Here is a 63,819-nt window from a genome sequence, read left to right on the forward strand (position 1 = left end):
ATTGGCAGTAAGAATTGAAATACATTACCTAAAAGACAAAAAAACTAAGCATTATAGTTCATTTCTAAGGAAATATGGGTTTATTTGTGCTAAGTACGAGTGTTAATCCTGTTTGATTTTTTGACAGATACATCTAGCTTTCCAGAGAGCAATGCTTCCTCATATGAGAGCTTGAAGAAAAAAGCGACTGTGCTGCTGGCCCACAGTGTGATGAATCAAAGAAAATGGTCCAATTGAATTGAAGCATTGACTCGCTTATAATGTCTCTGGACTCTGGCCTTGATGCCCTTGAATTCTAAATGAGCTTCAGAGCCTCCTGTATGACTTTTAGTTCAGGTGGACCAGCCTACTAAAGACAAGCCGATGGATGTAACAATTTGCAAAGATATTCCACCACAGAACCCTGCCAAGATTCTGTCTGGCACTTGTCCACAGCTTCATCATATGTTAAAAAAAAAAAAAATAGAAAATGCTGTAAGCTGTCCTGTATAAGCTCCACATGATCTACAAGGCTAATTCTATCACATTAATAGCTGTGGCTCACCTGTAGCCCTAGCTACCTGGGAGCTGATTTCCCAGCAGAAACTTTGTAGGCCAGATGAAGAGTTCCTATCTTTAATGCACTTCAACAAATTTCTGACAATGTAGCATTCTTTAACCTGCAAACTACAGTTCGTATTTGATGGAGGAATCAAATCTTCTCCTGATATGCAAACAAAAAGTGAAGCTGAATAGCTCCTATCTTGAGAAAATACATCTAATTTCCATGAAGAAATCAAGACAGAGGATAAAAAGTTGGAAAAGGTTGAAACTAAGCATGAAAGTGCACAATCAAAGTCTGGCCATTCAACACAATGAGGAGGAGGAAGAGGAGGAGGAGGACGAGGAGGACGAGGAAGAGGAGGGAGAAGAGAAGGAGGAGTCCAAACCAAGAGTGAAAATGATATTGCTAATGTTTTTAATCTCAGATTGATTATTCAGTATGAATTACTAAAAAATTAATAAATTGTTCACCAAGTTGGTTATTGGGGAGGATTAAAAAGTTTAGATAAAAGAATACAATGAAAAAGGTCTGAATTTTTAGCCAAAAAGTCATGGCTCTTCCATCATGAAAAAGCACCAGTTCACACAGCACTGTCTGTGAGGGAATTAAGAGCAAGCAACATCATTTTCACTCTTGGTTTGGACTCCTCCTTCTCCTTCTCCTCTTCCTCCTCCTCTTCCTCCTCCCCCTCTTCACCCTCCTCTTCCTTCTTCTCCTCCACCTCTTCCTCCCCCTCATCTTTTTCTTCCTCCTCCTCTTCCTCCTTCTCCTCCTCTTCCTCTTCCTCCTTCTCCTCCTCCTCTTCCTTTTCCTCTTCCTCTGCCTCTTGCTCTTCCTCATATTCCTCCTCTTTCTCTTCTTCCTCCACTTCCTGCTCCTTCACTGGGTAAAAGTTTGGACAACAATATTATTTTATAATATTGAAAGTCCTATGAACCTGGAAGTTGTAGTTCTCATTGCAGATACCAGTGACTTTAAAGCAGCAAAAATAAAATTAGATAAAAATACATATTATAATTGTTCTGAAAACCATGTTTGCAAACAATCCAGGTTTGGGGTTGTGTTATCACTGCTTAAAAAAAAAAAATGAAATACCAATACAAGCCTGAAACTAAGCATCAAAGTGCACAACGGAAGTCAGGCAATTCTCCACAAGAAGAGGAGGATGCAAAGGAGAAAAAGGAGGATGACCATAAGGAGGAGGAGGAGCTGAAATGAGCAGGAAAGAGTGGAAGAAAGAAGAGCAGGAGTGGAATTGGAGGAGGTAGATTAGGAGGAGAAAAAAAGAATGAAGAGAAGGAAGAAGAGAAGGAAGAGGAGGAGAAGGAGGAGAAAGAGGAGGAGGAGGAAAAGGAGGAGAAGGAGGAGGAGAAAGATAAGGAGGAGGAAGAAGAGGAGGAGAAGAAGGAAGAGGAAGATGTAGAGAAGGAGGAGGAGGAAGTGGAAGAGGAGGAAAAGGAATAGGAGGAAGAAGAGGAGGAGGAGGAAGAGGAGGAGGAGCAAGAAGAAGAGGAGGGGGAAGAGGAGGAGGAGGAAGAAAAAGAGGAAGAGGAGGAAGAGGAGGAGGAAGAGGAAAAGGAGAAGGAGGAGTCCAAACCAAGAGTGAAAATGATGTTGCTTGCTCTTAACTCCCTCACAGACAGTGCTGTGTGAACTGGTGCTTTTTCATGATGGAAGAGCCATGACTTTTTGGCTAAAAATTCAGACCTTTTTCATTGCATTCTTTTATCTAAACTTTTTAATTCTCTCCAATAATAAACTTGCTGAACGATTTATTAATTTTTTAGTAATTCATACTGAATAATCAATCTGAGATTAAAAACATTAGCAATATCATTTTCACTCTTGGTTTGGACTCCTCCTTCTCCTCCTCTTCTCCCTCCTCTTCCTTGTCCTCCTCTTCCTCCTCGTGTTCCTCCTCTTCCTCCTCCTCTCCCTCTTCCTATTCCTCCTCTTCCTTTTTCTCTTCCTCTGCCTCTTGCTCTTCCTCATCTTCCTCCTCTTTCCCTTCTTCCTCCACTTCCTGCTCATTCACTGGGTAAAAGTTTGGAAAACAATATTATTTTATACTATTGAAAATCCTAAGAACCTGGAAGTTGTAGTTCTCATTGCAGATACCAGTGACTTTAAAGCAGCAAAAGAAAAATTAGACAAAAATACATATTATAATTGTTCCGAAAACCATGTTTGCAAACAATCCAGGATTGGGGTTGTTTTATCACTGCTGAAAAATAAAATGAAATACCAATACAAGCCTGAAAATAAGCATCAAAGTGCACAACAGAAGTCAGGCAATTCTCCACAAGAAGAGGAGGATGCAGAGGAGAAGGAGGATGACCACAAGGAGGAGGAGGAGCTGAAATGAGCAGAAAAGAGTGGAAGAAAGAAGAGCAGGAGTGGAATTGGAGGAGGTAGATTAGGAGGAGGAAGAAGAGAAAGAAGAGAAGGAAGAAGAGGAGGAAGAAGAGGAGGAAGAAGAGGAGGAAAAGGAAAGGAGGAGGAGAAAGAGGAGAGGAGGAAGAGGAGGTAGAGGAAAAAGATGAGGAGGAGGAGGAGGAGGAGGAGGAAGAGTCCGATGAAGAGGAAGAGGAGGAGGAAGAGGAGAAAGAGAAGGAGGAGTCCAAACCAAGAGTGAAAATGATGTTGCTAAAGTTTTTGATCTCAGAGTAATTATTCAGTATGAATTTGTTAAAAAAATAAACAAATGGTTTACCAAGTTGAGTTTGGGAAGTATTAAAAAGGCTAGATAAAAAAATTCAACAGAAAAGGTCTGAATTTGTAGCCAAAAAGTCGTAGCTCTTCCATGACGACAAGGCACCAGATCACATAGCACTGTCTGTGAGGGAGTTAATAGTGAGCAACATCATTTTCACTCTTGGTTTGGCCTCCACCTCCTCCTCCTCCTACTCCTACTCCTCTTCCTCTTCTTCATCTTCCTCCTCCTCTTCTTCCTCCCCCTCTTCCTCCTGATCTCATCATCCTCCCTACTTGTCTCATCTGTCCATTATGACTTATTCCTTTCTGTGAAGGTAATGAAAACATTGAAAGGAAAACATTTTGATGATATTCAGGACATCAATAGTAATATGAGATTAACTCTAATGGCCATTCCAGAAAAAGATACTAGACATCACCAAAGGACTAATAACCAGAATATATAGGCAAGTCAAGAAAATCAATAAGATCAAAGAAAATGAATAAGATCAAAGATCAATAACTGAGCAAGAGAGAAGAATAGAAAATTGTCTCACTAAAACAGATTAATGGAAAAACTAATTGTGAATACATGCTCTTTGTCATTAATTATCAGAGAAATAGAAATCCAAACCATTAAGATTTCAGATTGCACCTGTCCCCAGTGAGAATACCCCAATCATAAGGTCTCAAAGCAGCAGATGCTGGCATGGGTGCAGAAAGCAAGCAATACTCATGCACTCGAGATGGAACTGCAACTACTATGGACCCCTGTTTGAAGGACACATTTTTAACTCAGACTTTAACCTTACTTATGCGAACCATGTAACTTAACTGTGCTCCCATATTAATCTGAACTTAAAAAAACATAGTTAATCAAAAAATTAAGAGTACGACTATGTCTGTTGATGAATAAAACAATGTGAAATATTCAGTGTGAGTGGCCATCTCTACACCATTTCTCAATCACAAGCCTTCCCAACTTCATTCTAGGAAGCAGTCCATTCATGCAGCCACAGGACAGAAAATCCTGATTCAAGAACTTTGGGTAACTTCAAAGATGTCACGAATAAAAGATGTGATGGAAAAGGAAATGGTCGCTCTTGATATCCTACTTCTCAGGATTAGTAGCATCTGTCTTGCCTACTTATTAAATGTGTTAGTTTGTGTTTAAAACACAAATATGCTCAAAGAGAATATATCCAAAATAAAAGTGGTCTAACTTCAGAAGACTTTGAATGTCTTTAAACATTGATCTTTCTACAGAAGACTTTAGAAAACATTTCTTTCTTCAGTTTAGTAATTGGTAGATTCTGAAATAGAAACTTTTTACTACTAGTGTTTTGATGAAGATCTGACTTTTGCTCTTGAAAAAGTAGGTTATCACTTTTTAAAACACCTCTTTGAAGTTTAGTAGATTTCTGGTGTGAAGCCATCTGGTTCAAAACTTTGTTGTTTTTGTTGTTGCCACCTTTCTTTATTTTTGTTTCCATTTCAGTGCTTGATCCATTGGTCTATTTAGATCTATTTCTTCCTGATTGGGTCTAGAGAAGTCCTGTCCTTCCAGAAATTTGTCCATTTCCTTCAGAATTCTCACATTTCTGGGCATAGAGATTTTTGTAGGATTTAGTCAACAAGTGTTGCATATCCATGATATCTGTTATTTCTCCTTTTTAATTTCTGGTTGACATTATTAGACATCTTACTTCTTTATTTAAGATTAATCAGGGACGAGGGTAACCAATTTTGTTTCTTCCCAGAGTAACATCTTTTAGCTTTGTTAATTTCTGAAATTCTTTTGCCTTGATTTCATTTAGTTCTATGATCTCCTTTTGGTGCCTTCTTCTGCTGTTTTGTAATAGAATGCTCTTCCTTTCGCATTTCCTTGGGATAGATGCCATTGTGTTGTTGATTTGTCTTCTTTCTGATTTTTGGATGTAGCTGTTTATGGCAGTGAATTTCCCTTTCCTGACTGCTTTTGCCATATCTGAAATGTTATGTGGCTTGTGGCCTCATTATCACTGTTTTTGTGGAATACATGTGTTTTTACCTTTATCTTTTTCTTGGCTCAGCTATTGGTTAGTGTTCATGACTGTGTGAGGAAATGAATGTTTTTGTTCCACCTCCATTCTTCTTTAATTTCACTAAGGTCTGTAAGTTCCACTTTATCATTTGTGTAATTCAATGAGGCCAGTTTATAACCTAAGATATGATCAATCTTGGAGAATCATGCATGAGTTGCTAAGGATGTGACTTCAGTGGTAGTCAGGTGAAGTGTTTTGTAATTGTCTATTAAACCCATTTGTTCTAGGGACAGGTTTCAGTTCAATGTTTCTCTGTTTAATTTCTGCTTGGAGGAACTCTCCTGTCTTGTCAGTGGAGTTTGAAATCTCGAGCAATTGTGGTCTTGCTATTTGTCATTTTCTTTAGATCCAACAGATTTGACCTTTTTTGTGTGTGTGTGTGTGTTTTTTTTTTTTTTTTTTGGCCAGGGGTGGGTTTGAACCCGCCACCTCCGGCATATGGGACCGGCGCCCTACTCCTTGAGCCACAGGTGCCGCCCCAGATTTGGCCTTTTAAATCAGGCAGCGCCTCAGGAGGGTACATAATTATTTAGCACTGACATGCCTTCTTGATAAATTGTTCCATTGCTCAGTATGTGATGACCCTCCTTTTATTCACATTTGTTACTTCACGTCAATGGTATCTGTGATGAGAAGTGGTATTCTCACATTCTTTTATTTTCCATGTTGAGAAAAGTTTGTTTTTCAATCCTGACGCTGCATCCTGTTGTGTCCTTGAGGTTAGTCCAGTTTCTTGAAGAGTGCATATTCATGGTTTCATTTTCTTTTCTTTTTCTTTCTTTCTTTTTTTTTTTTTTTTGTTAATCCAGTCATCCAGCCTGTGTTTCTTTGGTGGGGAGTGCAAGCCATTCAGACTTAATTAGAGAATAGATAAGTAGGGTGCATTTCTGTTTGTCATAATGTATGAGACTCTGAAATGTCACTCGGGGAATTGTAGTTGCTAGGGTTTCTAGGGAGTTTGACATTGTTGTGAATTTCTTGTATTTTCCTTACTTAAGACAGGACTTAGTCTTTTCTGCAGGCAGGCAGGAGCAACATGTCCGCAAGGGTAGCATAGCAGAAATAGATTTGATTTCTCCACTGAACATGAAACTTAGTCTTGTAGGATGGAAAGTCTTAGTCTGGTGGTTGTGGTGTTTGAGCAGATTCAAGAGAGGTGCCTGGTCTTTTCTGCCTTGAAGTTTTCCACTAAAAATTTAGCTGTTAATCTGATAATTTACCCTTGTAGGTAAGATGATGCTTATGTCTGTCATCTTTTTTTTGTTTGTTTTTTTGTAGAGACAGAGTCTCACTGTACTGCCCTCGGTAGAGTGCCGTGGCGTCACACGGCTCACAGCAACCTCTAACTCTTGGGCTTACGTGATTCTCTTGCCTCAGCCTCCCAAGCAGCTAGGACTACAGGCGCCTGCCACATCGCCCGGCTATTTTTTTTGTTGCAGTTTGGCCAGGGCTGGGTTTGAACCTGCCACCCTCGGCATATGGGGCCAGCACCCTACTCACTGAGCCACAGGCACTGCCCATGTCTGTTATCTTTTGAAACTTTTTATTTCATGGTGACTTTTGCCAGATTAACTTCAGTTAGTCTAGGAGATGTCCTATTTGAATTATTCATACTGGAGTTCAATAGTCATCTACTAAGTGTATGGCTAGTTCTGTGGCAATGGTTTGGTAATTTCCAGCTGTAATATCTTCATATAGACCTCTCATGCTCTTAGGACTCTCTTCTTTACCTTCAGGGACACCTAATAGTCATATGTCTGTATGCTTTGCATAGTTATATCTCTCTAAGAGATTGCTTGCATTTTTTTTTTCTTTAGAGCTTTGTTAAATAACTGTGTTAGCTAAAGAGCCTTATCTTTAAGCTCTAAGGTCCATTCTTCTCCACTGTTTGTTCTATTTTTGAAAATGCTCCCCACTGTGTTTTCCATATTCCTTAATGTCTCTTCCTGTACTTCCCGTTCTGTCATAACCTTCCTAATTTTGTCTGGATCCTCTGTGACATGTCTTCAATTTTGCTAATTTTTTCCAGTTTTCTTTTTTGTTTTTCTTTATTTTCCTATTATTTTTGTTCTTTTTAAAGCATGTTTTCAATTTTCTCTTCAATTCAATTTATTTCCCATCCATTTTCTGAACTCCATTTGTGTAACTTCAACTATTTATTTATAGTTGCTCTCTTTTGTACTAGCTTCATTGTGAGCTGTTGATTTTTCATCCCTCTTTTTTTCTTTAGGTGTTTTCTCATGTTTCTCTCTCTCTCTCTCTCTCTCTCATATCTCTTTTTACACTGTGGTAGAATGCTAAGTTGTCTTTTCTTTATAATGTACCTGTCAGTGTGGCTGTCTGATCTCAAATCTTGAGGTTCTTTTGGCTAAAGAATGACCAGAAATAGCAAAGTGCCAGTTCCAGCCTATGGCACACTATTATCCTAGATCTTAGGTAGTTCATTAAAAACAAACAAACAAACAAAAAAAAAACCGAAAGAAAGAAAAAAGGCAGCCCCTGTGTCTCAAAGGAGTAGGGTGCTGCCTCATTTACCAGAGATGGTAGGTTCCAACCCAACCTCTACCAAAAATTTCAAAAAAACCCAGAAAATCACAAGTAGGGCTTGTATGATGCAGTAACCACAGAGAGGAAGCAAATACACAGGAAAAAGTTTTTACTGTATAATGAATTGTGTTTGACTCTGCCAGTAGAGAGAGACTGATTCTTTCTTTCTGAAGATGCTGTTTCTTTAAGGACTTCCCTGTCCACTACCATAGTTTCTGCAAAGTATGCCTGTATTTTTCACTTTTTCTTTCTTTTTTTTGTGACAGAGTGTGTTATCAAACCAATACCTATTATGAATTTTACAGATAAGTTTTGTTGTCATTCCAACACCTCCAGAAAACAAAGCCATGATGCAGTCATCAAAAGTGGAGACTTATGATATGGATACTAAAAGTGAATCTAAGAAGATAGCCCATGACATCAGATGAGGAGAATTATGAGAACATGTGTTCAAAGGCATGATCACAGGGGTTGAGACATGTTCTATACATTTTTTGCTCTCTTTGGAGCCATGCTTTTTTCCTTAAAATAAATGGATTGAAATGAATAAACAGACAGTGAGAAACACAATTTGTAATTATTCATCTTCCCTCTTCACCTCTAGTGGCTGGCAGCAGCCCTTCTCCTGCCCCACTTTGGCTGCCTCCTGGAACCCTCTTTCTCCTGGGCTGTGGACCTGCTGCATGCTTCTCTCCTTTCTGCCATGGGAATGTTTCCATCAGCTTTCCCCAAGACCCACCTCATACTGCCTCCCCAGCCCTTCTCCAGCCCAGCCTCTGGCCCCTCTCCTGCAGGCATCTTCCTAGCCTGTACTGGCTGCCTCCTATAGACTTCCTTCCATCTCACCTTGGGCCGATTCATGCAGTTCTCATCTTACCCCTGGGCGACCCACTGAAGCCCCTCTTCAACCCATCACAAGAGCTCAAACCTTGCAGCTTTCCTCTGCCCCACAAAGGTCTCTTCCCATGCCTCCTTAAGGTTCCTCCTGCAGATGTACTCAAGTCTGTCCTCTGGCAGCCACCTTCAGCCCTCCCTCCATCCTTCCTGCCACTATTAGCCTTTTAAACCTTTCTCTACTCTGGTCTCAGAACACACAGTGCCTCCCTACTCCCTTTTCAGGCTAGCCCATCCCCTAGAGCCCTCCTTCTTCACTGCCACCGAGAACCCACTGAAGTCCTTCTGCAACCCTACCCTGCATCACCACTTGCAGCAGTTCCCATTTTCCACCCTAGGCTGTCTCCTGAAGAATTCCTCCCTCTACCCCACTGGCTGCGTCTTGCAACAATCCTCCCTCCCTGCCTGCGTCCTCTCCTTACAGCCTCCACTTGGCTCCTGTTAATCAACCCCTGCAGTGTTCTTCTTGCTTTCCCCATGCTTCTCCCATGCAGTTCCTCCTTCTCTCTGCCAGCCCTGAATTTCCCCTTACAGCCCTTCTCTCACCGTGTCAGTGTCAGGTCCCCTGAAACTCTCTTACCACTTTCCCACTTTCCACCCACTGCAGTTCTCTTCCCATGCCATCCAGGGCTTCCTCCCACCTGCTGACTACCTCCCTACCCGACTTAGCCATTCCCCTACAGGCCTTACTGCACTTACTGTGGGCCTGCCCCCCTGATGCTCTCCTTCTGCCCCCCGCTGCCATGTTCCTCCAGGCCTTGGGCTCACTCTCTTAGCTCTTCTCCCACCCAACTCCAAGCCATCCACTGCTGCTCTCATCCAGCTTCCTAAAGGCTGCCCCCTGCTGTCTGCCTTCAGGGCAGCCCCAGGCCCTTTGTAGCACTCCTTTCTCCCCGCTGGGTACTACTCCCTGCAGCTCTCTCCACTCCCCTCAGACCCACACCCTGCAGCTGTCCTCCAGCTCCCTGCCGCCCTTCTTCCTTCCTGACACTGTCCCTCCTCTTTCAGCCCTCCTCCAGCCCTCACAAGGGATTGCCTGCTGTAGCCCTCCTTTCTCCCCTAGGCAGACAAGACCAGAAAAACTTTTTTTCCTACTGTGGGGCCATCGCCGGCATCTCTCCACAGAATAGCTCTGTGTAGTCCCCTGAATCCCTCCTGAGTCTTCAGCATGGACCCACTCCCTGATGCTCTCCTCTCTCCCAGCTCAGGGCAACCCCGGCAACCCTACTCCTGCCTGGCTTTAGGCTGCTCCCTACATTCCTCTATCTGCCCCCACATCAGATTGCTATCTGTAGCCCTTCAGTGTCTCACTCTGCGTTTCCCCCTGTATCCCTCCTCACTCCCCAGCATGGATGACTACCTGCATCTCTTTTTCTTCCCCCTGCAGCCATCCGTCTGCCCCACCAAATCCATGAAGCTATCCTCCAGCCATCTGCTGCCAAACTCCCTCCCCACCATGGATCCTGACCTCAGAGGCTTTCTTCCTTTCCTGTTGCTGTCTTCAGGCTCCAATTTGGGACACCTCCTGCAGCCCTCCTCTGCCTCCCCCAGGCTTCCCACTGAAGCCCTCCACCTGTCCCACCATCAGATGCCCCCTGCTGTCCTCCTTCCACCTGCACACAGACCTTCACTTTTTCTGCTCTGGGGCACACCCTGAAGCACTCACTCTTCCTCACTGCTATGCAGAGGTCCTTGAATTCATCATCCCTCCCTGTCACTGATGGCTTCTGGCACGCCCCCTCCTGTACCACCCAGGGCAGTCTTCTTATAGTTGTTCACTCTTTCTTCAGCAGACATCCCTCTGGCAGTATTCTTTGCACACTGCTGCAGATTGTCCTCAGTTCTACTCTCATCCTTCCTCAAGGTCCTCTCTGCAGCTTTCAACCTGTGGGTGGCTCCCTGAAGCTCTCCTGCCCCATGTAGCCCTACTAGTTTTTCCCTTATGCTGCCCCATGCATTTATTCTCCTACTCTGAAATGCCCCCCTGTAGTCAAACTCCCTTTTACTTCCTGGCCCAACAATCACCTACTGCCTCATCATCCTCCACTCTCCTAACCTCCTTCAGGAGCCCCCCTAACTCCCCACCTCAGGAGGCCTTCTGCAGCTCTCCCAGTCACTGGAAGGCCTTTGTGGCACTCCTGCCTTGCCCCAGGCCACCGCCGTCATCAGCTCCCTTTCTGACTTCTGTTGCCCTTCTTCCTCCCCTGGCTGGGGACTGCTACCTGAACCCCTCTTAATGCTTAGGTCCAGTCTCTAGCTGTAGCTCTCCACCAGCCCCAGCAAGGGCTTGTCCCCAAAGTGCTCTTCCTGCTCTCTGCTGCCCTAATTCGTCCCCATTTCAGGCCCTCCACCTACTCCTTTCTCCAGTAGGCAGGTTTGAGGAGGACCACCTCCTTCCTTCCTTCTGTTGGCCCATTCACTATAGCACTCTTCTTATTCTGCTGAGGATCTGCCACCTGCAGCCCAGCTTGTTCCCCTCTCATGCCACTTTGCATGACCGCCCCCTGCAGGCCTGCTCCCTTCCTGCCATTGGCCTGCCACCTGCAACCCTACAAGCCTGGCCTCTTGCTGCCCTAATTCCTTCCCAATTCAGGCTCTTTCCTTCCTACTTGGGCATGGAGCCTACCGTTCTCTTGACTGTCTAATCAAGGGATGTGATAAAGAGTAATAGGTTTTAAATGTGAAAATCTTCAAAATGGTGTAAAAATGTATAATACACAAGTAGTGGTAGTAATGAAATGAAAAGAGTCAAGCATGTTATTTGGGAATAAATTCAAACTTTAATACTTCTGCTAAGTTAAATTAAATTACATTGAGCCTAAACCTGGTTCCATAATTTAAAGCCTCACATAGTGAACTGCAACGTATCATATCAAGTAAAGCACCTGCACTCTAACTTAAGAACAGAGTCTTGGCCAGTCTCAGGCTGCAATTGATCTTGCCATGTCCTGATGTGTGTACTTGGCCATGTGTGTGTAAAAGGCTGTGCCAGGACTTATGGATCAACTATATGTCCAAGGCTCTGTCAGCCTGAGTTGGCCATGTGCATGGATATAGCTATGCCCACCCATATGGGCCAGGTGCATATACCTGACTCTGTAGGTCTTATGGACCCTAAAGACATACATAGCTGTACCAGGCCTTGCTGGCCATGCACTTGTACATGAAGGAGCCATGTAATACTTTGCATAGCTATGTCAGGCTCAGTGAATCCTATATATGTATCTTATTCTTCTAGACCACTTCAGCCATTTATACATACAAAATGTGCCAGGCCTTGTGGCCAGGTTCATTTACATTGCTATGCTAGGTTTTTGAGCCATATACCTGACTACACAGACCTGGTGGCTATCTCCAGGAACAGTTCTGGGCCAGGACTTGTGGGCTATGTACATGTACATGAATTTTCTAGGATATATGTGACATGTACAAACTTATGTCAGTACTGTGGGCCATGTATATGTAAATGACTGTGCCAGACCCTGTGAAAAATATGAACACACATGTATGTTCCAGGCCTCTGGTCCAAGCACATGTTTAAAATGGTGCAAATTTCTGTGTGCCAGGTTCATATGCATAACTGTGACAGGCTCTGTGGGCCATGTTTATATACTTCATTTTGCCCAGCCTTTCAGCCATGGACATGTACATGGCCATGACAGGTTCTGTTAGTCATGTACATGCACAACTCTGTTCATATATCCATGGCTCTTTTAGGCCTTGTGGGCAATAAGCATGGGTAGGTGCTTACCAGGTTCTCTGGGACATGTGCATGTACATGGTTATGCCAGTCCTAGGGTGCCATGTCAATGTACATGACAGTTTTATGCTCCTGTTGATGTGCATGGGCATACCTGTGCCTGTCCTTGTGGGCCTTTACATGTGCATAAGTGTGCCAGACTGTCTGTGCCATGTACGTGTATATGACTCTGCCAGGCTCTGTGGGATATGCACATGTACGTGACTGTGCCAGGCTCTGTATCCTAAGTACATCAGCTAGAGTATGCTAGGCCTTTTAGCCATCTTCTTGTTCATGTCTATGTCAGGCCTTGTGGGCCAAGTGCATGTAGATGACTGTACCAGACATTTTGGCCACATGAATGTCCATGACTGTGCTATGCTTTGAGGGCCACTTGCATGCACATGACTATGTCTGTGCTTGTGGGCCACATGCATGTGACTGTGCTAGGCTCTGAGGGCCACATGCATATACGTGACTGTGCCTGGGGATGTGAGCTATGCAAATATACTTAGATGTGCTTAAGGTTGTGGGCTATGTGTATTTACATGGATCCACCAGGGTCTGTGTGCCCTGTACATATAATGGACTGTGCAAGAAATTGCAGGATATATACAAGTACATGGCTGTGCCAACACTTGTTTGTTATAAACCCAAACATGAGTCTGCCGTGTTCTGTGGGTCAGGTACATGTACATGGCAGTGTGAGGCTTTGTACAGTACCATGTACATGTATATGCTCAAGATAGGTTTTGTGAGTAATGTGTATATACACATGACAGTGAAATCCTAGTGGGCCACATGCATGGACATGTGCCTCCTTTGAGGTCCATGTGCATGTAAAAGTGGGAGCCAGACTCTGTCTGTTCTGTTGATCTACAAGATCATATACATGTACTGGATGTGCCTTGCACATGTGCAGGCCTAAGTCAGGCCATGTGGGTCTTGTACATGTACTTGAGTGTGCCAGGGTCTGTGGCCCATCTGCATGCACTTGGATGTGCCAGTTCTTGGACACCAAGTTCACGTACAAGTCTCAAACATGTCTTGTGGACCATGTTCATGTGTATGACAGTGCCATACTCCTTGTTATTTATGTAAACATGCCTATGCCAGGGCTGGTGGCCATGTACTTGTATGTGAATTTGCCAGGCTCTGTGAGCCATGTACATGTATGTGCCTGTATCAGGCTCTATGGGTCACATACCCATAGAGTACATAGCCATGACATCTGGGTCATGTGTATGTACATGAATGCGTTAGGACTATGGGCCATGTGTATGTACATGAATGCGTTAGGACTATGGGCCATGTAAATGTACATGAGTCAGATGTGTGGGCCATATACATACACATTTCTCCTCCCAGCCTTGTGACCCATGAACATGTATAAGTTTATATCAGTCTCTGTGGGCCATTCTCATGTACATGATTATACCAGGCTTTATGTGCTCTGTACACGTACATGAGTGTGCCAGGCTCTGTGGGTAGAGTCCATGTTGATGACCATTATAAGTTCCCTTGCCCTTGTATATATACATGGCTCTTCTAGGCCATATATGCATTGAACATGTACCTGGGTTTGTAGGCCTTGTTGTGCCAGTCTCTGTGGGCCACCTCTATGCCAAGCTCTTTGAACCATGTACACATAAATGACTGTGCCAGGCTCTGTGGGCAGTGTTCATGTACGTGACTGCACCAAAATCTGCTGCCCATGTTCATGTTAATGGCTGTGTATGTACATGTCTGTGCCAGGCTATACAAGACATGTATGTATAAGAGTGTAGCACACCCTGTGGCCATTTACATGTACATATTTCTTCCAATATGAGGCTTTGCATATGCAGATGTCTGTGTCAGACTCTGCGGGTAACATATAATATGCCTGTGCCAAGGCATTGATGACATGTATCTATACATGACTCTAACAGGCCCTATGTACCATGTATGTTTACACAGAACATTGCAGAGCTTTTATGCCAAAAACACAAACAAGACTGTTCCACATTCTGTGGGCCAGGGCCATGGCCATGTGTAGGTATGTATATGAGCTAGGCTGTGTGGCTTATGTGTACATACATGACAATCCCAGCTCAGCTGACCATGTGCAGGTACATGTGCTGCTCTGAGGGAAATGCACATGTATTAATTTGAGCCTGGCTCTGTGGGCCCTGCTGATCAATATGTCTGATCCAATCATTGTTGACCCCAGTTCATGTTGTACCTGGACATCTAGACAATGTGAACCACGTCCATGTACATGACTGTGTAAATATTTGTGGGCCATATCTATGTAAATGTTAGTGCTAGGCTTGTTGGAGGCATGTGTATATACATGACTATGACTTTGTCAAGCCTTGTGACCAGGTCAATGCACATTTCTGTGCCTAGCCTTTTGGCTATGTTTATGTACACAATTGTGCAAAGTCGTGAGTCATGTACATATACTTTTGAGTGCCATGTCTTGCTGTCCATGTACATGAGCATGATTATACTGGGCTCTATGTCTCAAGTGCATTTACATGACTGAGTCAGGACTAATGGTCTATGTACACATACCTGACTACTACGCAGTCTCTATGGGCCATGTGCATACACATGAGTTTGATACATTTTCTGGGCCATGCACTTACACAGAGCCTGGCACAGCCACATACACAGATCTTCCTTCCCACAGGACAGCCTAGAGTTCGAGGGCAGGTATAGTGGAGGCCAGAGGTTAGCATCCCTTAACTGTGTCACCTGTATCTCCAGGGCCCAGAGCATTCTCATGTAGTGTGGTAATTTTCCTGAAATACAACCTTCTGGTAGACATTTAAAATTCCTTTCTTATTAAGTCATCTAAGGTGAGTTTTATTTTGTTTGCAAACACAGGTGCTATTCCATGGCTGCTCTGTGAAGGGAACCAGGATGACCCATGGAGAAGCATGCCGCAGACAGTGGCTGGGGTCAAAGGGCCAATGATGTCTAAGTCACCAAGGGGGACAGGCAGAGTGCCTGGATTCTTCCTAAGACATAGAAATTGCAAGGATATTGACACAACAAAATTTCTCCCAAACTCTACATAAGGGATCAGTGCAATAACTAGGGTAGAGGATGAATAGGGGTAGATACAAGACAGAATTTTGTGGAATCCCACAAGCATCAGATTACTGAGGACATTAACAAAACGAGCACATTCTGACCACTCAATGTGTACCAGATGTGTGTCACTACATCACCAAGCTATCATGGCACCTGTAAAATTGATCAACAAGGCCAATTGTGTTCTCCTGGCCCAGACAACATGCATAACTCAAGTGACTTCATGTGCACACAGGTTACACAGTGACCCTGGTGCCATTCCCCCTTGGATGGGAGCTCTTTGTGGCATTGGGTTGTATTTAGCCATGACAGCAGTGGTCAGCCTGACCCTGTCCCTAGAAACAAAGGTATCAGGAGGTCATGGTGACAAAAGAGAATGAAGATGAATCCCAGAACATCCAACACTGCTGTCTGGGGACTTTTGGTAACGAGGCTCCACGGTCACCCCCAATGATCCAGGTACATCATGAGCTCCAGCCCTTGTAGACATTCATATGTTGAAGCAATTTGCCATAACCAAACCAGCTCTTCAGGATATTCTCAGACCTATCCTCCATAATGACCAACCCAATCCTCTACGACACAAGTAAAGTCACTCAGAAAGTTTTGATCAAACTCTAACTTCCACAATGGTGAAATGATTAAAAATGTCCACTGGACTTTTGAAAACCTCGATACCCAAAATTTTACCAGAATTATCAATATTCTCCATTAATGTTAATGGATTAAACTGTCCTCTAAAGAGGCACAGGTTAGCTGACTGGATACAAAAACTCCAGCCAGATATTTGCTGCATACAAGAGTCACATTTTATCTTAAAAGACAAATACAGACTCAGGGTGAAAGGATGGTCATCCACATTTCAGGCAAACGGTAATCAGAAAAAAACAGGTGTTGCAATTCTATTTGCAGATACAATAGACTTTAAACCAACAAAAGTAAGGAAGGATAAGAATGGTTACTTCATATTTGTTAAGGGTAATACTTAATACGATGAGATTTCAATTATTAATATCTATGCACCTAACCAGAATGCAGCTCAATTTATAAGAGAAACTCTAACAGACATGAGCAACTTGATTTCTTCCAGCTCCATGATAGTAGGTGATTTCAACACTCCTTTGGCAGTGGTGGATCGATTCTCCAATAAGAAGCTGAGCAAAGAAATTTTAGATTTAAACCTAACCATCCAACATTTGGATTTAGCAGACATCTACAGAACGTTTCATCCCAAAAAAACTGAATACACATACTTCTCATCAGCCCAAGGAACATACTCCAAAATTGATCACATCTTAGATCACAAGTCACCTCAGTAAATTTAAAAGAATAGAAATTATCCCTTGCATCTTCTCGGACCACCATGGAATAAAAGTTGAACTCAGTAACAACAGGAATCTGCATACTTATACAAAAACATGGAAGTTAAATAACCTTATGCTGAATAATAGCTGGGTCAGAGATGAGATCAAGAAGGAAATTGCCAAATATTTGCAACAAAACGACAATGAAGACATGAATTATCAGAACCTCTGAGATACCGCAAAGGTAGTCCTAAGGGGGAAATTTATAGCACTGCAAGCCTTCCTAAAGACAACGGAAAGAGAGGAAGTTAACAACTTAATGGGACATCTCAAAAAGCTGGAAAAGGAAGAACATTCCAACCACAAACCCAGTAGAAGAAAATAAATAACCAAAATTAGAGCAGGATTAAATGAAATTGAAAACAAAAGAATTATACAACAGATCAATAAATCAAAAATTTGGTTTTGAAAAGGTCAATAAAATAGATAAACCTTTGACTAACCTAACAGGAAATAAGAGTAAAATCTCTAATCTCCTCACTCAGAAATGACAAAGACAAAATAACAACAGACTCATCAGAAATTCAAAAAATCCTTAATTAATATGACAAGAAACTGTATTCTCAGAAATATGAAAATCTGAAGCAAATTGGCCAATAATTAGAAGCAGGTCACCTTCCAAGACTTAGCCAGAATCAAGTGGAAATGTTGAACAGGCCCATATCAAGTTCTGAAATAGCATCAACCATACAAAATCTCCCTAAAAAGAAAAGCCCGGGACCAGATGGCTTCATGTCAGAATTCTACCAAGCCTTTAAACAGGAATTAATAACTATATTACTCAACCTGTTCCAAAATGTAGAAAAAGAAGGAAGACTACACAACACATTCTATGAAGCAAACATCACCCTGATCCCCAAAACAGGAAAAGACCCAACAAGAAAAGGAAATTATAGACCAATATCACAAATGAATATAGATGCAAAAAGATTCAACAAGATCCTAACAAACAGAATCCAGCAACACATCAAATAAATTATACATCATAACCAAGTCGGTTTCATCCCAGGGTCTCAAGGCTGGTTCAATATACGTAAATCTATAAGTATAATTCAGCACATAAACAAATTAAAAAACAAAGACCATATGATTTTCTCAATTAATGCAGGAAAGGCTTTTGATAATATCCAGCATCCCTTCATGATCAGAACACTTAAGAAAATTGGCATAGAAGGGGCATTTCTTAAACTGATAGAGGCTTTCTACAGCAAACCCACAGCCAATATCATATTGAATGGAGTTAAATTGAAATCATTTCCACTCAGATCAGGAACCAGACAAGGCTGCCCATTGTCTGCACTGCTCTTTAACACTGTAATGGAAGTTTTAGCCACCACAATTAGGGAAGAAATGGAGATCAAGGGTACCCATATAGGGTTAGAAGGGATCAAACTTTCGTTCTTCGCAGATGATATGATTGTATATCTGAAATACCAGGGATTCAACTACAAAACTCTTAGAAGTGATCAAGGAATACAGCAGCGTGTCAAGTTACAAAATCAACATTCATAAATCAGTAGCCTTTATATATACCAACAATAGTTAAGCTGAAAAAACAGTTAAGGACTCTATCACATTCACAGTAGTGCCAAAGAAAACGTAATATTTGGGAGTTTATCTAACAAAGGACATGAAAGATCTCTATAAAGAGAACTATGAAACTCTAAGAAAAGAAATACCTGTAAATGCTAACAAATGTTAACATACCATGCTCATGGCTAGAAATAATCAACATTGTTAAAATGTCCATACTACCCAAAGCAATAAACAATTTTTATGCAATCCCTATTAAAGCTCCACTGTCATACTTTAAAGATCTTGAAATAATAATACTTTTTTTATATGGAATCATAATAAACCTCGAATAGGCAAGACATTACTCAGAAGTAAAAACAAAGCAGGAGGAATCATGCTACCAGACTTCAGACTATACTATAAATCGATAGTGATCAAAACAGCATGGTACTGGCAAAAAACAGAGAAGTAGATGTCTAGAACAGAATAGAGAACCAAGAGATGAATCCAGCTACTTACTGTTATTTGATCTTTGACAAGCCAATTAAAAACATTCAGTGGGGAAAAGATTCCCTATTCAACAAATGATGCTGGGCGAACTGGCTGTCAACCTGTAGAAGACTGAAACTGGACCAACACTTTTCACCATTAACTAAGGTAGAGTCTCACTGGATTAAAGATTTAAACTTAAGACATGAAACTATAAAAATACTAGAAGAGAGTGCAGGGAAAACCCTTGAATAAATCGGTCTGAGCGAGTATTTTATGAGGAGGACCTCCCAGGCAATTGAAGCAGCTTCAAAAATACACTACGGGTACCTGATCAAACTAAAAAGCTTCTGCACAGCCAAGAACACAGTAAGTAAAGAAAGAAAACAAGAATGATAGAAGATATTTACAAGTTATGTCTCCAACAAAGATTTAATAACCAGAATCCACAGAGAACTCAAACATATAAGCAAGAAAAGAACAAGTGATCCCATTGCAGGCTGGGCAAGGGACTTGAAGAGAAACTTCTATGAAGAAGACAGGAGCATGGCCTACAGACATATAAAAAAATGCTCATTATTTTTAATCATCAGAGAAATGCAAATCAAAACTACTTTGAGATAGCATCTAACTCCAGTTGGATTAGCTGATATCACAAAATCCCAAGACCACAGATGATGGCGTGGATGTGGAGAAAAGGGAACACTTCTACACTGCTGGTGGGAATGCAAATTAATACATTCCTTTTGGAAAGATGTTTGCAGAACACTTACAATATCTAAAAATAGATCTGCCATTCAATCCTATAATTCCTCTACTAGGCATATACCCAGAAGAACAAAAGTCACATCCTAACAAAGATATTTGTACTAGAATGTTTATTGCAACCCAGTTCATAATTGCTAGGTCATGGAAAAAGCGCAAGTGCCCATCGATCCATGAATGGATTAATAAATTGTGGTATATGTATACTATGGAATATTATGCAGACTTAAAGAAAGATGGAGACTTTACCTCCTCATGTTTACATGGATGGAGCTGGAACATATTCTTCTTAGTGAAGTATTTCAAGAATGGAAGAAAAAGTATCCAATGTACTCAGCCCTACTATGAAACTAATTTATGGCTTTCACATGAAAGCTATAACCCAGTTATAACCTAAGAATATGGGAAAGGGGAAATGGGAGGGGAGGGATGGTGGAGGTGGGTAGAGGGAGGGTGATTGGTGGGATTACACCTGTGGTGCATCTTGCAAGGGTATATGTGAAACTTAGTAAATGTAGAATGTAAATATTTTAACACGATAACTAAGAAAATGCCAGGAATCCTATGTTAACCAGTGTGATGAAAATGTGTCAAACGGTCTATAAAACCAGTGTATGGTGCCCCATTATCGCATTAATGTACACAGCTATGATTTAATAATAATAAAAAGAAGATAATGATAGCTAAAATCATCAATTAATGAAAAAAAAAAAAGATAGGGTCCAAGATCAGCAGCTTCCTTTCTAATTTTATCCCCAACAACATAGAAATCCTAGGTCTTGAATGACACCAGTAGAATCTGAAAAGATTATTATAATGTAATCTTTCTTTTTCCTTATAACTCTACTCTTGATCTTTTGACATGATCCTGTTCATTTCACTGAAAATTTCACTCTTGGAACTGGGTTCCCATTATCTCATGTCTGAGCATATTTCTATTGTCTTGTTTTCATGCCCAGGAGCAATAGATAAGAGCAGTGAACACCTAAATTATGTATGTATCAGTCATCAAGTCATGGTCAAGGCAAAAGCAAAACAATTTCAGAATAAAAAATGGTGAATTGTCATTGATAATCTCTATAAATAGGTAAGAAAATTATGGGCTGGATCAATACCTCATCTTGGAGAAAAGTCATATAAAACATGGCAGGGCCCCTTTTGTGAGAATCCCATAAATCTAATTGAACAGGTATGCTTAATGAGTGAACTCCACCCATACCTATAAGATCTCTTCCATATGACTTTAGGAAATTGAAGTTATCTAAATTTTAAAATTAAGAAAATCGAGGTTACAAATTATTATATAAATAATTCACAAATAACTAGTAAATGCCAGAGTGATAATTTGAGCCTACATCTTTCTGATTTTCATGTGTGTGGTCTTTATAGTACATTTTATTGCCAGACTATGAATATTTATCAAATGGGAAAATAGTTGGATTAAAAAAACTGGAACAAATAGAAGAAAATGATGAGAACAGTGAGGCTAATTAAAAAACATACATATCTTCACTTTAAAATTTGAATGTACTTTCAAATGATTACAAAAATGTACAATGATGTAAAACAAGTAATTACAATAATAAATAGTGTATTTACTATAACTAAGCTGATTCATTAAGGAAAAGATTACCTTTTAAGAAACAGTGCCGGAAAATTGGATAACAATATACAAAATATAAAATTAATTACAGCCTTTACCAATTACCATACATCAAATATATCTTGAAATGTATCATAAAAGCAAAATATAAGAGTTAAAATAACAAAACGTCTAAATGAAAACAAAAGAAAAAAAAATCTGTGACCTTGAGTTAGGCAAAGACTTCTTAGGACATGGAAAGCACAAACCAAAGTGGAAATTTCATAATTTGGACTACATCAAATACGTAGTAAATGCCAGAGTGATAATTTATTTTATTGCACATAAATTATATCTACATAAACCTGCATTTTTATAAAAGTACTTTACTTTAAATATACTGTGTTAGTTTATAAGTTACAGGTATGCAAAGAAGAAAGCAATCAAATCCTCCACCTCAAAGAAATATAGTTTAATGATTACTATCTGGATAAACAATAAATACAAAATGATATGTTCAAAGCCATAATAGAGGTATATAATAGGGTCTGGAGAAACTCACTATCTGTTTTGCCACCAAAAAAAAGGAAAGAAATTGAGCAAAACGCTTCTAGGAATTTAATATTTGAGAAGATGACATTGTGCATATCAATGATGAAAAGATAAATTATTTAATAACAATAAAATAGCCATCCCTTTTTAAATTCTCACAGTGTACAAGGTATCATTTTTAAGTGTTTTCAATGTATTAAAATATTTTATGCAAGGAAATCAATAAGACATATATTATCGATAATATCTCTACTTTATACATAGTGTAATTGAAGCACAGAAATGTTAAGTCACTTGCCAAACATCTCACATGAAATCATAAAAATACTTAAAATGAAAAAATTTAAAAAATGTTAAAATATCTGAATGGAAAACACATATCTTAGTCATGGCAGAAACTCCAAAAGCCATAACAATTATTGATTGAATTGAATAAAAAACAAAAGAACTACCTGCATGACAAAATGCTATGTGGAAAGCTTGTATACAACTGATAAATTAGGAAGAATACTTTTATAAAAAATTCTAAGTATCAAAAGTATCAATTTTCCTTCCCTGTAAGAAAGGCCTACATATCAACAAAAAAATACTTTTAAAAAATGGGAAAAGAATATGAACTTCATTCTGGAAAAAGAAATGGAAAATATCCTTAAATACAAATAGGCTACATTTCACTTCTAGTAAGAAAGATAAGGGTGGTTGGGGTTGGTGCACTTGTAGCCCTGACTCAAGCCTTCCAGGCTTTATCCATGTAACAAACACATTTGCACCCCCTTAACATTTTAAAATAAAAATGAAAAATACAAATTATACATGATACTACCTTTTACTAAGCAGATCTGAAAATGTGAAAAATTAATACACTATATTGGTGTGATATGGGGCAACACATTTAATTGTACATTGTGGAAGCAGAAAATGGTGACCCTATGGAAGACAAATTGTAATATTTTTAAGTACATGTGTTCATAATGTGCATACTATGTTCTAATAAAACATGTAAAGTTTAAGTTAATAATTATGTAGAAAAACATGCATATACAAAGCATTCATTATATATTTCTTGTCATGGCAAAACGCAATAGCAAGAAAAATAAGAAAAACAAATCATCAATCCAGAGGCTAATAAACAAGCAAAATTATATCAATAGTCAATTTTAAAAAATGTTATTTTGATATCTATCTAAGGAAGAAAAAATCATCTCTAAGGGAAAGTTAGGCTGACCTTTATTTATTTATTTATTTTTTTGTAGAGACAGAGTCTCACTTTATTGCCCTTGGTAGAGTGATGTGCCATCACAGCTCACAGCAACCTCCAGGTCCTGTGCTTAGGCAATTCTCTTGTGTCGGCCTCCCCAGTAGCTGGGAACACAGGCATCCGCCACAACGCCCAGCTATTTTTTGTTGCAGTTTGGCCGGGGCTGGGTTTGAACCCACCACCCTCGGTATATGGGGTCGGCGCCCTACTCACCGAGCCACAGGTAGGCTGACCATTCACTCCTCCAATCCCTCATTCCAAGCCTGAGAAAAGGATAATGTCTAAGAAATTATGACAAAAGAACCTCTTAACTATGAATATTTTATCTAACTAAGATGTCATTCAAATGTAAAGACAATAGACAGAAATTCTGAAATGTAACATAGTCAGTAAATAGTGTATTCTTTTTTTGTAAAAAAGATAAACCAGTTGGATAATAAAATCAATAAACTGAGAGTAAATCAAGACAATATCTCAACAATAAAGACACCATGGTAAATGGGTTTGCACATATCATTGTATGGGAGGTAGACAGGCTGAATTCCTCACACACCTCCCAACTCAGGGTAAAGTGCCCAGTCAGCAGAATGTCTATGTGACTATCCCTGCATGGGAAAATCAGCAGTGCAGGTAGCTGAGGCCATCATCTAATACCTTAGACTACAGAAGCTGAGATGTCTGTCTTTTCTGGTTAGACTGTTATCTGGTCACTTCAGATGTTCCCTTACTCTATGCCCTTGCTTGCCTTTTACTCAACCTTCCTGGGGGCTGTAATCTCCTCCCCTCATCCTTAACCTGAACTGCTGACTCCTGATTGCTGTGCATCCTTGGACATATACTCTGTTATATGGCCAATAAAAAGGTTCCAGGAAACAGGACAGGTGCTGCAGTGTTTTCATGCTGCCACCAGGTGCATTAAACAGTGTGTGGCCGTATAGGCTTCTAGGCTTTATGCTATAGGATTTGTGTAAAGTCTCATGATTTCCACAGTGCTGTCTCCCTTGCTGACCACTGCCCCAGGTTGGAGTCCACTAAATGCCAAATAGTAATGGATTTATTTAAATATAGAAATGATAGCAAATAACTTAATTAGATTCCAAATCTTAAAGCCATTTATTGTATATAAAAGGTATGCTGTAATTGAATTTATAAAACATAAATGTTTGAAATATCCAATGTAGGAAACATTTGGCTTAGTAATTCAGTGTCCTCATAATGATCCAGTTTTTTAATTCTCCTAATATATATGCAAGAGTGAGGTCAGGGAACCCTTTACCTAGGTAGTACTCCCACAATTTTCACAGTGAGGGACCTCATGTGCTTGATTTTATCACCACCCAGCAGAGCCAAAAAAATGCAAAATAGCATACAATCCCTATATCTGGGTATCTCAATATCCCACTATTGAGAGAGTTTTCTACTTCCATTACTAAAATCACATAATTTGTAACCTGAGTATAACATGCTAGTTCCATCTGTGGTACGTATTTCTGAGTGTGGTGACTTACCTATGTCTTTAAGGTAAACTTCTGTTCTTTTACTAAAACATACGGATTAAAATTTCTACTAGAATTTTTATACTAATAAGCAAATATATTAATAATTTTCAAAATAGTTACAGCTATTTATGTCCATAAAATCACACATTTTACGCACTTTGAAGAACAACAAAAGTAACAAAACTAGTCAATGGACAGCTGGCTGGCTGGCTGGAGGGTGGGGGCTGTCCAGGCGCAGCCAGGCTGGCGGCTGTTCTGAGGGCCCAGGCAGTGACCTGGCCATTGCGGGCACTTAGCCCATGCTGGGTGAGCCCCCACATGGCCAGTGGCTGAGACTTTGGTTCCTCTTTTAACTGATATGCACCCCCACCCCGCATCTGCCTGTCCTTGGGCCACTCAGCCAGGGAGGCTCTGGAGGCCTCTGTCCTGCCATGGTCACTGCCCAGAGCTGAAGCTGAGTGGTGGATGGCAGTGGCCCAGTAGGGCCTGCCTCTTTGCTGAGACAACCAGAGAGGCCACTCCCTTTGCCCTGGGCCCCCTTGGCTGCAGCCTTGGAGGTTGCTGTCTGTCTGCCACTGTTGTTGCCTGGTGAAGCCCTGGAGCTGGAGGGAGCTGTGTCCAAGGGGAAGGGCCCTATGGTCAGGTGGACATGGGGAAGAGTGTTTGCCCCACTAGACCTAGCTGGACCTTCATCTGGGTTGGCCAGCATGTAGAGGTCTTGGGTCATTTTTTGAAGTCTTTTCCCTGTGGGGCCACAGTTTCTGGAAATGGTACATCACTAGTCTTGGGTCATGTTTAAGAAGTTCCCCTTTTCCCAAACTTTCACAATCTTGGTGGGTTTGTCTTAAGCTGCTTTTTTTTCAAATTTGAAAATAGATTTGATTTGGTTTTCTCTGTTTCCATTTTGTTTCTCACAGTGGGAACTTGAGAGGTTTAGAATTAAATACCTTCCACAAATAACTTTGAAAGAAGTCATTTTAGGGGATTTCTGAGAAGTGACACCATTGAACTTTTGCACAGATGGCCCTGGGGAGCACTGTCTATGCAGCCAGCCCAGGAAGCCACTCCCCATACTTTAGACCTGGTCAGTGTGCTTGGCGTAAACCATGCCTCAAGCCAGGCAAGCCTGGAGCCTGTCTGCAGAGCCCTGCACTCTGGGATGGTCTCAGAGACTCCCCGCTGGGGATGCTGTGCCAGAAAGGAGGCTGAGAGTATGTGACCCATGACCTTGGTCCCTGGCTAGGCTGCCCAGGGCTGTCCTTCTTCAGACCCCTCCATGCCAGGGCTGGCCAGTGCGCAGAGGGACTGAGGTGGACTTGCCGGAGCCAGGCTCAGTGGCTGTGAGTGGAGGTTTGGGCCAGCCGCCCCATGCATGTCTCAGGGCCCCACTCCTGGAAGAGAAAATAAATCACTGTCCCCTTGGGGGGGGGAGGGAGGGAACCATGAACAAAGTCGCCTTTGGCTGGGCCTGGAAACTCTGACCGCAGGCCCCTTTATCCATTGTGCAGGAATCAGTGGGCCTCTGGGCTCACAGCCGCCTTTCAGCCTCTGCAGGGTGCCGTGGCCCTTACTAGGGGAAATGTTGGTTTTTCCCTAGCTGTGGCCTCCAGCCTTGGGCTCACCCAGTCCTGGCTCAGAGCTCTGGCTGTGCCGGAGAGTGGGCTGTGTCCACCAACCCTCCGTGCAGCCTAGACCTGGTGCTGCCACTTTTCCAGCGGTCTCAGGCCACATACTGCACGCTGTGACACATGTCAAGTGCCACTTCACCTTGCCTGCAGCTGCCTTCAGCCTAAGGAGCCAAGGTCTGCTCCAGGGGGCAGTAGCTGCCGGGTCTATAGGCCAGGATGGCTGGGGGGGGTAAAGTGGGGTGGAAGGGGAGGTGGCCCTGGCCAGGGCAGGCCTAGGAGGAGAGGTGGGTGTCTATGTCACCTGGGGGAGCAGCAGTATGGGGTAGGGGCTCCTAGGAAACATCCTAGGGGGTAGGGGGCTTCCAATCTTGGCAGGAAGCACAGTGGGTTTTTTATTTTTTTCCCTGAGATGTCATAGAAGCTGGAGAGCAGTGGGTAGGGCAGGGGAGTTAGGCTGGGGAGTGCCCAGACCCTGTGGGCTCCTGTGAGGCTAGAGGGCACCAGGCCCGTGGCTTCAGGGCCACTCTGCTCCCTACAGCCCACCTGCCTGTCCCCAGTGGTGACCATGGAGCTTTGTCTGTAGCCCAGTGTTATAGGCCAGATGTACACATATGGGGGTCTCACGGGGCCAAATAGCCTTATCTTGCTTGCTCAGTGCCCAGCCCTGTTATTGGGGCAGGAGTGAGGGCTCTGTGCCTGGAGGTGTCTGATAGGCCTGGCTGTTCACTGGTCAGGCTGGGAATCCTAGGCTTAGTCAACTTCCTTGCTGACACCACAAAGATGGTGATAGGCTGCTGGGTCAGGGATCAGAGCATGGGGGCAGGATCCTTCTGAGGGTACCAGGTAGGGAACCCCTAGCTCTAGCAGGTAGACTGCTGTCTCTGAGGTGGGGGCAATGGCATTGCTGATGTGCTGTGGTGCCATGAGAGCCCTGAGGGGAAGAAGAGCCATTGGTGCTAGGACCAGGGCCCACCGACGGTGCTATCTGAAGACTTCAAAAGCAGGCACTGACCTGGGGAGGGGGGCTGTGCGGTGTCCCGAGGGCCAGCCCAGCTTACTGGCCAGCTTGGTGCTCACTTCTGGGCAAGGGTAGACTGGATGCTTTGTCCACTCATGGGCCCAGGGTGCCTGGACCTGGGGGTTCTCCAGAATCCTCCTCAGATCCTGAAGGTCTAGTGCCCAGGGCTGCCCTGGGTCTGTGCACACTGTGCAGAGCATGTGTGTGTGCCCATGTGCTTGCCTGAGCATCTCATGTGGGGCATGGCCTGCTGTTCTCTGCCTCTTAGGGGAAGGTTCTGGGCCCTGAGGCCACTGTCTCTGGGGTTCCCTATTCACCCTGTGCTGGGAGCCCCTGGGGGGCCTGCATGGGTGCAGGGACCATGTCTCATCGTCAGAACAGGGTACTGGGCACATGCTTCCAGGAGTTGGGGGCACTGTCCTCAGAAGGCTCTGCAGCTGGTCGGCCTGTTACCACTGGGCATGCTCCTTAGGTCCTCACACTCAGGTGGGCTCTGCGTGCTCCCTGAGGCCTTGTGCAGGGGTCTGTGTGAGCCAGGCTGAACCTGGCTCCCCTCCCAGCCCTCTGGTCAGGCCCCACACACTCCTCTGAGCCCTCTAACCCACTTTGCTTCTCCAGGAGGGGGTCCAGCTGCCCCATCCCATGGCTGGGTCCATCACCTTCCAGCCCAAAGTTCTTGGGGCCATGCAGGTCTTGCTGGGGAGGTAGCTATCAAAAGATGACTGGAGGGGTCACCTGTGGGACCAGGCTCCCCAGCTATCAGCTTCTACCTGCCCTACACTCCCCAGGTATACCAGGTCTTGCGTGGCCCTGCAGATCTGTCCCTGAGGTGTCCCCATGTCCTTGGCTACAGGGAAGGATTCTAACACAGCCCTGTAGGCTCTATAGATGGGAGGACATAGCTGGCCTGAGCTGTGGAGGCCCTAGGGTTGCCTAGTGCTAAGCTGGGCTGGGCCTCCTCTTAGGCCCAAGAACCTTTGAGAATGGCAAAGCAGCTCCAGAAAGTGTGAGCTTTCCATGCTGGCCAGCCCATGTGCATTGTATGTCCCTGCACACTGGGCTTATGCCCTCCTAGGCTATGGGCTGAGTTCTAGGGCCTGTGTACCCAGTGCCAAGCAGCATGAGGAGGTGCCCCGCCCCCTCCCCCCCGCCATGGGAGGGTAGGAAGCTGCTGGCAGCTCTGGCTCCTGCCTTTGTGCCTGACGCTACTCCTACCTTATTCTCTTAGCCAACTTTCCTTGAGCACCTGCTGTATACCAGGCTCCAGGAAGGGCTTGGGTGTGGATTGAGCGGGGCAGCCAATGTGGGGCCTCTATGGGGTCATGGGTGCACCCATGAAAGTATGGGAGAAGGAGGTGTGGGGAGGGTGCACTGGTGGGGATAGTGAGGCCTGGAGAGCTGGGCCAATGAAGACTGCTGAGCCTGGGGGTATTCTGCCTATCTTCCCAGGGCTGCTCCTCATCCTGGGGCTCCTAACCTCCCCACCCTGTCTGGGTTCTGAGGGGTGTCTGGGAGAGTGGGGACATTGGATAAAGAGTGTGTATCCAGGGACATGGTGTATCTGGGGATAGTGAGCATCTTGGGATGTTGTCTCTGGACAACAATGTGTGTCTGAGGACATTGGGGAGAGTGTGTGTCTCTGGACAAGGTATGCATCTGGGGATATGGTCTGGAGACAGAGTGTGTTGGGGACATTGGGGACAGAGTGTACATCTGGGGACATGGTCTGGGCACAGAGTTTGTCTCTGGGATAGTGTGTGTCTGGGAATGCTGGACATTGGGTGTGTGTTTGTGGACAGTTGTCCTCCCTGCTTTGTCTGGTACAGTGTGACAAGGTATGTGACGTGTCTGAGCTTTGGGTGGCCTGGGGCCTGGGCTCATGTGGTCTTGGTCCAGACCAATGGTCCCCAACCTTTTTGGCACCAGGGACCAGTTTCATGAAACACACATTTCCTCAGACCCGGGGTGGGAGATGCATTAGATTTTCATAAGGAGGCACAACCTATGTCTCGGCACACACACTTCACATAAGAGTCTGAGCTCCTATGAGACTCTGATGCTACCGCTGACCTGACAGGAGATGGAGCTCAGGCAGTGGTGCCAAGAGGAGGGCTGTAAACACAGAAGAAGCTGCCCTCCCTCGCTCGCTGCTCAACACCTGCTGTGGGACCTGGTTCCCAACAGGCGTCTGACTGATTCTAGTCTGTGGCCTTGGGATTGGGGACCACAGTTCCAGAGGAGCAGGGCAGGTGAACCCCCAGGTTGCTGTGTCCCCTCTGGGCCCTGCTGCTGTGGGCAGCCCCCACTTCCTGCCTGTTTTTCACACATGAAGGGTAGGGCTGGAGGGGAGGGGTGGGAGGTAAGAGAAGGGGGTGCTGGCCCCTGTACCCAGCCTCCTGTACCCATTGGTGCAATGAGACCTTGGCCCAGCCCTGGCTCCCTGGCCTGCCCACCACCCTGTACCTGCAGCCCCTGTACTGGAGACTTGTCAGGGCCAAGGTGTAGGTGTGAAGGCCCAGCCCCCGCAATGTCCCCCATGCTGAGGGTCCTCCTAGGTTCTCTAGCAGGTGCTTCTAGGCCTCAGATCTTGCCCACTGGTCAAGTGGTAGGATTCCTGTCCTGGTGAACAAGGGACCTTTTCTGGCCAAATACAGAGCAGAGGCAGCTGTCTTGGCAGCCAGAGTCCCCAGGATCTGATGGGGTGCTCAGGTGGGAGTGGGTGTGGCAGGGTGGGCCTGGAGAGGGGAAGGGCAAATGGAGGGCTGTTTGCTTTAGGATAAGGCTGGCTCTTCTGGTGGGGCTGCCGCCCTGGGGGCCACAGTTCCAGCTATCTGGAGGTCACTGGCTTTGTCACTTGACAGTGACTGGGTGGGTCCTGACAGCTCCCTCTGTGCCTGTCCGCTCCTGTTTCCCACAGACACTTCTGACCTGCTTCCTTTTCCCTGAGGCAGGGAGGGGGCCAGGCTGCAGGTGACCCTCTGACAGTATAGCCAGGGTAGGGCTTCTCTGCCACTGGGTGGCTCCTTTTCAGGGCATGGAGGTGTTGGGTCCAGCGCCCCCAGGACAGGTTAGAGCAGTTTCTCCACTTGCTCCTTCCGGACAGTGGCCTGTAGATTTGTAAGGCCTGTGCCTGGTGTCTGCCCAGACGAGCAGGTCCTGCAGCATGGGAGGCTTCATGGAGGGGAGCAACAGGTATCAGTCAGGGTCTCCCTGGGGTGGGCCTGGGACCCTGGAAGGGCTGAGGGGTCAGGTGGCTGTGTGTCCATGGACTCCGAGACCCTCCCCTGGGCTGGTCGTGGAGGGAGCAGAATGTGCAGAGGAAGGCTGGCCATCAGGAAGGAGACATGAGTCAGGAGAGGTTTCCTCCCGCCCCCCGTCCCCTAGAGAACTGGAGGAAACCTCTGTCCCCACAGCCTAGCCCCCAGTAGGGCTAGGATGGTATCCACTGGGGGACCCTGGACCCTCCCTCAGGCTATCAGTTCTTGCCATCTAGCAGGAGTGGGCTCCGAAGAGGTGGAATAGGGCACTCTGTGAGGGTCTCTGAAGGTGCCCATGGCAGCCTTCTGGACGGGTTTGCCACAGCTGCTCCCAGAGCCAGCTGGTAATCAGGAGTTGAGGCAGTGCTGGCTGGTTGTTGGCAGCACATGCTGCCCTCAGGCCCCCTCATGGTAGCATTCTGACACCTCAGGCTTGCTGACCCTCCCAGACAGGGATGGCTGCGGTGTGGGGTAGACACATGAACACCTCTTACCAATGGGCTGGCGAGTGGGGTCTTAGGAACAGTGTATACCGAGGGCATCTCCTGCAAGAGCACTGCCCAGGCCTAGGCCCTTGCATTGCTCGTGCCTGCAGGGTCTTTGTGTCTGGGAACCCACTTGACCAGGCTATCAGGTGGGCTCACAACCCAGAGTTCCCCAGGCAGGGCAGAGGTTGGTGGGACACAGGCCTCAGCCCTGGACTTGGCTTCTTGGTGACGTTCTGGGGGAAGGCAGCCTTGGAGAGCCTTGGCCTTTCTGTTGTGAGTCCCTCCTCATGGCCACCAGGCTGGAGGGCCAGCTCCTTGGGCCAAACCACGTTCCAGCTCCTGGGCCCCCCTCCCAACTTCTGCCTTCTCCAAACTCGTGCCCTCAGACCCAAGGGGCTTGGGGCTGTGCTCTCTGGAGGTGAAGCCATCTGAGAGGGCATGGCTCCTGGGCTAGGCAGACACACCTGGGCAGATGTTTCTGTGACTGACCCAGCACAGGGGCAGTGGGCACATGGTGCTTTCACAGACAGTTGCATGCCCATGTATGCACACCTGGTTGCCTGGTTGGGGCAAGCTGCTCCAGCAACTTGGGTGATGACTGTAAGTCATGGCTCACAGGGCATTGGCATGAGTGGCCTGGGGAGCATGGTGCTCTCCTCTGTGGTGCTGGGTCCCAGAGCGCAGGGGCCTGGGCCTCTGCCCTGTTGTTCCTTCCCATGTGGCTGGGGAATGACATGAGGTAGCCCCATGTTCTTGATTCATAGTTTTGAGGGATTATTGAGTCCGACCCTGCTGAGAGCCAGGCTCTTGTCTTCCTCTGATGAAAGCCTGCCTCCGGGTTGTGCAGGATATGGAGTCGCTGGCTTGCTGTTTGGGGCCGGGTCCTGAGCTCGGTGGATGCCGGGTGGACATGGCTGCCATGATCTGGGAAGAGGGCCCTGTGCTTGGCCTCTGCTTCCCATCCCGGGCTGGTACCAGGCAGAGCCCTGCCCCCTAGTGCCATACCAACAGGATCCCTCACATGCCCACCACTACTCTGGATTCCCATGATCCTGTCCTCTCTGATCAAACTCTCTGTCACCCCACAGGCCCCCCAAGGATGGCAGACAAGGTGATCCCACGGCAAGTGGCTCAGCTAGGCCGCACCTTGCGTCCGCAGTGCCCTGTGGAGGGTGACCCACCACCACTGACCATGTGGACCAAGGATGGCCGTACGATCCACAGTGGCTGGAGCCGCTTCCGTGTGCTGCCCCAGGGCCTGAAAGTGAAGGAGGTGGAGTCCGAGAATGCTGGCACCTACGTGTGCAAGGCCACCAATGGCTTCGGCAGCCTCAGTGTTAACTACACCCTCATCGTGATGGGTTAGTCAGGGCTCCAACCAGAGATCACCTGGGCAGGGGCAGGGTGCCCTGGGGCCACACCTGGGGCAGGTGAGCCAACACAGCCTTAGGCAGCAAATCACCCACTTGCTGTGCCCACCAGGACCTAGACAGGACCCAGGATGGCCTGACAACGTCACCGCCCCCAGACTGGGTCCCTGAGGTTGCTTTCTTCCTCTGGGGCAGGAGTCCCACTGGAAGCCGGGGCGGGGCTGTGGTCTTGGCAGGGTGCACTCTGGTGTCGGCTGTGACTTTGAGGCTCAGGTTTCCAAGTTCAGAGGGGCTGCCAGGACGAACGGCCTTTCTGTTCTCTTCTGCCCCTGGGGCCTGGGCATTGGGGAATGGACAGGTGTCCCGTCAACACACCCTCCACATGTTGGTACCAAGTGCTTGCGCTTGCCTGCCTGCCCCTATCCAACTCCCTGGGGCGGGGCTCCCAGGAGACAGGCTGGCCCCTTTCAGGGATGAAGGGGCCCAACCCATACTCCCAGCTGCATCTTGGTAGCTTGAGACAGCCTGGGCCTTGGTCTCAGGCTTGGTTGAGGAGGCGGCTGTCACAGCGTGGGCAGAGGGGACATTCCTCCACATGCCCTGCCCCAGCACTGCCCAACATGGGCCCCGAGGGCCTCCTCTGGGTGTGTGATAGGAGCACTGTGGCCATTCCCTCCATCTTTTCAGAGGGGATGATGACCAAGCGGTATGTGGGCCATGTCTGTTTGCTAAGCCCTCGGCCCCTTGATGTGGGCTAAGGTTACTGCAGCTGCCACTGGGCCAGCCCCCCGGTCTTGCAGACCCCCTGGAGCCAGAGGGGGGTGGCAGCCAGCCCTCCAGTCACAGCCCTGCCTGTGGGATCACCTGTTCAGCTGGCCCTGGGTTCTGTCACGTGTGGCCCTGGTCTTTTGCTTGGAAGGCTGTGTTGCAGCCTGGTGGGGACTCCTTGGGACCCCTCACCTGTCCTCCCAATGGGTCCTCCCTGCCTCTGCAGATGACCTCAGCCCAGGCAAGGAGAGTCTAGGGCCTGAGGGCTCCTCTGGGGGCCAGGAGGACCCAGCCAGTCACCAGTGGGGTGAGCATGCATTTAGGGTACCTATCTGTGGGGTGGGGGAGTGGCAGCTATCCGTCCTGGTGCCCCTTGGACCTGTGTCTGCTGACCCTGATGCTGCCCACCCCACGGTGTGGCCCCGCTTCACGCAGCCATCCAAGATGAGGCACCGTGTGATTGCACGGCCAGTGGGCAGCTCTGTGTGGCTAAAGTGTGTGGCCAGTGGGCATCCACGGCCTGACATCATGTGGATGAAGGATGGCCAGGCTTTGACATGCCCAGAGGCCAGTGACCACAGGAAGAAGAAGTGGACACTGAGCCTGAAGAACCTGCGGCCGGAGGACAGCGGCAAGTACACATGCCGAGTGTCGAACCGGGCAGGTGCCATCAATGCCACCTATAAGATGGACATGATCCGTGAGTGTGGGGAGCTGGGGGCCTGGTGGGGCTGGGGACTGGGGCCCAGGAGCCATGCCACAGCTCTGTGTCCCTGTGTAGAGAGGACCCGCTCGAAGCCTGTGCTTACAGGCACACACCCCGTGAACACAACAGTGGACTTTGGGGGGACGACGTCCTTCCAGTGCAAGGTACGCAGCGATGTGAAGCCTGTGATCCAGTGGTTGAAGCGGGTGGAGTATGGTGCTGAGGGCCGCCACAACTCCACCATCGACGTGGGTGGCCAGAAGTTCGTGGTGCTGCCCACAGGTGACGTGTCGTCGCGGCCCGATGGCTCCTACCTCAACAAGCTCCTCATCACACGTGCCCGCCAGGATGATGCAGGCATGTACATCTGCCTGGGCACCAACACCATGGGCTACAGCTTCCGCAGTGCCTTCCTTACTGTGCTGCCAGGTGCGTGGTTGTCCCCCCAGGGCCATGCGGGTCAGGCCATCCCCCACCCCCAGGGCAGGGCAGCCAGGGGTGCTGTCACTGCCACATACACTGTGGACCATCTTAGGTAGACGCTCCCCATTCTTGTGGTGACGTCCTCCCTACTTCCTTTTCTCTGTCTCTCTAGCAGACCCCAAACCGCCAGGGCCACCAGTGGCCCCCATTCCTCAACCACCAGCCTCCCATGGCCTGTGGTCATTGGCATCCCAGCTGGTGCCGTGTTTACCCCGGGCACTGTGCTCCTATAGCTCTGCCAGGCCAGGAAGAAGCCGTGGACCATAGCACCTGCCCCTCCCATGCCTGGGCACCATCCACCAGGGACAACCCGTGACCATGGCGGGGATAAGGACCTGCCTGTGTTGGCTACCCTCAGCCCTGGGCCTGGCATGGGGTTGTGTGAAGAGCTTGGACCCCCAGCCGCCCCCCAGCTCCTGCTGGGGTCAGGCCCAGTTACTGGACCCAAGCTCTACCCCAAACTCTACACGGACATCCACACGCACACACACACGCACTCACACGTGGAAGGCAAAGTCCACCAGCACCAGCACATCCACTACCAGTGCTAGACAGCAGCCACTCTATGGACACCGGAGTGCAGGCTGAGGGCAGACAGGCAGCTGGGTTGAGAGGAGGGGGCTTGGATAGGGACAGAGCACAAGGAGGGGGCCCACCCTGGGGTGCCCTGTATGAAGTAGGGCCCGACACATATGTGTTGTCTGGACACATCTGCATGTGTGGTACAGACGTTTTGCCTGGACACTTGCACATGTTGACCAGACACCAGTGTTGCCAGGATACACATGCACATACACATTCACACACATGCATTGCCTGGATACACATTTGGACTGAGCCACCTCCAGGAAGCTGCGTGCCAGTGACTTGCACCATGCATGTGGCAATGGGCAAGTTGATGAAGGAACCCCCACCCCCGCCCGCCCACCTGTGTCCCAGCCTGGCCTTGGTCATTATTTTTGCCACCTGCTCTGGTGTCCAGAGGCTGGGAGCAGGCGTCAGGCAGCTCCCTGCTCATCCCCACCTGTCTCCCACTGCCAGATTGAAGGGGCCTTGGTAGTTATATTTAAGAAATTAAGATAATATTAATAATGATGATACAGGGCTGGGTCTTGGAATGTGGGCCTCTCCTGGGGCCAGGACCTGCCTGGCCTCACAGCCATGCCGCATGTGCCCACCCTGTGGGGCCAGGCACCCACCACCCCACTGCTGTGGCGGCCCCAGACCTCTGTAGAGTTTGAGATGCAGCCTCGTACATTTAATTTATTTTGTTAAACATAAGAGTGTGCTTCCCTCCCCTCTACATTGGTATTTCTGCCAGTTTAGTGTCTGTGGGGTATAGTATGTGTCTGCATGCATGTGTATGCTCACATGTGCATGCCCGTCTGTACAGAGTAGTCTTGGGGGGGTCCTCACCAAGCCTGAGGCTACAGGGGCTGAGACCTGGGAACTGTCACCAGTGCTTCCAGCTGAGGACTTCTCTGAGTCCCAGGATGTGTTGGGTATGGGGGCCCAGGCCCTGCCGTGTCCCACCCACCTTGGGCATCTGTCTGGAGTGCTACCTGCACCCTGCTGCCTGCACCCCCTCCCCATGCTGTGCAAGCCCCCTGACCCCAAGCATGTGTCCTCAGTTCTTTGGGGGCTTCAGTGGATAGACCCTGAGAACTCAGGTCACCTCTGTCCCCAGCATTCCACCAGAGTCACCTCCCTGCCACTCTGACCAGCAACAGTGTTCCCGTCCACTGGGGAAGCCAAGTGACCTACAGAGGGCTGGGGCTCCCAGCCTCTTGAGGTGTCTTGTGGGCTTGGGCAGAACCCCTGCTGTAAAGTGTGTGAGTCCCCAGAGCTGCGAAGCTGCTGTAGGAGGAGCCCAGGGCCTTTTGGTGTACAGGGCACCCTGCCTGGCAGCGTAGGTGACAAGGGGCCTCTGGGTCACATTAGGAGAGCTCCCCAGCCTGGGCCCTCCACATGCCTCCTCCAGCCTCCCCACCTGTGTCTGAGGAAAGCCCCACAGTGTTGTCCTGACCTTGGGACAACCTGAGTGCTAGATGGCTGCAGAAGCCAGGCAGAGTGGGAGCTTCAGGCAGCTGGTGACCAACAGATGTTTCCCAGACAGGATGGGCCCAGGCTGATGCCTGGCCTCAGTCTGGAGTGGGGGTGGGAGAGGGTGGGAGACTCCGGGGCAGGAGGGCTTCAGGGTTCCCAGGAGGGTGGGGTGGGTGGGCTCCCCTTCCTTCTCCCAGTTTCCAGACCCTTCTTCCTTGCTGCCCTAGCCCAGCTAAGCCCTGGGTCCCTCCATGTCTCCCCTACTCCTGTCTCCAGCCTGACCCTGCCATAGTTGGTGCCTTGTGGACACCTATGGCCCAGGCCTTCCCCACATAGGGTACACTGGCCATCCTGCACTATTTCCAGGATGAAAACGTGTTTCTATCCCCTGCACAGACGGGAGGCCAGGAGGGTTGGGGGCACAGGTCTAGTGTGCTGCACAGAAGTGAAGTAGGCAGGTGCTGGGTGGTGGTGAGAACTCCCCTGTGAAGCCCAGCAGCCCAAGTTCTGGCCCATCAAGGGTGACCCCCCCGCCCCAGCGCTCTTGACTTTCAAGAGGTGTCCACAACCGGCCACAGGTGTCACAGAGTGGGGAGGCCTGAGCCTGGTCCCCAGGGAAGGGGTGGTAGTGTGAGGCAGAGATGAGGGGATGTTGGTGGCCCCAACTTGGGGGCCTGAGGGTCTGAGCGCTGGGCCAGGGCTAGGAGATGGGCCAGGCATTCAGGACAGGAACAGAGAAAACCCAAGATTTAGAACAGGGACACAGGAGGGATGCCCCGCACAGCTGACGTGGCTATGGGACATGGCCTGGGATTAGCTAAGGCAGTGTCTACCGCAGGGGCTACGGTGGGCCTGGGGCTGGGCCGCTGGTGAAGCAGGCTGTTCAGGGTCCATGGGCCTTGGGCAGACAAGGATCCCATGGGCAAGGTATGTATGGAGCTTGGGTCTCCTGAGACGGGGGTGCAGCCCTTCCCAGGGGCTTTTCGGATGTCCTAGAAAACCACAGTGATCAGTCAAGCCCAGCAAAGTTGGGAGGACAAGCCTATGGCTGCTCATCACAAAGAGCCAGTGAGGTGTCCAGGAGGGCTGTGCCCAGCCAGATCCCTCCTGTGTGACCAGCAGATGGTGGTTCCCAGGCAGGCAGGTGTCAGAAGGGGCAGGGAAGGCCATGTCCAGTGGCTGCTGGGATCTACCACACAGGACTGTCTAAGGAAAACAATGTTTTGGGTGCTGACCAGGGGCCCTTGCTGGTCATCACTAGCTTCTCTATTCCTTGAGCCCCTGCAGTGGCTTGGATGAAGTCCCCCTTAGGATGGCGGGGAGCCCAAGAGGGAAACAGGGGATGCTGAGCTCAAGGTCTGGCCTCTGGCCATGTGGCCCACCTGGAGGCACAGCCCCAGGGAAGCACCTGGAGCTGGACACCCTCCACATGCCACAGACCAGCTCTGGGGATACTCTGGGCCACAGCTGGGCTCCAAGCCACAGGCAGGTCCTGCCATGCCCCCAGCCCTCAGGCACCAAAGCGCTGCACTGCTGGAATCGGGGAATGACCATGTTGACAGGCACTGGAGCTGGCTGCCTGACAGGCCCAGGCTTAACCCAGTGCTACATCCTTTCCAGCAGCCCCTTGCCTGGCCCAATGTGGTTCCTGGGATGTCTGGCTCCCAAGGCCAGTCCTGCTGGTGGCACTATCCTTAAGCTTCACCAGCCACCCTAAGCAGGCTGCCCGTAATGCCTGGTCATGCCAGGCATGTGACCCTGCAGGGGAGTGGCCCTCAGTGTGGCTGGGGTATGGTAAGAGAGCTGCAGGAGGGAGTTTGCAGCCAGACTGGGCAAGACGCCCACCCCCCAGGTATCAACCTGGGTTTGCTATAGCCCCGGGTAAAGACTGTGGGAGGGCCCCAAGCCTCAAGGCAGCTGTTTGCCCCACCAGCCCTTGCTGAGATAGTGGCAGCATCTGGCCCAGGGCCGGCAGGTGGTGACAGTTGCCAACAGCTGGCCAAGGGGTGGCACCAGGCTTTTCCCAAGTCAAGGGGGTGGGAGTGGGGGTGGGTAGGTCTGGGCCCTCATAGCTGAAGGGGGAGCTTGACTGTCAGTTCCCATCTGCCTCTAGGGGGCTACCTGGGGCTGGGGCAGGGCTCCCCTTGGGGAGGAGCGAGGTCAGCAGAGCAGATAGAGTGAATGGAGGGGGCAGAGATGGGGTCCCAGCTATTCCCCATGGCAGAGCCACTCTGGTGGGGGGTCAGATGGGCTGTAGCAGGGAGGCTGGGGAGAGGGGCCCACAGGGTCTGGGGTCTGCAGCACCAGGCTGGGGGTGGGCAGTGGGGCTGATCAGCCACGCTCATTTCTAGACACCACTGAGTCCGGCTCTTCCAGCTCCCACTCACCTGGGATGCCCTCAGCTGAGACCCTCCAACCTGCATCACTAGGGACCTCCAAGAATGGGGGGCACCTGGCTGTGGGCAGGACAGTGTTGGAGGAGACTATACGCCCTCCTGGCAGGTTGGGTCAGGGTGGCCACAGATCATGGCCCCATGAATCTCTCAGAGGAGTGGACAGCTTGCCAACCCCACGAGGCCCCATAACCCATGTAGGCCCTGCACTTGGAGGCAGCAAGTGCAGTGGTCAGCTCTGATGGCCAGTGGTCACCTGGTGTAGCCTGTACCTGACTGGGCTCTGGCTCTCAAGTCCTGGGGCTGCCACCCCCCATAAGACCCCAACAGCCACCTGGCCATTGTGACCTCCGTGTCTTCACCTGTGCTCAGGGCACAGACAGGGCAGGGGTATCCACACCTGCCCCAGAGCACACAGCCACCCAGGACCTCAACCTGGCCCAGACCAGGAAGGGTGGGATGGCTGGGGTGGTGCCAGGCTCATAGGCAAATGCTGCTCGTTCACAGCTTTTTCCTCTTTTTTTCTCTTTCTTCCAAAATCCATCCCCTACTGCTGCTTCTGGAGACCCTCCCAGACAGTTGGCATTGGCTGTGCTAGCTGCCCATAAAGCCCCTCTGAAGGCCACAGCCAAACCAATAGTGGGGGTGGGTGGGGGTGTGGGGTTGTGGGGGGGTGGCAGGAGGGCTGTGCTGTGATCTTGGCCCGGTGGGAGGGGACCCCAAGGTGAAGGCCTCCAGCTGTCCTTTGCTGGAGGCTGAGGCCTGAGTCACCCCAGAGCTGTTGGGCTCATACTGGGGTCCATGTGGTGTGGCTATGCCAGTGGCATTGTGGCCACTCTGCTCCACTGGGAGCTGAGACCTGGCTCCATTAGCTCCCTTGGCCCCCTAAAGTCCAACACTGAACACTGAGTACCCTGGATGCTCAGGGCCAAGGAGGCTTGGCCACAGGTACACAGCAGGGAGGGTGGTGGAGGGTGAGGCAGTCCTGGAGGGGCCCAAGCAGGGAGGACCCTGGGCAGGACACCCTTGAGCCAGGAGGCACGGATAGCAAGTGGTAGCTAAGGGCTCGACCCTCAGTTGGTGCCCCTGGGATGTGGAGATTGCCCCCTGGAAGCCGTGGGTCAGACCGTCTGAGGAGCCCATGGGCATTGGCCTGAGGACCCACACTTGACCAGGCACAAACATTGCCCATAGTGTCCTGTGGGGGCAGCAACCAGCCAGGAGCTCTCAGGCCTAGGGCCTGCCTGTGCCCTGAATGCCACACAATACACCCTTTGTTCCCGAGGCCGCCTGGCCTGCAGGCCAAGAGGAAACCTGAGGCTGCCATCCAGCACCCCCGCCCCCGCTGTTCAACAGCCCTGGCCGCCAGGGCCAGCCCAGCAGAGGAGCTGTGGGGCCCTGCTCCATCTGAAGCAGGGGCTGTCTGCCCCTCTGCTCTGCAGCTCAGCACAGGCAGAGCCTCCATGGCTGTTCCATCAGGCTCCCAAATGGTCTGGAGTCTGGAAGGTCAGGGCCCAGGCTTGGGTAGGGTGTGCCACGGAGGCCTCCCCACCCTTCAGGGGCAGAGACAGTCCTGGACCCACCTTTCTTCCTCCCCAGGTGGCCTGGGTGAGGTTCCACCTGCCTGGCCTGGACTTAACCCCAACTCACTCCCCACCACTGCCCCTTCCTCATTCATACCCACCCTTATTGTAGCCCCATCTCCCACCCCACTCTCCTCACCCCCATTCTACTTCACCCTATGTCCCTCCCTATCTGCCCCACTCCTTGTCTTTCCTCCTCTGTCCTCTGGCTCCTTGGCTCCGGACGAGCCCCCGTAGTCATTCCTGGCTCAGGTGAGTGGGAGTGGGTCAGTGTTTGGAAGGGAGGATTCAGCTCCTCACCACTCCCTGGATCCCCTTCCACAGGACGTAGGATGGCCACCCATCTCTGCGCATCCCTCACCAGGTGCCACCAGCCCTAGCACCTCATCCCTTCTCCCCAGTGCAGAGGGCCCAGGCAGGTCTAGAGCACTCTGGAGCCTACCATCTCTGCCACGGATGGGTGTGTGGGTGTCTGTGTCCGTGTGCATGTGTGTGTTCATGCGTGTGTGCTTACATGTGCATGTGCCGCTTATACATGCATGTGCAACCCACTTGTGAGCATGTGTGTGCTTGCATGTTCGTATGTGTACACGTACTGTGGGCACAGGGGGTGCCCTGGGCCCATATCCCATAAGGCTTCTCAGAGGGGGTCTTGGGTGGGGTCTCTCAAGCAAGGGTGCAGCAGGGAGGAGGCATAGGCTGAAAGGCAATCCCTGCAGCTCCTTGGTGCCAGGGTCCTGACCCCTGCTTGGCTTTGACCCAGACAGGTAAGGTCCCCACTGAGACACAGACACTCTGTGGACATGTCACCAGCCGGGAGCACCTGGGCCAACCCTGGGCCTCAGACCTCATTTGGGGTGCTGGACCCTCTGGGATGGCCAGGCCTGAAGCCCACCCAGAAGCTCGCTGAAGCTCAGGTTCAGCCACATGGCCAGGGGCCAGCTGGTACCCAGGGTGGTGCTGTGTGGGGCCTGCCCAAGGAGGAGACGGGCAGCGTGTGGCAGGATCTCTTGGAGTTAGAGGCACCCACTGTGGCTGCAACACTCACCCCGGGCTCTGGCAGGGCCTGGAAAGGAACTAGCTATAGTCTGAGGTAGACAGATGACATGGCTTGGGTCAAAAAGCTGTCAGCAGGGTAGGCAGGGGCAGGGGCCTGGGGCCTGGTGTGGGGTGGGCGTGAGCAGGTCCCCTCCCCACCGCCCCTCCTGTTGGCTGCCATGAACTGTGCCCAGGCCTCCTCTGGAGCAGTTCCTGCAGCAAATGTTGCTCAGGTTGGGGAAGGGCCTCATGGCTAGGGTGAGACTTCCTGGGGGCTGTGCAGACAGACCTGCGGGGAGCCCACCCAGGGAGTCTCCCCAATAGCCTACTCAGTGCCAAGGTTCATGTGACTGCTGCACAAACACCCACCAAGTCCAGTGGGGCCCTTGGCCTCCCAGATGCTCTGTGAGCATGAGGGAGGCTGTACAGCTGAGGCTGGGTCTCTGGTGTTTGCTGCCTGCACTGGGGCTGGGGGTGGGGTAGCCATCCTCCCAGGAACATGGGTAGACACAGGTTTGCCCAGCCTGCTGGGCATAGGGTCTTGCCCCTATCTGGGGCCTGGACCTCCTTTGCCCTCCCAGCTTACGCCACTGTTTGTGGGGTGCTGAGTGGGCTGGTGGAGCTGCACCCCGCCTCCTGCCCCTTGGCTTTGCCCTTCCCACACTTCTCTGTGACCCTGGCCTCCATACCCAGGGCCCACAAGCTGTGGGGGCTTCAGGTGTGTGGGGGATGCAGCAGGCGCTGGCCTCAGGGTGGAGCGGAATCTTGTGGTGTGAGTAAGTGGGAACATCCTGGGCTCAGGTTATAGTTTCCACTGGAAAAACATCCCCATTGTGAATGCTGGCTCCAAGCTTCTTAAAAATTGCAAATATATCCAGTTTCCCAAGCCAGGGCTCAGCAGACTAACGTGGTTGCTTCTGTTGGACCTGCTGTGGGTGCCGGCCAGTGAGCATGGCAGGCTATGCCTGGGGCAGACACGTGGACACTCAGGTCCAGGGAGACCCCAGGAGTCAGAGAGGCTATCACAAAGTATCCTGTGTCACATCTCAGAGCCCTGCCCCTGGGTGGCCTTGTCCTCTAGGAGCCGTCCTAAGTCCCACCTCATGTTGTGCCCTTGCTACTAACATCAGGTCACCCCCACTTGGACCTGGCCTCACTGGCCAACCAAAAAGGCCAGGGTGGACCCTACTTCCAGGCTCAGCACCCTGACTTTGCTCTGGTGCTGCAGAGCAGGGGTGTGTGTGTACATGACTGTACACATGTGTGCATGCATGAGAATGTGCACATGCACACCCTATGTCCATGCACATGTGAGTCTGTGCATACGTGTGATGCCCAGTGTGTGCAACAGTGTACACATGGTGACCCCAGTGCCCTGGCACAGCAGGGAGCCAAGATATGCTGCTCTGCCTCAGCCAGTGGACAGTCTCCTTGGTCCCGGTATCCCAGGGAAGAGGGTCCCAAGGCAGCTTCCTCTAGGGACCATCCTGCCCCCACTAGGCTTCTCTTTGAGCCAGGACTGGGCCTGTGCCCACCTGAGTCTCAAGGGCTAGCTTGTGTCCTGTGGGAAGATGGAGAGCTCTGCCCCCCTTTGCAGAACGACAAAGTGCCCACAAGGTAAAGGTACCGGGCCCCAGATTTATGGGAAGCTCCTTCTAACACCCCAAACACCTGGGAGCCATCCCAAAGACTGGGTTCATGGCTGTGAGGTCTTTGAGTCCAGCTGCAGCCAGGGAGCAGGAGAGGCCATTGGTCCTACAGGGCTGGAGCTAAGCAGTGAGTTCTGGGCCATCCAGGCCTGGTTACATGGCCCCCTTTGGCCACTGGCCTGCTCATGCTGGCCAACTGAAGCACACATGCGTGCAACATGGCGGTGCCCAGCTCTGCAGCGCCTGGAAACCTGGCTGCTCAGGTGCAGGCACTTGGTGGAACCTCCCGTGTGTCTTGTGAAGGTGGTGATTCTGCAGCAGGTCCTGGAAGTCTCAGATCTCAGCTCGTGCCCCAGGCCTGAGCCTACCCACATGGGGCAGGGCGAGGAGGGGGCTCAGGGTGATCCCAGCAGGGGCTCCCAGTGGGCAGGGGACCCCTGCCCAGGTCTGGCAGCACTTGGTGCTTTGTCTTGATGCCCCTCTTGTCACTGCTTAGCAGGTGTTTACTGTCCCACCATGGCACCAGGACCTTACTCTGTGCTACTGTGAGTGGGGGTCCACGGCCAGCTGCAAGGACAGCAGAGCTCTGCAGGAGGACGCTGTGGGCTGTTCTCCATCAGCAGCCAGTCTGTCCTCAGCAGGGTTTCGGCTCAGAAAAGGACGACGGCAAATTGTTCTTCCACCAAACTTCAGTCAAGACAGTGATCTTCAACCAGCGTGCCGTGAGAGGATCTTAGGTGTGCTGTGAAAATTTTTAAAGATCATTGATCAAATTCTTTTCAAAAGAAGTTCAAAGCATAGTAAGCATATCCTTTTTTTTTTTTTTTTGAGACAGTCTCACTTTGTTGCCCTGAGTAGAGTACTATGGTGTCACAGCTCACAGCAACCTGAAACTCTTAAGCTTAAGTGATCCTCCTTCCTTAGCCTCCTGAGGAGCTGGGACTACACCTGCCACAACGCCTGGCCAGTATATATATATATTTTTTATCAACATAATTAAAGTGTGCCAGGGAAGTTTAACTATAGGTTCAAGTGTGCTGTGAGATAAAAAAAATCGTTGAAAAACACTGGTCTAAGATGAAAAATGGACAAAGCAAATACATTAAAAGTGCAAAGGGTGTGAGGGGGAGACCTCCTGTGCCAGAGGGAAGCCCCAGAAGTGGCTGGCAGCGAGGAACCACTGGGGCTGGGGAGCCACACGGCCCTGCCCAGTCAGGCCTGCTTCATGGGAGGGGCCTTCTGCTCACCAGCCATACTCGCCTGAGGCCCCAGACCAGGAGTCAGGACCCAGTGGCTTGGGGCCAGAGAGAGCCAAGTGGCCAATTCAGACTCTGGCCGGAGTCTGAAGACTGGTCTCTCCTCATACCTGCCTGGGCCTCCAGCACCCGGGCACTGAGCATGCCCCAAGCAGGGCTGGGCAGGGGCTTCTATCTTACATGAGTACACACACTTGCGTCACACATGTGCACACCAGAAACCTGCCCAGAGACACTCAGGGCCCAGTTCCCCATCCAGTGCCCAGGTCTGAGGAGGGCCGTGCAATATGCCCCCAGGGGCATGAGGGACTGGGTCTCATTCTGCAGGACAGCATGGCCAGAGGGCTTGGGGCAGGGATGGACCCCAGAGAGGCAGGCCTCTGTTTCCTTGATGCTGCAACCACAGGACTGTGTCTTCCCTGGAGTTCCCACCTTCTCCAACACCCTCAAATCTGTTTGGACTCCTCTGATGACTGCCAGCGTCTTTGAGTGATGACTCAGGCCTGTCACTCAGCTCCTCCTGCATCAGCCCCAGGGGGGACCCTCTGCCAGGAGCAAGTTGTGGGAGTGACAAACCCCTGCCGGGCAGCACTGACCCAGGGCTCCTCACCCAGCCCAGGGCCAGCAGAGAGGAGCCGGAGGTGTGGGCATGAGAGGGACCCACAGGGGCTTGAGCCCTTGGACCCAAGCCTGCTCCGTGCCCACACCCTGCTTGTCATGGCTCTGTGGGACATCCCTGCCTGGATCAAGGACCTCTTCTGCCTGAGAGACCCCTTGCCCAGGGCTCCTGCAGACAGAAATCTGCCCCCATGTGGCCCCAGTGGGCAAGGAGGTGGACTGTGCCTGGTCCCTCCCTTTCCAGGGCTGTGGTGCCCATCTTTGCTCCCAGGACAGCCCGCTCCGCTCCCCAGATGCTTCCATCCCCTGTGAGTGCTCCTGAGGACCGAGCCTTCAGGGTGAGCTGCAGCCAGCCGGCCCTGTGCAGCAGACGCACAGTTCTCAGAGCTTCTGCGAAGGAAGAAGGATAGTCCTGAAAATGGATTCCTGAGGTTTCCAAAGGTCTCGTGCCAATTATTGGATTCTTTCCATCCCCTCTGAGCTTTTGAAGCCCACGTTCCCCACCCTTGAGAAAAATGCTGCTCCAAGGGTCCCTCAAGCTGTTACTCCTGCTGCCAGGGCAGGCGCCTGGGGCTCTGAGGGCCGTGGCTAAGGCGCCACAGCCCACATCTGCATCTGCCAGAGAAACACAGTCCTGAGCCTGCTCCGTGTTTCTGAGGTCCCACAGGCTCTCCTGAGAGCAATTTTCCAAATAAAGAGGATGACGCCTGGCCACGTTTGGAAAAATGGTGAACAGCCCCCTACTGGCACTGCTCTCCACTTGCAGGCAGCTCAGCCACCACCCAGTCCGGTGAGGGGCTTCTGCCTGCCCCAGCCCAGCCCAGAGTGTGTGGGACCTGCAGCTGCTCTTGCTGCTGGCCTCCCAGACCCAGTGCCCATCTCTAGGGGTGTGAAACATGCTGCTGCATCCGAACAAGACTGCGTAGGATGAGCCCCCATCCCACAAAGCAGGTCAGGGCCAGATTCTGAGCTTTTCTGATTTCCACTTGGCCCATTCCCTGAATTTGCCTTAGCTGGCAGCCTGGCCCTGGGGAGGATGGACAGCACGTCATCCTCCCAACTCTCTCCACGTCCCCACTGACAGGCTCAAGAGCAGCAGGGCAGGGAGAAAGTCCTGCCAGAGTCCCCAAAGTCCTCACTGCCTCGGATCAGGCCTGTCCAGCTGAAGTGAGGGTGAGGAGCCCCAGACTGGGGGATGCTGGGCAGCCTCTCGTCACCAGGAAAGCGCCTTCGAGCCAGGGGCTCTCCACAAGAGCCTGATGGAAAGAGGAGTTCGATGGGACTCCAAAAGCACTTAACGGGGCTCTAAGTTATGTTTTAAAAGGGAAAACAGTATTATTTTTGTACATGAACAACTTTAAGGTGAATTTCATGGTGTGCCTTAAGTTTTTCCTGTTGTTATTAAAAAATATATGCAATATATAAAATGCACTAGTTTAGCCATTTTTGAGTCTCCAATTCAGTGGGTGAGCATGCACAGTCCTAAACATCTGAAGCCTGTGCTGGGGCCCCCGCCCTCATCTGCATTTAACCATGGGACAAACATTGCAGTGAGCTGGTTTCTGTTTGCAACAGAGAAAATCTTACAGCTAATATTTTATTTAACATTTTTATTTTTTGTTTTGAAATACTATTTTCTGCATATCCCCATGTTTTCTGTGCCCACCACCAAGATTTAGCAGGTATGAATATTTTGCCGTGTTTCCTAAAGACAAAGGTTATACAGGTGCAGATGACTCCCCACCCAGGTTACCTGTCTCTGGTGTGCCCGTTAGTACTGTTACTATTATTAAAGTTCAGGTACGTACCACTGCCGTACCTTTTTCTTTCAGCATTGTATTTGGGGGTTTAATCCTATCAATACGTTTAGACCTAATTCCAGGGTTTTCATGGCTTGTGTTTTTGAAGCCATTCACTGATGCATCAGTCCATCCCCTGGGGGATCTCTGTAGTCACCAATCCCTGGGTAGACATTCCTCCCACCTCCCAGCTCCTGCTTGCTCACATTGGACAAAATGCTGGGTGGAGGTGGGGCCTGGAGCAGACTGGGGGTGAGTAGGCCAGGTGTTGGCAAGTGCAGGGTCTTGGGGTCTGATGGGCACTGCTCCTTCTGACTGAGGGAGACGTGATTTAAATGACATAAAGCAGCACGGCTGTGCCCAAGGAGCTGCATCTGTGACAGTGGCTGTCCCTCTGCAGGGGCACAGGGATGCCTCCTGGGTGCTGGAGATTGAGGCACAGATGGAAGGATGTTTGGCAAGGATGTGGGTGCTGCCCGAGGGGCAAAGGTGGAGTTTCTGGGGAGGGCAGCAGCTCCCTGGGTGGGGGTTGAAATCACCTCCCACAAGAACTTCCCAACAGACGGGCGTCTCCACCTTGGCTCTATCCAGCATGACATGAAGTCCGTGTGCAAAGTCTTGGATTTACCACCTAAGAATTTTAGGAATTTCCTTTCAGTTTGAAAAGAAAACTAGTTCAAAACCTCTCTTCATACTTACAACAGCTTGGGTTTGAAAGCATTTCTGTCCTCCCAGAGGCAATGGCTCCCAGCCGTGTTCATGTGCCTGGGAAGCTTTGCGCCTTTGCTACCCAGCCCCACACCTCTGTTTGTGGTCCAGGTTTGGTCTGTTTGGGGTTCAGGTCTGGTCAGCATCAGGGTGTGGCCCCTAGGAAGCTAGTGAGATCACAGGGCCCCTCTGATCTGCAGCCGGCAGATGCTCCTGCCTGGACCACTGACAGGCCGGATGACTTGGGTAGGGGCTCATTTATATCCAGGCAGGTCTGGCTGCATGGGGCCCCCAGTGGGTCAGCAGAGACGTCCTGGGCAGGAGGTCACTGCAGCCAGTTTGGCCAAACCCACCTCCAGAGACCAGCTTCTCCTTGGTCCTCCTGTCCATCCTGGGGCTTTCTGGATTGTTCTTTCCAGAAAATTCATTCTGCTGATGCTGGTGGTCAGGGGCTCCTGACTCCCCTGCAGTGGCCTGTTTGAGATCTCAGTGTCCTGGGCTCCCATGTTAGGCCCCCAGGTTAGTCTCACCCCAGCTGCCACATGCTATGGGGCACAGCGTTGTGCACCGGGACTGAGGTCCAGACTGTCCTGGGCTAGCCCCATGGTCCTCAGCTGCCCACTCACAACGCTTCACCTCACTTGGGCTGGGAAAATGGTGCTCACTGGATAGTCTCTCACTTTTGAAAAACACATTTGGCAACTGTAAGTTAACATCCAACTTTATACTATTCATCCATGGAAAATTCACAGCTAAGAATGAAGTTTCTGTGTGATGGAGGCAAGTCTGAGTCCTACACACAGAGCAACAGGGCAGAGCTGTGTGAGGAGTTCCCTCAGCCTCTCTTCGCCATAGGTGCTGGCTCCCTTACCCCCAGCGCTAGGCCCGGCCCCTGCTCCCTTCTGGCTCCCTCAGGGTGGGACTGCTGTGGTGGGGCTTCACAGTAGTGAGTTCCAAGAGTGGCTGCTTAAAGGGGCCTGGACCCCTCCCGCCAGCAACATGTCTACTCTGCCTTCCTCTTGGGCATGAGTGGAAGCCCCGAGGACCCCACCAGAAGCAGGCACTAGGGCTTCTCTGGCCTACAGACTCAGAGCCAAGCAGACCTCTCTTTCTGTGAATCACTGGCCACAGTTGTTCCTTGATGCAAATGGATGGCAGAAGGGTCCTGAGGGCAGTCCCCACAGGCCTCCTGGCTCTGCTGGGACACACCCAGCCTAGCCTCAGGTCATTCTGCTGTTGCACTGAGCTGGGAGGGCTTCCTGCTCCTCTGAACACCCCACGTGGCTCTGCCGGTGAGTGCAAAACAGATGGGCAAAGTGGCTCCTTGTGGAAAACCACTCCTGGTGAGCATCCCATGTCCATCCAGAGCAGAGTGTGCAATTGTGATCCAGTTCCCTGAGCTACCAGAGGGCTCATGCCACGCAAAGGGGCAGGTCTGCAGAGCCTGAAGTGATTCCATTTTTATTAAAATCAAAACAAAGGACTTGGCCCCAGTCAAATAAGAATTCTGAAAGACCGAAACAGTTCTGGAAGACACTGACTGAAGGCGCAGTTCAGCCCCGGGGCTCCAGGTGCAAAACCATGATGGTAATAAATCTTTGAATATTTATTTTGTCCTACACGGTGCATCAAGTTTAAATGGATTAGATATAAGGTACAAATAACACGAATGGGCACACTTGAACATAACACATAAAAAAAAAGAACAGGACACTAAGCCACCCTGAGAAGTTTATGGTTAGTCTTATTTTATATTCACAATTTGCACGTGATTCTTAGTGACCATTTCGAGAGGCTTACACTACTTGTGAAAATAAAAATACAGTATAAAGCTGGGCACGTAATCTTAGTGCTCTAGGAGGCCAAGGCAGGAGGATCCCTTGAGCTCAGGAGTTTGAGTCCAGCCTGAGCAAGAGTGAGACCCTGCCTCTACCAAAAATAAAAAAATTAGCTGGGTGCTGTGACAAGTGCCTATAGGCCCAGCTACTTGGGAGGCTTGAGCCCAGAAATTTGAGGTTGCTGTAGGCTGTGATGCCATAGTTCTCAATACAGGGTGACAGAATGAGATTCTCAAAGAAATAAAAAAAGAAAGAAAGAGAAAAAGAAAGAAAGAAAATATAGTATAAAGACTTCACCTGGTTAGATGTGGTAGCTCATATATGTAATTCCAGGAGTTTGGGAGGCCAAGGAGGGAGGATCACTTGAGAGCAGGACTTTGAGACCAAACAGGCAACATAGCAAGACTTCATCTCTAAAAAAGATTTTACGTAAGGCTCAGGTTGCATTACTGCCTACGACAGTTCTGACATCATGACACCACTAACACCTATGTTCTTTCCTTGAATGTTGAGTGTCCACACCTTTACTTTTGGGGTCACTGTCACGCTATTCCACAAAGAATACTCCAAGAGGCACACTTCTGGGGACACCCCCATTGTTTCCTTAAGCCACATTCCCTGAAATCCACAGATAAATCTGGTGGTGGCTGCTGGGAAGCACTGCACAGGCACTGTCTACATGTCACCTCTCCATCCCACTTTGTTTTTGCAATTTTCTCCATCTAATGCTTTTACAGACACAATCTGGGTGGCACAGAGCAGACAGCAAGTCTGCAGGTGACTTGAGCCCGTGGGTACCTCAATCTAGCTCGCTTGGTCTAGCGCCCCCTGGTGCCCTCGAGATGCACTGCAGTGGGGCACCTGCTCCCACAGGAAGGACCTGGAAGGAGTTCTGAGATTGCACTCCAGCCCACAAGTCTGTCACATTATCACACCACTTAAGATGACCATTTTGCTATTAGCAATGCTATAGCAAACATCTTTGAGGAAACAGTTTGATTAATTTGAATGAGACATACTATTTTTTTTTAATTTGAATTTATTTAATTTATTTATTTTTGTTGCAGTTTTTGGCCGGGGCCGGGTTTGACCCGCCACCTCTGGCATATGGGACCAGCACTCTACTCCTTGAGCCACAGGCACCACCTGAGATTTATACTATTTTCCCGAAATAACTCACTGACTCTGGCTACGTTAATCAATCAAATGAGCATCTCATTCCTCCTGGCTGGTCCATTCCAGAGTAATTCCTCTGAATGGCAATAGTATACATTTCCTGTCCATAAACATCAGCTTTAATCTCAAAGATTTTTTCCCTCAAACCTCAGAAGCTTAGTGAAAAAATGAAAGTCACAGTGAGAATTATGTCTGCTCACTGGCCCTTCTGAATCTCGCCACACATAGTTGCTGGCAACCCTCTCCCTGGGCCCTCTGTGCATGGCCTCCCCTGTGTGGATGGGGGTGGGCACTGTTGTGAGGCTGCACTCGGCCAGGGAGGGGCCTGCCTTGAGGTTTCTGTTTTCTTGCAGTCACTGTGTAGTTGTGGGTTCAGAGTTCAGTCATCAGCCTGGACCCAAGCCCCTCCCCGGCTGAGTGCAGGGAAGGAGATTGTGGGGTCTATTCTAAACCTTTATATGAGATTTATATATGGGCCAGGCTGAGCTCCTGGACCCAAGCCCCTCCCTTCCCATCGGCACAGGGAAGCATGCATTGAGGCAGTTTAAGACTCAGTTGATGCTCAAAAGCCCTTCATTTACCTGAAAATTGTCAGAGAATGTTATAAAAAACATGAAATGCTAAAATTATGGCAGCAAGTTTATGTCAACAAAGCAAGGTGAAGCAATGGAAGAAACCATGAGATTTTAGACGTGCATCAACCCCCTTCCCCTCAGGAGACTAGCACTCCACCTTGGGAGAGGCCACAGAAGATCAGAGGTAAAGGCCACTATCATGCTGTCTTGGGAGACATTTCAAAAGTCCTAAGCAACAGCCCTGAGGGATTTCTCTGCTCACCCCTCACAGCATCACCCCAGAGGGCCCATGGCCCCAAAACCAATGCTGTGGCTGAGTGTGTTGCCGGGTAACCAAAGGGACAGGAGCCTGAGGAAGACGTAATTAAAAAGCTATTTTATTGCTCATATTTCATATTTAGCCTATATCTCAGAGTTTGAAATAATCATGTATATATCACATAACATGCACAGAGAAAAACGTTTAGATATCATTAGGGATTTGGGAGCCCACTTAGAATACTTCATCACCATGAGATTTCTCAGCATCTGACGGTGCTCATTGTCAGGACAGAGTGAACTTACAGTGCAGCAGCCAACATATGCCACATGCCATCCGGAAGGACAAGGATGGTGAGGGTGGAGGATGTGGGGCCTTTCACCTGGTAGCCCAGGCATCCTGGTGTCCAAGGGCCCGGGATGCTTGGGAGGCTGGCGGTGGCGGTGGTGTCCTCAGGCACGTGCACCACACACACAGTCTTAAATGTGCAGCTGAAGGAGCCTCAGCTCTGCCTCTGGAAAGGAGTGGCAATTCCCCCACCTGTGTTGCACTTAACTGCCATAAGACCAGCCCAGGGAGATATAACACATATAACATTCTCTGACAATTTTCAGGTAAATGAAGGGCTTTTGAGCATCAACTGAGTCTTAAACTGCCTGAATGCAAACTCCCCTGTGCAGTAGGTGGGCACCAGTGAGGCTGCACTCAGCCAGGGAGGGGCTTGGGCCCAGGCTGATGACTGAACTCTGAACCCACAGCTACACAGTGACTGTAAGAAAACAAACCTCAAGGCAGGTGTCTGGTGGCCAGGTGACCACACACAACGCAGCTCAGCCTGGCCCATATATAAATCTCATATAAAGGTTTAGAATAGACCCCACAATCTCCTTTCTAGTCTGGTGTGGTCCTGACCAGTGAGAGAAAGGTGGGTTCTGAGGCCTCTGACCTGAGTGCACAGCAGAGTCTCCTGCCCACCTGAGAGAGGAAGAGGAGGCCTCACTTGCAGGTTGAGTTCAGGTCCAGAATTTGTCTCTGGACACAACTTCACATATGACCTGAGTTTCAGGTAAACAGAAGCATGTGGCAAAAGACAGGTAAAGTGAGGATGTGGTGGAGTGGCCTGTGTGCGTGGCATGTGCACACACTCCTGTCTGGGCTCCCGCACACAACAAACTCCATCTCCCAGAATGTTGTAACTATACAGCCTAATAGTGAACCAGCTAGTGGGTGTTCATTTTGCCTCAAACATGAACATTTTAAGGAATTTTTTTTTTTTTTTTTGTAGAGACAGAGTCTCACTGTGTCACCCTCGGGTAGAGTGCCGTGGCGTCACACGGCTCACAGCAACTTCCAACTCTTGGGTCTACGCGATTCTCTTGCCTCAGCCTCCCGAGCAGCTGGAACCACACGCGCCGGCCACAACGCCCGGCTATTTTTTTTTTTTTGTTGTTGTTGTTGTTGCAGTTTGGCCGGGGCTGGGTTTGAACCTGCCACCCTCAGCATATGGGGCCGGTGCCCCATTTTAAGGAATTTTTAAGGCATTAAGAGCAAAGTTTCAAACATATCATATATATGTTACCCCAGATAGTCATTAAAATACTTTATTCAATTATATTACTTAAATGTGTCATTAAGAAAAAAGCACAGTTACATATGCTGTCTCATGTGTGGGGCCGGTGCTGGCTGAGGGAGTGGGAGCCTAAAAGATCCCCCTCTCGTGCGCAGACCCCCATGGTGTGCAGGCCCTGCAGGTAACTTGAGGGTCGTAATAAAGATGCTAACTTTGTCTTTGAAATTACTTCGCTGTTGAAGAAATTGAGAATACAAATGTCAAATAAGAAAAATAAGTTGGAGAAAAGAGCTCATTACTTTAAATATGTATTTTTTACAGTTAAGATATCCTGTAAATGCTTTTAAAAAGTATGATTAATGTTGACACTGTAATTTAAAATCCACAAAAATTATAAAAGTGAGCATTATTGAATTTCTGAACTACTCCAGAAACACATTCTCAAGTATATCTAAAGTTATATCTGCCCTGCCACACACTTACGGTGTCTGCTCTCTAAAGCTGGTCAAGACTAGCTTAGGTGCTGCCTCTGCAGCAGGCCAGAGATGCTGAGCAGTGGCCTGGTGGCTGGGGCCTGGGAAGGCAGTGCAGCCTGGGAGCTTCCAAGGATGGGAGAAGCCCCTTTCCCCGCTACACCTGGACACTGGTGTGCTGGAGTTTGTGACCGTCCCCTGTAGGGCATCTGCAGTGGTGGAACCCTGACAAATTCAACAGACATAACATCACACATGTTGCAGGTATCTTTGCAGGCCTGGGGATAATGCTATTTTGTGCTGACCGTCCTCACCCCCTCTGAATGCCCCGCCCAGGCAACCTCTCACAGAGGCTGTAATGTCCTGGCCCTCCCCTGAGCCCTTCTCTGTGTGGTGACTGCGGCAGTCAGGAGGTCCAGTCCACAGCTCCTCTCAGGGCCAGTGTCAGTATGAAGCGCGGTTGGAACAGGGTGGAATCTAGGATGCTGACCTCTGACCTGCCTACACAACCTAAGACACACGCTGTGACCCCATCCCCAACCCTTTGGCTTGTGCAGCAAGCCCAGCCCCTTCTTGCCATGTGGACCCACCTGATCTTCCTCAGTCTTAACCTGTATCTTGCCCTCTGCTCAACCCTTAACCTTGGGGTCCTTTCAGGTCCCACCCTCAGGATTCTGAAGGTTCTAGAAGCCCCCGTGGCCAGCCTGTCCATCTTCATGCTCTGGTCACACTGTCCTGGTGACAACTCCGGCATCTCAGGTCCAGCCCACACCTCGCCTACAGGCTGCACCCAGGCTGCAGTTTTATGTGTCAGTCGTATTTCACCCCTTGGCAGCCTGCTGCTCACTGTCTGCACTCTATGATGGTTTGACATATTAGAGCCTTGCTAGTCCTGGAGACACTGCTCCTCCCTGGGCCAAGAATGTCTAGAAATAGTGGCACAAAGGCCCTGCCTGTGCACAGGCCTTTCACATGCAAACGAATCAATCCAGAGCCCTCAACCATTTATTCACCAACTTGACATGGCAAGCCAATGTTCCCCTGCTCTGCACTGCAGTGGACAAATGGGCATTGGCCCCTGGGCTGTGCATTGCCCACCTCACCCTGGGTCAGTGAAGGTGGCTGCCCCTGAGGTCTCCTCGCTCCTTCTGCCTGTCCTGGGCACTGTCATTGACTCTCCTTTCAAGGCTGTGGTCTCTGTGCTATCACGTGGCTACATCTGGGTACCACAATACTGGAGACATTTTTTTGGAGATGGGGTCTCACTCTGTCACCCAGGCTGGAATGCAGTGGTGACGTCACAGCTCACTGTAGCCTCAAACTCCTGAGCCCAAGCAAACCACCTGCCTCAGCCTCCTGAGGAGCTGGGACTACAGGTGTGCACCACACCCCACTTACTTCCGAAATTTTTTCGTAGAGATGGGGTTTTCCTATGTTGCTCAACGTGGTCTCAAACCTCTGGGCCCAAGTGATCCTCCCACCTCAGCCTTCCAAGAGTGCTGGGATTACTGGTGTGAATCTCTATGCCTGGAAAATCCTGGGTACATTTTTCAAAGACCTCAGACAGCTTTATATACAACCAGGCTCATTCTTTGTCTTGCCAAGACCCATCCTGCTTGCGATAGCTGTCCATCCATGCAGTGGCTAGAGGAGAGGTCAAGTGTGGGGTAGCGGTGCAGTGACTACACATGCCCCAACCCTAGGGAATGTGAAAACAGGCAAGTGGATAAAGTGGGCAGGTGTTTGGGGCCAATGCACAAGCCTTGCTAGGGAGACAGTGGGGGAGCTTCCAGATTCGAGGGTACTGTGCAGCAGGGCAGGCTGGAGAGCTTGAGGTGGGTATCCAAGGGTGGACTTGACCACAGGCATTAGAAACTACCCGAGGACTCTAGGTAAGGGGCTGATAGGGAAGGTCTGCCTTTTAGAGAGCTCCCCTGAGCTTTGTACACTTGGGGTGTGCTCAACTCCACAGCAGAGGGTGTGGGCCATCTGTAGCATGGTGAGGTGCCTGGGATCTAGCCAGAGTGGCAGGCCCAGCCCACGGTGATGCAGTGTCCTAGGCACAGCTGCCCCGACACATTGCCCACTGCCTCCTCAAGGGCACTGCTGTGCAGCTGTTCAAAAAGCCAGAAACATTTACCACCTGCCCTTTATGGAAACCGCAAGCTGGACCTGCTCTGTTCCTGGGATAATGCACCAGGCAGTCATTAAGTGGTTCTTCTGGAGATTTTAGCAACAAGGCTAATATCTAAGTTATATCTTAGTTTCAAAAAAGATAACTATGGCCAGGTGTGGTGACTCATGGGTGCTGGGGCTCACACCTGTGATCCCAGCTACTTGGGAAGCCGAGGCACTGCCTGAGCTCAGGAGTTCAAGACCAGCCTGAACAAGAGTGAGAGGCATTATGGTGGGCACCTGTAGTCCCAGCTACTTGGGAGGTAGAGGCAAGAGGATCACTTGTACCCAGAGTTTCAGCTGTGATGCTACAGCACTCTACCCAGGAACACAGAGTGAGACTCTGTCTCAAAAAACCCCCCAAAACAAAAAAGCAAAATATAAAGAGATATTTACAATATAACCTCAAAACACATAAAAATAGCATTAGAAAGCAAGCAGCTAAAGTTTTAGCCACAGTTCCTCCTGGAGAGTTGGACGGTGGTGAGCTCTGTACTGTCTCACTTTCCCTAGCGCCTGTCGCTAAGAAGTCACATGCAGGATGCTACCTGAGAGGCTTCGCCATGCTCTGATTGGGAGTTAGGCTGAGATTTTGAGGGCCCCGGTAGGAGATGCTGCCTGTGATGGGAACAGAACACATGTAGTTCATGTTAACACACATTGGGAAGCCACTCAGACCTGCTGGGTCTCTGCAACCGCCGCTCCCTCCCCACCAGTAGCAGTGAGAGGCCCCCTGAGTACTCCTGACTCCACAGAAGAATCCATGTGAGGGATGTGCAATTGTTTTACATTTTGATCTTTTTACAAAACTTTTTGCACCTTTGCAACATAGAAAATATTTAAACCCTCTGAATAAATCAGCAGTTTGATATTAAGACCTGGAAACTAGAACTGATCAGTCTGGCCCACTTCCAGAGCTCTCAGGCCGGGGCTTTCACTCTACCACGTGTGGGCCCTGGGTGGGGGCTGTCCCTCCACAGGCAGATGTGGCCACCTGAGGCATGCAGGGGAGCCCAGCAGAGGGCTGGAGATTTGAATAAATGCCACATGCGGAGGGAAGCCTGGGCTGCTGTTATTCTGAGGACAGCCAGGAGGCAGCAGCACCTGCAAGGTCCTTTCAGCTCCTCCTACAGTTCACTCCCTCCATCCACTTCCCTGGAAATGTGAAAATGGGGTGTGTCTACTCTGTTGTGGGGCAATACTGCACAAAAGCACATTGACCCTGCATGCCATGAACATCAGATTGACCAGTGCCCTGCCTGTTGTGGAACGTTAGTAGTGCCCAGGCTAGAGCCCTGAGCACAGGCAGCTCTGCATCCCTGATGGGGTCATGTCCCTGCCCGTGGGGGTATGGCTATTTGAGGACACTGCCTGTTGGTGGCACCACAGTGACCCTCAAAAGACCTTGAAGAATGGCAGAGAACCAGGGAGGTGAACTGTATGATTTTGTTTTTACATTTTCTGCTTTACAACAGTTTGATCCCATCAGGGCCTGGCTGGTCCAGGACAGACAGCCAGAATAACTGATTCCTAGAGACAGTGAACAACACACACAATTTATTTAGAGACAAGGTTTCACTCTGTTGCCCTGGGTGGAGAACCATGATGTCATCACAGCTCACAGTAACCCCAAACTCCTGGGTTCAAGAGATCCTCCTGCCTCAGCTTCCTGAGTAGTTGGGACTGCAGGCACCCGCCACAGTGCCTGGCTAGTTTCTAGTTTTTCTAGAGGTGTGGGTCTCGCTCTTGCTCAGGCTGGTCTCAAACTCCTGAGCTCAAGGAATCCACCCTCATCAGCCTCCCTGAGGGCCAGGATTCCAGGTATGAGCCCCCATGCCCAGCCCCCAGAACATACTTCAACCCATACATGTATCAATCTGGAGTGAGGCTGCAAGAACTTTTACTTACCCACGTGTCCATCTTGAGGTGGACTAATCAAAGAGATTCTCGTTTGGCCAGCAGCTCCCTCAGGCTAAGTAGGCATAAAGAAAATAACTGATTAAAAAAAAAAAAGCTGCCATTTATGAGATTCAGAATTTCATTATTTCTTTTTCACCTTTTTAATTTTTTTTTTTTTTTGAGGCAAAGTCTCACTTTCTTGCCCCTGATAGAGTACCATGGCAAGCAACCTCAGACTCCAGGGCTTAAGTGATCCTCCTGCCTCAGCCTCTTGAGAGCTGGGACCGCAGGAGACACTGTGGCCTCATGTTCACTGAGATCCTGTTTCCAGGACAAATTCCTATTAGTGTGGCTCCGTGTTCACCTCCTGCTTCTGCTGTTGGAATGCTGGCCCAACGAGGTTGGCAGGGGTACTCTGATCCACCAGGACCTAAAACACTGTCCTGTACAGGGCTCCACTATCTATTTTTAAGAATTTCCAGACAGAGAAAAGTAAACAGATGTCCCAGCTGACACTGGAAAACATGAAGTCCTGGGTAACTCTTCATCTGGGTGTACGGATTTTGTTACTTGAAAATCCAGGTGCTGACAGGTTGGATGGAGTGCTCACAGAGCTGCATGTGCCAGGCCCCACTGTGCCCATCCTCCATCTATCCAGCAATGGTGAGGCAGGCACTGCCGCCTCCCTGCCTGACCCACAGGAAGCTCTGAGTGGAGGTTGGCTGGTGGCAGAGGCCATTTTGCTGCTCAGTGTGACCTGGAATGCCTGCAGGGCACTGTATGCAGCCTCCTTCCTGGGCTCCAGGTCCCTTGCCTCGCCGGTCAGTCCTCAGGCTCTGCCGTCTTCACCATGCCCTGCTAAGACCTGGCTGCCTGTCCTCCTGGCCCTGGCATGCCCACCCCAGAGATCAGTTGACCCACCCACCATGGAAGGTCCTGTGTCCTCTCCAGAACTCCAATGTATTCTCTGCCACACCCTGGACCCTGGACCCTCTCTTGCCCACCCTCCACTCTCACTTGCTGACAATATAGTGGGCTGGAGGGACCAGCCCTATGGCCCCAGTGGCCCTCTGTGCTGCCCGCAGGCCTGCTGTCAACGAAGCATGCTCCCATCCACCTGAGCTGATGACTATACTCACAACCCACCCACACAGAAACTCGGCAGGACTGCTCCTGGCACTTCCCTTCCCCTCCCCAGAGTGCTCTGCTCCTTCCCTTCCTGGGTCCCCCTCAGGGGTGCCTTCAGGATGGCGCATATTAAGAGTCTGGGCTTACTCCCCTGGGAGCACCCCCCAATTGCAGCCTGTGCAGCTTCTTCCTGCTGCCCACCTACAGTTCACTGGGCACCTTCCACTGCCTGGACAGACATCCCACCTGCCTCAAGCCTCCTCTCACCACCAGGTGTGATATCCTTTCAAACTTTGAAACTTCAACAGGGAAAATCATCAGCACACAGTGAGCACAAACTTATCAATACATGACTAGGATGAAGGAAATCATCTTTTCTTGCCTAGTGTCCAATAAGAAATAATTTTTGTTCGTTGGGTCAGTTCCTGAGTCCTCTGTTTGTGGGAAAATCTAGCAGTTGTTGGAGCAAAAAGAATCATTCATTTTCCTTTTGAGATAGAATATCATTCTCTCTCTGTGGGTAGAGTGCCTTGCTGTCATAGCTCACAGCAACCTTAAACTCTTGGGTTCAAACAATCCTCTTGCCTCAACCTCCTGAGCAGCTGGGGCTAAAGGCACCCACCACAACACCCGGCTAGTTTTTCTAGTTTTAGTAGAGATGGGGTTGTAGAGACAGGATTTCACTCTTGCTCAGGCTGGTCTTGAACTTGTGAGCTCAACAGATTCTCTTGTCTCAGCCTCCCAGCCAGGCCCGAGCAAAAAGAATCTTAAGAGACTGAGTGCCCAGGCTTCTGGCCTGTGGCTGAGGCTGGGGACAGGCATTGCGAGGGGCTGGGAGGGCACCTGTGCACTTCATGCTCTCCTGGCTTCCTGGGACGAGACTGACAGGCCTGGGGAGCAACTGGGCACTAGGACGAGGAGGCCCTAGCAACTGCACTGGCCACACTCAGATCCTGACAGTCTAGACCAGGCCAGGCACAGAGCAGGTCCAGACCCAACCTGGATGGTTCTGAGAATATTGCCATACAGCTAAGAGGCCTCAGGGAGGTGTCCCAAAACGTCAGGCTGCCTGTTTGGGGAGTATGTCTGCACAAGTGGAATTCACGGGATGGCAAACAATGACGCCCACACCCATTTAAGACAGCACTGACCACCCAGAGTTCCACAGTAGGCCTTTCCCAACCTCCCTCCCCGGCATCTCCATACAGTGGGAGGACAACCTGAGCTCTCTCCCACCTGACCAGCTGTGTAACAGGTACCATGTGTGGGCTCGGGCCAGGAGATGCAATCGAAATGGGCCCCCTTGTCCCCTTTGGCCTATTTATACCTCACCCAGTGGAGGGTTTTCCTGCCAGAGAATAAACTCTGTTAAGGCTCAGGACGTTCCTGATGTCAGAAAAAAGTGTGGAAGATCCAATGGGACCTGTGTCTTCCTTTGCCCAGCTGTGAGCTACAGAAGACACTGGTGCCTGTGGTTATGGTGACTCCACAGGGTAGGTGCAGACACGGGTCCTGCCACATGGGCACAGCCTCCACCAGCCATATGTGCACAGGCCTGGCTGCCTATAATCCTGGATGTTCTGAGCGTTCCCCGGTCCTCGTTGACCACCGGGGGCTACAGGAAACTGGGAAACTGACCTGAGACTTGGAGACCATAAGTGCCAAAGGATAGACGTCCAGGGTCTTGGTGGTACTTTTACCTGGGAAGGTGCACCCATGCAGTGTGTGGCCCATCTGCAAGTCTGAAGCACAGAGTCACCGGGCAGGTGTGGGTGACAAGTGCAGGGGAGGCAGGCAGGGCAGGTACAGGGCGCTCCTGCTCCAATCATCTGCCAAGGAGCTGGGGTTTCTCCTTTGCCACAGCTTCCTGGGCTCTTCCTACTAAAGTCCACCTTCTTGCCCTGGACTCCAGGTCCCTCCCTTGAGGCGAGCACTGCTACTCAAGAGCAAGTCTGCAGGGTAGAGTCCACCTCACAGGCCACTGGGAGACAGAAGTCTCATTCATAGTGCTCAGAACAGTGTGTGCAAGCGAGTGGCACAGGTGACACAGCCTTGGCAACACATGCATCAAGTAAGTAACTCATACAAGTAACCATGTGCCAATCAGGTGTGCCAATCAGATGCGGAGAAAAGGGAACACTTCTGCACTGCTGGTGGGAATGCAAATTAATACATTCCTTTTGGAAAGATATATGGAGAACACTCAGAGATCTAAAAATAGATCTGCCATTCAATCCTGTAATTCCTCTGCTGGGCATATACCCAGAAGACCAAAAATCACAACATAACAAAGATATTTGTACCAGAATGTTTATTGCAGCCCAATTCATAATTGCTAAGTCATGGAAAAAGCCCAAGTGCCCATCGATCCACGAATGGATTAATAAATTGTGGTATATGTATACCATGGAATACTATGCAGCCTTAAAGAAAGATGGAGACTTTACCTCTCTCATGTTTACATGGATGGAGCTGGAACATATTCTTCTTAGTAAAGTATCCCAGGAATGGAAGAAAAAGTACCCAATGTACACAGCCCTACTATGAAACAACTTGGGACTCTCACATGAAAGCTATAACCCAGCTACAACTTAACAATAGGGGGAAGTGGGAAAGGGGGGGGTGGGTAGAGGGAGGGGGATCGGTGGGATCACACCTGTGGTGCATATTACAGGGGTATTTGCGAAACTTGGTAAATGTAGAATGTAAATGTTTTGGCACAGTAACTGAGATAATGCTGGAAAGGCTATGTTAACCACTGTGATAAAAATGTGTCAAATGGTTTATGAAGCGAGTGTATGATGCCCCATGATCATATCAATGTATACAGTTATGATTTAATAAAAAAAATAAATAAATAAAAAATAAAAAGTCAAATTTTAATTCCCCATAACTATCTCATACTTTGAACTAAAAAAACAAAAGCTAATGTAAACATCGTCTAATAGAATCTTCCAGGACACATTACTTACACAAAAACCTGGGAAATATGAATTGGACTATACACACACTTTGCCTCCACTTTTCTAAGTATTTATTTACAGGCAGCAAGCAACATTATCCAAAGAATTAGGTATTCCACAGAAATTGTCTCTCAAATCTTTGACCCTAAAATTTTTTGTTACTAGTTTTTTGTCTTATAACTTACCAAGAGGTTGATCATTTGATTCCACAAATGGTCATACTGTGAACCATTCAATTGCTGAACTTCCAAGGATTTTCTCTCCCAAACCTAGATTAACTAAATATGAAACATTAACTAGTTAATTCTACATGGTTGCAAATATGATGGAATTAATTAGCTAAGAGAAATTGCACCTAAATCAAATGCTTTACAAAGAAACTAACCTGAGGTACTTTAAAGATGGTTTCAAATTGTTTGACTTTCTTCTGATTCACTGTGTGGTCTGTGCCCCCTCCACGTGAATCTGAGCCGGCTCGGTAATTGCCTGATCAAACAATATGAGGACAGTGACGCTGTGAGTTGATGGGCCCAGGCTTCAAAGAACTGCAGATTCCTCTTATCTTTTAGAACCCTGCTGCCATGCCGAGAGCAACCCCAAGAAGTCCTGTATGGAAGAATGCCATGTATGGAACTCGCCAGCCATTGAGGGAGCCTTGTCGAAAGTGAACTGTCGAGACATCCCAGTTAACACCTCTATCAGAGACAAGATGTTCTTGCTAAGACCTTCCCTAACTAGTTTTGTGATCAGAATAAATGTAACTGCTTTAAGCTACTAGCTTTTGGTACGGTTTGTTATATAGAGACAGGACCATTCCAAATACTACATGCCCGAATCATAAACTGATTTCTCAAAAGTGAGGCCTGACCCAGACCTATCCCACTGCCTCAAAGCCGGGTTAATCAGATCTAGTATTTGTATGATTCAAAAGGCCACGGAGGTCAGAAACAAACAAACAGAAACAACCAGGCACCTGGAAACTCTTCACTGCTTCTTTATTAGGATGCACCCAAGGTACACAACCTCTCACACATCTGTGAAAGGGGAAGTTACATTTCTTTTGGGGGAGCACCTTCATTTTTGTTTCTGTTACCACTCTGAAGAAAGTAAATCATTTCCAAAGAAAAACATTTCAGATTCCAAGTGTTTAAGACTCAGCTTGCATTTTGTTGTGTTTGAAAAGGAAGTGGCATGTTTTAGCCGGAGCTGGAAGATCGTTTTGTGGCGTTTTAAGTTAGATGTGGATCAGAAGTCTTCAACGTCTGGTCAAACCAGTCTATAATTTTCATATGCAACTTTTCATATCAAAAATGTTTCATTTTTACCTCTAGTCACAAACAGGTGCTGTTTAAAAAAACACACACGCACAGCTAAATTTAAAACCAATTATGAACAACATTACTAACAGGAAAATGAACTTTTGCTGCCCTCTCCTGCTAAAACAATGAAATGCTAAAATACCAAAGGATTTATGAAGCTAAAGCAAAATCCTCAAATCAAAAGCAATGGACATGTCATTCTCATTATACTTCGATCAGAAATCAGAAAACAACCAGAAAATGTCTTGGTAAGGTAATATTTATATTTGAAAATTCCCCATTATACATGAGGTTTGGATTACAACTTATTTACAGTGAGTGATTTCAAAAAAAAAGGAAAGAAAGTAAAAAAGGAAGGGAGGGAAGAAGAGAGGGAGGGCTGACAGAGAAGAAAAGAGAAAGGAGAAAGAGGAAAGAAAGGGAACGCAGGAAGGAAAGGGAGGGAGGGAAGAAAAGGAAACCTACATTCACAGACATCATAATGTGGGATGTGTAGTTCCAAGAGAGACTACCGCAGCTATCGTGCACAAGAAGCAGCACAAATTAACATTCCACTGGATCAAAATCTGCTCAACTTTCTCTCAAGATGCACAATCCTTCTTTTAGATTTTCAAAATTAAATCCAGAAGAATACAAAATGCATTGCCAATATACCTACTACAAAAATCCTTTGCGGCTCATTCCTTAACTCCACTCAGAGAAGCAGCTGAGCCAGAATACAAAAATAAAAATATTGATGTACAAATAAAACATCAGTGATCATGTCTGATGCCACCCTTTTACTACAGGTGACTGTTACTTTGTGATAACATTGGTAATAGCATCAAAAGAGAGAATCTCTTCATTTTCTGGGCCAGGTCAGTGCCTCCAATTAAAGGGAAAAAACAAACAAACCCCAAAACTCAGCACTTACATACATACATCCCTTTCCCACCCCACCCCACCCCACCCCCACAAAAAAATAAAAAAGCTTTTAAAGCTCTAAATATACTTTTTTTTTTTCCTTTCCATAGTGTGATTGAGCCT

At 49.0% G+C, this 63,819-nt stretch overlaps 1 protein-coding gene and 1 pseudogene across 27 annotated transcripts; one reads left to right on the top strand and one right to left on the bottom strand.

The window, feature by feature from the left end:
* The first annotated feature begins 31,851 nt into the window (after positions 1 to 31,851).
* Positions 31,852 to 34,943, top strand: LOC128573451 (fibroblast growth factor receptor-like 1; annotated as a pseudogene).
* Positions 34,944 to 43,027: 8,084 nt separating this feature from the next.
* LOC128574089 (probable E3 SUMO-protein ligase RNF212) lies at positions 43,028 to 60,616 on the bottom strand. 27 transcript variants are annotated; one of them, XM_053574733.1, is made up of 6 exons: positions 60,212 to 60,616; positions 57,393 to 57,456; positions 56,033 to 56,102; positions 52,242 to 52,321; positions 49,554 to 49,669; positions 43,028 to 43,779 (listed from the first exon to the last, which is right to left on the bottom strand). In XM_053574733.1, the coding sequence occupies exons 1-5, from the start codon at positions 60,338 to 60,340 to the stop codon at positions 49,572 to 49,574; spliced, it is 441 nt and encodes a 146-aa protein (XP_053430708.1). In that variant the 5' UTR covers positions 60,341 to 60,616; the 3' UTR covers positions 43,028 to 43,779; positions 49,554 to 49,571. The 27 variants fall into 27 exon arrangements, 17 of the variants coding, with proteins under 17 accessions (XP_053430708.1, XP_053430710.1, XP_053430707.1 ...); XM_053574735.1 differs by lacking the exon at positions 43,028 to 43,779 and adding an exon at positions 46,113 to 46,167; XM_053574732.1 differs by lacking the exon at positions 43,028 to 43,779 and adding an exon at positions 47,227 to 47,341.
* Positions 60,617 to 63,819: the final 3,203 nt, after the last annotated feature.

This window comes from Nycticebus coucang, chromosome 21, assembly GCF_027406575.1.
Source record: "Nycticebus coucang isolate mNycCou1 chromosome 21, mNycCou1.pri, whole genome shotgun sequence".
Taxonomy (NCBI): domain Eukaryota; kingdom Metazoa; phylum Chordata; class Mammalia; order Primates; family Lorisidae; genus Nycticebus; species Nycticebus coucang.

Coding starts and splice junctions, on each gene's coding strand:
- LOC128574089 (XM_053574727.1), bottom strand. CDS start 60,340: ATGATTGGAGCAGGAGCGCCCTGTACCTGCCCTGCCTGCCTCCCCTGC. Junction 56,103..57,392: donor ACCTCAAGATGGACACGTGG/GTAAGTAAAAGT, acceptor TTCCCATCACAG/GCAGCATCTCCTACCGGGGC. Junction 52,322..56,032: donor AGCATGGCGAAGCCTCTCAG/GTAGCATCCTGC, acceptor CCTGAAACTCAG/GTCATATGTGAAGTTGTGTC.